Source organism: Hippichthys cyanospilos, chromosome 3, assembly GCF_059441005.1.
Source record: "Hippichthys cyanospilos isolate Australia breed blue-spotted pipefish chromosome 3, RoL_Hcya_1.0, whole genome shotgun sequence".
In the NCBI taxonomy this organism is placed as follows: domain Eukaryota; kingdom Metazoa; phylum Chordata; class Actinopteri; order Syngnathiformes; family Syngnathidae; genus Hippichthys; species Hippichthys cyanospilos.
The window spans coordinates 13,710,087-13,771,034 of NC_142371.1; the positions used below are offsets into that span (position 1 = coordinate 13,710,087).

Below are 60,948 nucleotides of genomic sequence, written 5' to 3' on the forward strand. Positions count from 1 at the left end.
ATTTTGTAATCCGGAGGTGTTTTGAAAAATACGTTCGAGCCTCATCCCTCACCAGGCCCCCAGTTTCACTGACATTCAGTGGCAGTGGTCATCTATGAGGGGGCATGCAAGACATTATCTATTCTGACCCTCTCACATACATCTCACAATGTTTTGCAAGGCCCCTCATAGTAATCACCTTTCATGTCGTAGTATTTCATTCAAATATACAAATTGGCACAATATATTTGGATTCACAATAGTTAAAATTTGACTGTCATTTATTTTGTAGTGGCTCGAATAAAATCTGACACAAAATTCAATATACATAATAGTTAACCGTTAACTCTTCATTGCATTTTATTGCTTCGATGAGCATTGCAGTATCAAGGTTGTAATAAAAAATATAATTAAGAATGACATGCTCTGTATCCATCATTGAGTATTTTTGTCAGTGACCAAAGTTAATAGGTAACTTATGTGCCTGAAAGACAGAAAAGCCAAATTGGTACGTTATAGCAAGTCAAAATATCTGATGTGGAAATAGTAAACAAAGTTGTTTGCTTGTAAGATGTTACAAAATTTAGAGCATGGAAACATGTTCTGTCTCTTTTAAACACGGAATTGACTAAAGTTGCTTGAATACCAAAACTATAAACAAAAAGATTTTTATAAAAATCAACTGTAAACTATAGATTATATTTATTTAATGTCATATTTTACTTTTAATTTTAATCCACAAAGGTGCAGCGGATTTTTGAACTCCCACATGATGTATGCGCTAAGTCAGTGGTCCCCAACCTTTTGATCACCGTGGCCCGGTCAACGCCTTAAATTTAGACTGCGGACCGGGGGTGCTGGCTGCTATAAAAACCACATCAAAAACATATGGAGGGGGCTTTCTGTCGCTGTTGTACTTTTTTGTCCACTTTTTTTTTTTTTTTTATCGCGCGAAGAGAGGGGAGGGGATTGGAGCGAGTTTGCTGTGAACTTTACGGCCGGCCGGAAAGAAGAGCAGAGAACTGAGAACTTTCACTTTTCTGGGATGTGACAGAGCCAATATTTTCACCGACAGCACCTTTATTCTTTGCGGCAATACTCGCCTGCCAAAAAATAAAATGTCGCAATCAATTGGCCGAGACCGTGCTAAATATTGTGCTGACAATGCCGCGCTATCTTTAGCTTAGCACAGTAACTACGGTTCAACAGCTGTTAAGTGAAGCAAACGCTGCACATACCAGTTGTCCCAAGTTCTCGCTTCCGCCTTTCGACAAGCCAGGTGAGGGCTCTTGCTTGCCTCTGTTTCGTATTGAAAGCTCAGCTGGCCGTGTTGGATCGCTCCCGGTGACCGCAAAGCGGCCGCCATGATTCATTCCTGCCCCCTGCTTGAGCCGTTGAATGTTCCCGAAGTTGATTGGCTGTGGCGACTCGAAACGCGGAATAAGTAAATAAAAAATAACTTCACGCAAAAGGCGAAATTTCGCTTCTCGTGGCCGCGCGCGGCCATTTGCGTCGCTCCATTCCTCCATCCATCGCGTCGCTCCATTCCTCCATCCATCGCGTCGCTCCATTCCTCCATCCATCGCGTCGCCCGACGTGCCTTCGCGCCCAGTCACGCGAACTCCATTAAACTAAATCATCTCCAAAACATTATTTCGGGTGCAACCCACGCGGCCCGGTACCAGTTGATCGGTCCGCGGACCGGGGGTTGGGGACCACTGCGCTAAGTGACTAAGGTCACGACACGTGCCTGAGGAAGACATCCACCGAATGGAACGGGACCCAGTTTGGAAGAGCTAAATAATATCTATGTAAATAATATCTGGTGCTGTATATGTACATGTTTACTGTTATAGTTGAATGCATTTGAGCAAAGAATTCATGTCAAATTTCTTCACTTAAGTTGATTCCAGTGTCATAAGCTTCATGACAAATAATCAGCTAAAAGAGTATTTGCCATCCTATGGTGATCGACTGGCTGTTTTTGGATACTGCAGACGGAAGAAAAAAGAACACAACAATCGCAAGTCAAAGATCTTTGAGCGACTTAGAGGACAGCTCTTGAGAAACAAAGATGATCGGGAAAACATGTCTGGGAGAGAGCATAAAACCCCTCCGAAGAATGCTCAGAAGAATGAGCGAAGAATTGAGTTGGGATGCATTTCCAAGAAGGGGACTTTGTGCAGGTACACACTAAAAAGGGTGGTGGAACCAGAAAAGAGAGTGTCTCGAAGGACAGTAAAAAACGGAACTTGATTGAAAAGGCTGTGCAGTTATTTTTTCCAGGTGGAAAAGTTTTACAGGGGAGCATTACTGATTTTGACATTGATTTAACTGACTTTCAGCAGCATTCAGTTGATGATACTATCAGAGTTGGGGAACTGTATGAGAAAACAAAGTTATCTCTTACGTTTCTATTGAACAACCGAGAAGAGAGACATTCAGAGTGACATACATCTGGAGAAGGGGAATAGTGATGAAACTGCAGTAGGCATGTCGCTATGATCCTTTGATGCTTTGAACCTGTTGGCTTTGTCTTTTGCTGTTTTGGACTTTGTTGTATCAGTTTTGTGATGGCATGCGAAGAGTAAAGATCCCCACTAGCACAGCAACGTGTGGTTTCTTCGCCTCGCCACATTGGTGACCCCAGACTTTAGAATGGGTGACCCCGAATGGGTCATCTTGCCATATTATTATCCCAGACGTTAGAAAGTTTCGTCAGGCTGTTGGAGATGTAGTCTCGCCACATGGGTGACCCGGACGCCAGAATGTTTCAGCGAGGAATCACCGCAGACGTCCCACTTCGTGTAGCAGTGATTTTTTTCACTAAGCAAAGCCATGTGGACATACATATGCGTTTTAAATAGCCCTGGTTACGTGTAGTTAAGCCTAAGGCAGGAGTATGAGCCTACTGAATGTATAGGTCAAATAACGACAACAATAGGAAGAACTTTAATAATAATAATAGTAATCAAAACAACAATAGGCCTACTACTACAACCACTATTATTACTACCACCACTACTGTTGAATACATGCTCATAAAGTAAGTACGCAGCCGGAGTACAGTTTATCCTTTGAAAGAACAAAGCCAAAATTGCCAAACGAGTTTTTAAAAAAAATAGGCAGCTGCGACCGTCTCCTACTCTAACGGTAGACGGCGGTATACACTGCTTTGACATTTGCAGCTATACTATCAAAGAAGAAATGGCCGAAGTGGGCGTCACATCGCTGATTTGTTCCTGCTGACCCGAAGCACATGACTTTACGTGTTTACATCCTGAACTCATATACGCTTATCACACAAAACCTACTCTCATATTTTTAGACAGACGAATCGTGCCAAGGCAAAGTAATTTGCTCAGTGGTCAAAGTGGTAAGTAGCCCAATTAACCAGTCTTCGCTTATCATTTCTCTGTTGTGTTGAGGACGTTTGTGGCTCTTCCGTAGCAACAGCTAAAGCTAATAATAGTAAATATGCAGACTATATGGGAGTGGGATGCTTTAACCTAACTTATGAGGACATGCTTTGGATTTTGTAGATTGTTTGGTTTCAAAACGTTATTGCAAATTCGCTTCATTTTGTTTTTTTTTTATTTGAGAATAATTTATTTGTTGTTTACTTGCCCATTTGTCCTACATGAGATACACTGCCTGTAGCCCAGTAAAATCAAGAAAAAGCGTATTTGAACGTGTTCATTTGTCAAACATAATGCTGTGAAGAAATTATTAATTAAGTAATATGTAACATTTACTGCAATGTTTGCAGGTCGAAGGGTCATTCAGCCCAGGAAACCAACCATCTGTCCACAATGGGCGAGACCAATGTGGAACGTGAGTTATTATTTAAAGTGGATCTGAGTAAGATTACCGGTAATTAGCTTTCCAACATAGTACCATAATGATTCGTTTTTTTTTCCAGACTACAGTAAGCATCTGCAGTTTTGTTTTATGCATGTCTAAACATTTGTGTTGCATCTGTCACTCTGCAACAAATATTCTGATAACATTTGTGTTTTGTTACTGTCATGATGCATTTATTCCAGAGGTGACCCTGGCACTGCTCGATGCAGCTAATGATAAAGACTTTGAGGTCCAGGCTCAGGTCAGGAAGTCAATGCTGACCCTGGGAAATGAACAGCCTGACCGGGTCCTTGCTATGTGTCAGGACTACTTGCTAAAACACCCAAAGGTGACATTATACTGTACAGCATATCGTCAATATGAGGAAATTATTTGAAAACACTCACTGATTTGAACCAGAAAATCGGTTTGAATTTATAAAGATGCGAGTCTGTTGAATTGTATAGAATCTGATTTTTTCCAACTGAGATGAATACATTTTGAATTGCCTTTTATTGAGGACAAATATGTGTTTTTGCAAGAAATATAAACTTTACACCACTGATAAGAAGTTTGGTCATAGGTATGTCTTCAACTAGCCAGAAATTCTGCTTTATATTTCATGATCTGAGCTATACATTCATCCATCTATACTTTGCTTGCTGGAACCTATCCCAGTTGTCTTCACGCAGTAGGCGAGGTACACCCTAAACTGGTTGCCTGCCACACAAAGACAAACACCCTGGCTCTAACCAATCTACCACCGTGCCACCCCTGAGCCATACAAATCAAAATAATTGTAATCCAGCTGAGGACTTGCCTACATGTAACCAGCTAATTTAAATCCGCATAGTCTCCCCCTCATTGTTGCTTATTTAAAGAAATCGCTTCTATATGAATCCAGCACAGTGTGTTTTCATTCACATACAAGCATGCCAAGTTGCCAGGCGGCAGTAGTGTCGTCAAATTCTGTCCAATCAGAAAGAACATCCGCCTTTGATATCATCAGTAACTGCATCTTTGGCGGGAAAAATAGTAGCGCGATGATGCAAATCTCTGGTTTAAGATGGTTACGTGCAACCACATAACTGGAGGCATCGGCAAATCTCCACTTTGGCCGAAGGTTTTGAAAGATTCAGTTTTTATTTAAAAATAAAAAAATAGCCCAGCCATGTATAGCAAATAGGGCAAACGGAGACATGTTGTTTTCAACAACCTCAGCTACGTATAAACAAGGTCTTAATCGAACCATATTCCTCTTCAAAATAAAACCGTTCTTGTATTCTATACATGATTCATGTACAGGATTTTTAAGATTGCGCATTGCTTCATATGATGGAAATTTGTGACCAAATACAGTACTCCATGGCTATACTGAGCCTCTCAGTTGGAGCTGTAAATGACTGTTCATGGGATAAAAAGCTCATTCCCATTATCATGTAGCCATGTGACCATCACAGATCCTAAATTAGGGGTTCCTAAACTATGTATTTCTTATAGTTATATTTGGAGCGGGGCAGCACGGTGGAAGAGTAGTTTTTGCGTCAGCCTCACAGTTCAAAATTCCGAGTTCAATTCCAGCTCACTCCGGCCTCACTGTGTGGAGTTGACATGTTCTCCTCGTGCCCGCATGCGTTCTTTCTGCCCACCTTCCTAAAACATGTGGGATGTGTGTTGAACATAGTCTTTAGGTGTGATTAGGGTGGAATGGTTGTTTATCACTGTGTGCCCTACAATTGGCCAGCGACCAGTTAAGTTTGGCTCTGCCTACTCCGTAGAAGAGAGCTGGGTTAGACACCAGCGATCCTAGGTTGAATAAGCGGCAATAGAAAATGAATGGATATATGTGTAGACCCTCTGTACCCCTCTACATACATATTCAAGTTCCTAAACATGATGGTAAATCATTTAAAACCCACCAACACAAACTGTTTTAACATATTGACACCCAAAATAAAACATTTATTAAAAAATCCACATATCAATGCCTAATATCTCTTAATATATTAAACAACATCTGAATATGCAACAAATAGCAATTTATAGGCCTGTAACTACCTTAAAGATACACAAGGGCTTTCAAATGAGGTCACAAATTTAGTGTGCAATACAAAAGTTGATCTGGCACCCAGATCTTTGAATGGGCGTAACTACAACTGTTTGAGCTAGAATGGGCAAACTTTAGATTCTTTGATAACATAAGGGACTAGTAGCATAAGTATCAGGCAATTTGAAGAGGTAACTGTGAGGAGGCTCTGGAGATTTTTGTGAATTGGCACAACTTCGTAATGTTTACATGTGTACATTTTTCTGGTGGTGTTTTATGCCTCACCTAATCTCTTTCTTCTGCTCCAGTTGGTAGTGAGTCACAGAGTTGTGATTCTACAAACCATTGAGCTGATTGTTGGCAGCAGAATAGATGCAATACCTTACACCAGGATCAAGACCATTATCTCCTTGGCTTCCGATGAAATGACTCGATCCAAGGTGACCAATGTCAAATGAGGTTTTTTTACTCCTCTTTCTGGTGTTGGAATTGATTATCTGTTTTGTCTGTTGTTCTTTCACAAAGGAAATTGTCCCCGACTGGCAGCAGGCAGCCAGTAACATTCTGGTAGCTGTGGGCAACAAACACATCAATGACATAATGGAGGAGATACTGAGCAAGTTTCAACCTGGAGTTTTGCCTCACTTTTTTGTGGTCCAGACGTTAGCCAACCTATCTGATTCCAATGGTAGGAAAACTATTTCACATTTATGATCAAGTCCACTGTGCAATTGTCAGCCTTTTTTCAATTGGTGATTCGCATTCGCTGTCGGAGGAGAAACAGTCATGTCATGTATAGGAGAATTTTGCCAACTTGGGGGCAAAGGAGTCCCCGACAAAGAGTTGAAAACGTTTTTGTCCCCATTTTTTTTATTCCTACATTTAGTTTCATTTGCGGCCTACTGACATAACGATAACATGGTGTAGCATGCCACCACTGTGTTACATCAACTTCAACTTCAAAATAAATGTGCAGTAAATACTACATGGAGGTCAATGCAATAGCCTCACCAATCTTTTATTTTGTCGTGTTCCCTCGGAATTGTGATTGGGTTCTGATAAGCCTGACTTTTCGTCTTGACCCCATCTATCCATCAATCAATTAACTTTCTGTCCTTACGAGGGTCGCTCCTTTGCACCAAATAATTTTTTTCAAATTTAGACAGAAAAAAGGCTAATGCATTAACCATTCATAACTGTAAAAATAATAGACAGAAAAAGGCTAACGCATTAAACATAAATAACTGTAATAACAAATGTTATAATGTCTTTATTTTTGTTTAGTAAATACTATTACTTCAGGTCTGAGATTCACCTCCAAAAAAGCTCCACAAAATTAGAGATTTGCTCCTGAAATAAAGTCAATGATTCATTAAACATCTCTGCAAAAAATACTGAGCTTTTCAAGCCTTGTACAGTTACAGTATATACAATTGATTGCTAAAATAACTAAATTTACTGGCTTGCAGTTTTGTCATGTATGATTTTCTTTTTTTTTTCCCTTGAAGAATAACAACACTAGTTTTGCCCATCCATCGGTGAACAGTAGCATGCTTTTACAACTGAATTATTGTATTTTCTTAAACAGACAATGTGTAAGATTTTGATTTACCATTTTCACCAGCTATAACAGAGATGGCAGCCTCTGGAGGAGTGCCACTCCCCATGTAATATCATTTAATGATAACTCGACCTACAACTATATTTAAAACATACCATTCGTTGTTAAGAACACATTTATTTGCAAGTTTTTTTTAATTTATAATCATTTGATTTATTCCTTTTTAATGAAAATTGTCTAAATCTCACACAATGTCCCTTTAAAGTTTTCTAAAATAATGCTTTGATGCCATCTGCCTAGCTTTGTTTTTCAACACATTCATACACTCATTGCACTTAGTTATGCACGGAGTAGCTGTTTTCTAAGCCAGGTGAAATTATTTCGTTTATTTGTTCACAATAAATGTTTTTATTAAGACTATTATCTTCTTTTTTTTCCTAGTTTATGGCATGGTGCCTTTCCTAAACGCTATTCTTGGTACCATGTTGCCTATGTTGAACCAGACCAAACAAGACAACATGAAGTGGGTTTTCTCATCCGGTATGGATTTGACTTTGCTTTTCAAGTTGTTGATAGCATTTACCTCCCTTTGACTGGAATGCTTTGATTGGAATAATTATTCACTTTCATCATTACAGTAGGACCATTAGAGATCTTACATTCCATATTCAATAAAAAATGCTCCAGGTTTAAAAAGATTGCTCGTCAAATTCTGTTCCTCTCATTTGTGGTTTTCTTTTAGCTCTGTCTCATTTCAGTGACAGTATCTTGGAGTACCTGGCCAATCTCGATAAGGCTCCAGATCCCACAGTTAGGCAGGACACATTCTCAAGTGACATTTGTGCTTCATTTGACATCCTTTTCAATAACTGGTTACAGAGCAGAGAGTCGAAGGTAAGACCTCACAAGTTTGCCGCTGGAGGTTGATGCATTCAATTAAAATGATGTTTTTCTGGCTTCCAGGACTACTTTATAAAGAATTTAATGCTGTGGTTCTTAGCCTTGTTGGAGGTATTAAATCCCTCAAATTTTGTACACATATTCACTGAATCCTCCGTAATTGGAAAACCCTTTGTTTTTTTACTTCTAAACGCACTATGAAAAAAGTTTTTATGGAAGCACATACACTCACCGCTGTCAAACCCCTCAAACTGACCCCAGTTGTTTGATCGAACCCAGGTTAAGAACCACTCTTTTAATATCACAAAAGAATGTCTGCTATATGTGCAACAGCTCACCATTGAACATTTGATACTGTTGTCTCATATTGTAAAAGGGATTATAGTACAGTATATTAAAAGAGTCTGATTAAAGAACAGCGTTGTAGACCACATCATATGGAATGTTTTTTTCTCCTAGAACAGTTAACATAATTTAGCTGAACGAAAGTATAATTTTGCTAATTCTCAATAAATCTTGCTTACAATCTCAGTATTCGGTTTCATTACAGGTATGCCATTACTGTCATCAAAAGCTGGTATCAGAAGTTTAATACTGCTCTGTTTAAAACGACACCGTGTAAGATTTAGACCGTTTTTCATTAAAAATGAATAAATTAAATTATTATAAATTTCAAAAACGTGCAAATAAATGTGTTCTTAAGGACCAACAGTATGTTTTAAATATAATCGTAGATTTAGTCATAATTAAATTATATTACATGGGGGGGGTGGCACTCCTCCAGAGGTCGCCATGTCTGTTATAGCTTCGGACAGCAGGAGTAGGAGTATTTATTGTCGCATTGACCGTAATGCCCCTAAAGCTCCCACAGGCGCATGCGAAAAATTACACATACTGTACTCCCTAAAGACAAATTCATATATAAAGTAATATGCCTTTTTTCTCTGTCTTTCAGTTAAGGCTGACTGTTGCTCAGGCATTGGGATCAATGTGCCATCTCATGGCTAGCGATAAACTTGAGGAACAGATTCCAAAGCTCATTCCTACCATTTTATCCTTGTATAAGAAAAACAATGAGCACTACATTATTAGCAAGGTAACTCTGAGTTGCATCATCAACAAAGTGAATGCTAAGAAACACCAAGTACAAGTATAATGATTTTGATTTCATTCAAATTGCGATGTTTTTAAAAAATTGTTCTATCTCCCATTTTACAGAGTCTTTGCCATGTTCTTGATGCTTCTATTAACATGGGAAGTAGAGTGCTAGAGACTCAACTTGACAGCTTGCTCTTTGCACTGCATCAGCAGGTAAAGGGCTCAGAAGAGCTATTAGATGTCAATTATATTTGGTACATATCTTGAGATATGTGAAATACAAAATGAGTGCATCCACTGTTTCAGCGGTTACTGTCACTGGCTTTACCATAGGATTTTTTTTTTTGCACCGTTTCTTGAATTACTACACTCAGAGAGAATTCTTCCCTGCTTGGTGCAATTTCATGGCACTGTACTGTTGCTCTGCTGAGACTGTTCTATACTCGAAATGACTTTTTTTTTTCTTTTGAGGAGCAATAGACGACTCTACCTCACTAAGCAACAAGAAATTTGTTCTTGACAGGATTAATTCAAAGTTGCAAATATTTCCCAAATATTGAATGAAACTAATGAACTCATTTTTGTATCATCGCCAACAGTCAAAAATGTTGGCCCCTTAGTGGGAAAACGGCTTTACTAATTTTGTGGTTAGTCAGCATGATTATGATGCATGTGCGCATAGGCTAGCCATTCAAAGTTTTAGCTCTTTGTGTCCATCTCTCAAGAAATTGGAGAAAAAGAAAAAAAATGTTTCTGCTGCCCCTGTACGACGACGACGACTACTACTACGACAACAATTCACATTGTTGTAATTTTGGTGTGTGTGCAAGTGTGAAAGTATGTTTTTGCCCCCTCAGGTGTCTGCCTCTGTTGATTACAGTAACCCTCCTACAGTCAAGAACCACAATGAGGTTCTTCGTTGCTTCAGTGTATTAGGTAGCAGAATTATTTTCTTGTTTTTCTGACAAGTTGGATATAAATGAATACATTTGCACACTCTATTTGTAATCTTACGTAAAGTATATTTTGGTGACTATTTATGAATTGTGATGCTTTAATATTTTTCCACTTCCCTCTTAATCTAGCAAACGCCTTCCCAGACCGACTAGTAATGTTTGTTCTTCAGAAGCTAGAGAGCAGTAATGAGCGGAGTAGGTTTGGCTCCCTGGCTGTCCTGCGTCATCTCATCAACTCTAGCAGTGAGCAAATACACTTACCTTAACCTAACGTAACCCATTCACATTTTTATTTGCCTGTAGCATTCAAAGTATGTGTTTAAACAGTTTATGAAACACCACAATTATGTAGTGCTGTGGTTGTATGTACACCACAGTTGAAGTTCTGAGGTTGAATCTCCACTCGGTTGTTGGTCTAATGCGCCTTGCAATTGGCTGGCATCCAATCCAGGGTGTACCCTGACTCTTGCTCAAAGTCAGCTGGGGTAGGCTCCAGCTCACATGACCCTAATGAGGAAACTAGTATAGAAAGTGGATGGATGAATGGATGGAAGATTTTTTTCCTTTCAGTTCTTGCATAACTGCCTTGTTTATGTGATAATTTGATTTTTGTGCATGTGTTGCAGCTTCCATGATGGAGAGTAAAAAGCTTCTGATTTTAGCCAGTATCAGGCAACCAATGGCGGACCACAGTAACAAGGTAACCACATATACAGTCATACAACTGATTGTCAGCCATAAACCCGTGAACTGTTGTCTTTTGACTCAGGTTAAGAAGCGCGTGGTCCAGGTCATCAGTGCCATGGCCCATCATGGTTACCTGGAGCTGGATGGTGGAGAGTTACTAGTGCAATTCATTGTTCAACACTGCGCACTGCCAGACACATATCAGGTAAGGTGTTTTCATTTTGTTTTTTTTTTTTTAATTTTGAAAAATTCTAATTGATTCTTGAAAATGTAGGTATTTTCTTATTATGAAGTAAATTTGTTCTTTCAGACTCTAGTTTGTTTAGCTGTCATAACATCCAATAAAGTCTGTGTGGGGCAGCATAGCCTTGTGCTAGAGTGGCCGTTTTCCAACCGAGATGCTGTGGGTTCTTTAGCATGACACTAAACCCCAAGTTGCTCCTGATGCTGCATCATTAGTTGATAAATGACAAGTAAAAGTAAAACATTTTTAGTACTCAAGGTAGAAAAGCACATCTAAGTGAAAATCCGTTTACCATCTGGTTAATTTGCAGATTACTTCAAGAATTCATACACCACATACGTATACCATTACACCAGCATTGAGCACTGTGTATCAAACTACAATATTGTAGATAATCCACGGTTGAAGACATACCTTGAATTTACAGTCGTCCAGTTTGTTTAGTTTGCAACCAATACTGAAAACAATATCATGATGTAATGAAAATGAAAACATTACAATGTATTTCTTTGTGCACGTATCTTCCCAGAAACCAGCAGATCCAGAAGAGGTAACAAATGAGTCACTGAGGACAATGTGTGATAACACCCTTCATCTACTAACGACAACTGTTGGACGTCTGGCTGATGTATGTAAAATACCAGTCACTCAGTTTTACTTGTGTGTGTCTATTATATGTAAATGGCCCTGCTTTATCTATTCATTAAATTGACGCTGTTGTCTTTAGGTGCTTTGGCCAAAGCTTCTCTTCTACCTAATCCCGCCACAGTACAGCAATGCTACTACACCTCTGTGTAAGAGTCTGATTGTACTTGGCAATAAAAAGAAAGAAAACAAGGAACCATCCTTCAATATAGACTTTACACAGGAAGGTAATTGCAAAACTCACTAACCAATGTACATAAGACAAATATTTTGGACGTAACATTCAATGCAACTCTTAAGAACTTTCAGGTTTTGTCTATTTGTAGTGGCATCATGGACTATAGCGGTAGTGTTTTGAAAAGTAGAAGACTATATTTTCAATCAGGACCAGCGCATATCGTCGTGGATGCCTGAGCTCCAGTCGACTGCATTCATGAAGCGCCCGTTGGCGGTCCAAAATGGTTTTCGCTTAACAGTTAATCTGTGTTTAAGAGTGATAGGTTTCATTAGACTTAATCCATGATACCTATGGCACAGTTACCATGGTTCTTGCATCACGTGATTCATGGATTTCTTGGTGAAAAAGGTGTGTGCGTTTTCATGAATGCCGCATGTTCAATTCACATTTCATATTTCTTGTAAGTATACTTAGTCGTGAGTCCTTGAGTATTCCAGGTACCCTATAAAAAGTATGCGAGCATTCTTTTTCATATTTAACGAATTTATTTGTTTACGCACACAGGCATGCCAAGGAAGCTGCAACAAAACCTCGCATCAAGCGCTGCATAGGCCAACTTCAAAATAAACATAGCAAATAATACATGGGCATCAATGCAATAGCCTTAGAAAGCTTTTTTTTTTCCCCAAGTTGTCCCCTAAACGGTTGGTTGCGTTCTGATTAGCGTGACTATACCTCGCGACTCCTTTATCCCAAATAATTGTAATCACTTCACATAGCCACCAACATCAGCACACCACCATTAAAGAATCATTTTTCAAAAACTGATTATAGATGTTTCAAAATTGTTTGTCAGTTATGCGGTCATTTTATTGTGAGGCACAAGTCTTCGCTAGCTGCTAACATGAGGATGAAATGCATGGTACATTCAAAAACGGTCGGACATTTCAAATAGACAAACGCCAACAAACAAAGGCCATTGACGCACTGAACATTAATAACTAATAATAACGATCCTAATAATTGTTAATAAAGTCATATTATCATTGCTTGATAAAAATTGTTGCTTCAGGTCTCTGGGATTAACAAAAAAAAAGATGTGTTTAAAAAAGCCCTTCAATTGCTGTGTTGAGAATGAATAGCTACAAGGTAATGAATCTTGTATGTATGTATGTATATATGTATGTGTGTGTGTGTATATATATATATATATATATATATATATATATATATATATATATATATATATATATATATATATATATATATATATATAGAGAGAGAGAGAGAGAGAGAGAGAGAGAGAGAGAGAAAAAATAAGATTTTTGTCACGGATAAGCCGCACTGGACTATAAGCCGCAGGTAATTACATCAGATCTTTATGGAAAAAGATGGGATATGAACATGCCTGCATGTTTAGTCCCAACATATTGATAGAAAATGGATGGATGGATATTTTTAACATTAACAGAATACTGTTAGTTAAATAGCAGTTCAAAATTAATCAACATTTCAATAGAATCTTTTTTTTTTCTACCTTTTTTGAATACGTTTTTTTAGTGAACGTAAAAACACATTCCATATACTGCAATAACAATAATAACTCAAATAATAACTCTAAACTCTCAATAGCATAATAACTCAATGTCAATATGACCAACCTTGTTCAACTGTAAACACACAAAAGGAACAGGTAAAGCTTACTTTATCAATTCATTCCCACGAGTCCCAATCTCAATATTGATCCATATATAAGGCGCACCATCAGCTTTTTAACAAAATTAAGGCTTTTAGGTGGGCCTTATAGTTCATAGTTTATAGTCTTTTTTTTTTTTTTAAATAGTATATTTTTTTTAATCTTTTTGAATACAGCCATTGATTCACATCTTTTCAGTTTTATTTCATAGTTGCTCCATAAATTGACACCTCAAACAGATTCACACATTTGCTTGCTGGTTGCTAGCAAAAAAAAAAAAAAAAATCCCCAAAAACGCAGAAAAGTCGCGGCTTATAGTCCGAATATATATGTGTATGTATATATATATATATATATATATATATATATATATATATATATATATATATATATATATTGTTGGTACCCCTCAGTTAAAGAAGGAAAACCCCACAATTCTCACTGAAATCACTTGAAACTTACAAAAGTAACAATAAATAAAAAAAATTTGAAAATTAAATAATCAAAATCAGCCATCACTTTTGAATTGCTGATTAACATAATTATTTTAAAAAAACAAACTAATGAAACAGGCCTGGACAAAAATGATGGTACCATAACTTAATATTTTGTTGTACAACCTTTAGAGGCAATCACTGCAATTAAGCGATTTCTGTATTTGTCAATGAGCGTTCTGCAGCTGTCAACAGGTATTTTGGCCCACTCCTCATGAGCAAACTGCTCCAGTTGTCTCAGGTTTGATGGGTGTCTTCTCCAAATGGCATGTTTCAGCTCCTTCCACAGATGTTCAATGGGATTCAGATCTGGGCTCATGTAAGGCCACTTTAGAATAGTCCAACGCTTTTCTCTCAGCCGTTCTTGGTGTTTTTGGCTATGTGTTTTGGATCGTTGTCCTGTTGGAAGATCCATGACCTGCGACTGAGACCGAGCTTTCTGACACTAGGCAGCACATTTCTCTCCAGAATGCCTTGATAGTCTACAGATTTCAATTTACCTTGCACACATTCAAGACACCCTGTGCCAGATGCAGCAAAGCAGCCCCAAAACATTACTGAGCCTCCTCCATGTTTCACCGTAGGGACAGTGTTCTTTTCTTCGTATAGTTGGTTTTTGAGTCTATGAACATAGAGTTGATGTGCCTTACCAAAAAGCTCCAGTTTGGTCTTATCTGTTCAAAGGACATTCTCCCAGAAGCTTTGTGGCTTGTCAACATGCATTTTTGCAAATTCCAGTCTCGCTTTTTTATGATTTTTTTTCAGCAGTGGTCGTCTCCCATGAAGTCCACTTTGGCTCAAACAACGACAAATGGTGCGATCTGACACTGATGTACCTTGGCCTTGGAGTTGACCTTTAATTTCTTGGGAGGTTGTTCTGGGCTCTTTGGATACAATTCGAACGATCCGTCTCTTCAATTTGTCATCAATTTTCCTCTTGCGGCCACGTCCAGAGAGGTTGGCTACTGTCCCGTGGGTCTTGAACTTCTGAATAATATGAGCCACTGTTGTCACAGGAACTTCAAACTGTTTAGAGATGGTCTTATAGCCTTTACCTTTAAGATTTTGTCTATATTTTTTTTTTTCGGATGTCCTGGGACAATTCTCTCCTTCGCTTTCTGTTGTCCATGTTCAGTGTGGTACACACCTTTTCACCAAACAGCAGAGTGACTACTTGTCTCCCTTTAAATAGGCAGACTGACTGATTATGAGTTTGGAAACACCTGTGATGTCAATTAATGGACACACATGAGTTAATCATGTCAGTCTGGTCAAATAGTTTTCAATCTTTTATAGAGGTACCATCATTTTTGTCCAGGCCTGTTTCATTAGTTTGTTTTTTTAAATAATTATGTTAATCAGCAATTCAAAAGTGATGGCTGATTTTGATTATTTATTTTTCAATATTTTTTTAATTTATTGTTACTTTTGTAAGTTTCAAGTGATTTCAGTGAGAATTGTGGGGTTTTCCTTCTTTAACTGAGGGGTACCAACAATTTTGTCCATGTGTGTGTGTGTGTGTGTGTGTATATATATATATATATATATATATATATATATATATATATATATATATATATATATATATATATATATATATATATATATATATATATATATATATATATATATATATATAGAGAGAGAGAGAGAGAGAGAGAGAGCAAAAATATGATTTTTGTCACGGATAAGCCGCACTGGACTATAAGCCGCAGGTAATTACATCAGATCTTTATGGAAAAAGATGGGATATGAACATGCAACAGTTCCATTCCTGATTGTGTCTGTCCTCTGTGTTTTAACTACTAACTATTTCTATTTATTGCTACCACGCTACATTAGTGATACCATTTAGATTTAAGCATCGGTTGATTACTAGGCCAGAACTAGCTAGAACTAAGGCAGCATCAGTCGAAATATCCCTCCCCATCTTTTTCATGCTGTGAGCAAAAGACAGGCCAGTGTTGATCCTTGACTGGATGAAAAGGCTCCCGTTTTCCCTTTCCTCAGACACAATTTCATTTATTAGGTTGTTTTTGCTGCTTTTGCCGCAATAGTAATAGTCACGCCTAAATGTTCCAATGTACTGCCATCTTTGTAACGTATTGTAGGTTTTATGTGGTTAATGCCACCCTCCTTGAAGTTTCTTAGTGCCAGTAAAGCTGTACAGGCTATGACAAAGGTACAGTGGGCCCCCGTGTTATGAACTTAATCCGTTCAGCGGCTATGCTCGTTACTCGAATTACTCGTATGACGGGCAATCTAAACCTACATTAATTAGTGAATGCGTGCAACGCGTGCAAAAACCTTAGGTAAAAACATCACGACTTTATACAGATATTAAAAATTAGTAACATAATGTACTGTACAGTTAAATTAAATAACATAAATTTACAAAGGAAAAATGACATTTATCTTTAGAGTGACATGACTTGAACTGGGTGGAGGCGGAGGGGAGCAGAGACGAACCCACAGAATTTATTTTTTTTTTTTCTTAAACGAGAACTTTTCTCAAACGGGAACATATCATCGGCCGTTTCCTTCTCTTTAATCCATAATAGAAGAAGCCTCTCCTTTTTGTTGTTGACCGAGGTTCGTCCCCTGGCAAGGAAAGTCTTGCCCTTAGATTAGAACATTGCCGAGCGGTTACAGACATACTCACCAGCAAGGTTAACTATGCGTGCGCCTCCTTCGTATTTTTTTATTAGCTCCTGCTTCGTTTCTATTGTCATCATCCTCTTACTTCTTCCTTTACCGCCACTTTTTAGAAGCCATGTCTAACAGATAAAGTTTGCAAAGTCTTCACAACACACTGACCAGCTGTGCCTTCAAGCTAGATGAAGGCGTTCGGCCAATAGCATATTGGCATTTCTGTGATTGACGTGACGCCGGCCAATAGCATATCCGCATCTCCGTGACTGAGACCGTGACCGTGACCTTAATCGACCAATAGCATATCGGAAGAAATATGAAAAATGTTTTATGAAGGTTGAAAAATGGATTGGGTTTTGATTTAAAACCGAAAATAGCAGAATAAATTCAACAATTCACACATTTTTTGGCATATTAGAAATAGATTTATGCTTGGAACAGACTGTCTAACCTTTTCCTTTGTGTTACATTCTGTATCTGTCTTTTGTCTTTTTATGAACATAATAGCAGGTTAAATGCATTTTTTTCTCTCCTGTAGTTAATCTCCCCTCTCCACAAATACTGATGGTCAAATTGCTAGTAAGTAAGAATCATGTTTGTGTTTTTGATTTTCCATTTGTCTGTTCAGTCGGTGCTTTATTTTTTTTGTGTTAAATCCTGCAATAGCGACTTTTTCTAAAGCTCAAACAGAATAACGTTTTGCCCTGATTCTGAAAGAATTTCGACCAACTTCAGTGGAGGTATGCTTGCTTTTTTTTTTCTCCATCCATTCCAGGTTAATGCAGCATTTCCATTCAAGAACAGAGGTCATGGAGCACCATCACTGTCCCTCCTACAAATTCTCTCTGTCAATATTCACCCCAACACAGAGACTGTGTGGGATCAAGAAATTCCGCTTCTCCTAACAGTACTGGAGGGTAAGATTTATAGTGAACAAAAATTGATCCTCTTGCATACAAATAATGTTTTCACAGATAAAGTGAAAATAAGATATTATTTTTGTCATTATTTGGATTTTTAATCTCAAACAAATGTCCATGTGTCTTGTTTGTTTGTTTCCAGAGTCAATAGCAGAGGGCCTTGATAAGAAAACTTGGGATGAACATCTGTTAAAGGTGCATTTTTAAAAATGTTTTTTTAACAAGGAACAACAACATTCATTGTTGACAAATATACAAGAGCGGGTGGTGTAAGCATTGTTTCCATTTAAAGGGATACTGTGTAGGATTTAGACCATTTTTCATTGCGAACAGCAGCAGGTGCTACATTTACCATTGTTCATAGCGGCGATAACAAACATGACCGCCTTCTGAGAAGTGTCACCCCCCTTGTAATTTACTTTAATAATAAGTAGACCTATGATTATATTTAAAACATACTGTTGGTCATTACGAACACATTCATTTGCAAGTTTTTGAAATTTACAATCATTTAATTTATTCTTTTTTAATGAAAACCGGTCTAAATCTTACACACTGTCCCTTTAAACAAGGTAACCCCTGTTATTGGTTATTCTTGACTTTTATCAAAATAGCCGTGTCACGCAGAATCCTCCCATCTCCAAAGTTGGTTTCTTTCATATTCTTTCACACATCTGTACTACAGTAATCCCTCGTTTATCGCTGGTGTTACGTTACAAAAATAACACGCGCAAAGTGAAATCCGTGAAGTAGCCAGTTTTTTATTTTATTTTACAATGCAATACTATAGTATAAAACCAAAAATAAAAACCTGTTTTAAAGCCCCAAATTTGTTTAAAACAATACACTTGAAATTTCAATTTATTACAAAAGAAATGTAGGTAAAAGTCAGATTTCCAAACCTGCGCATTTCTCGGTTGCTGTATGTGTGTCTACATAGTGTGTGCGTTTGCTCTCCGCACGCCTGCGAGTCACGTGATCGGCTTCCAGAGAACAAGCTGTCAATCAATGTGCTTACTAGCACGTTTCCACATGGCAGTGACAGGAGAGACACAGGAGAGACGAAAGCAAGCTTTTGGATCCTCTTGCCTTTTGTAATAAATTGACAAGTGAAAACCCAATACAGTACAGCGTCAATATTTTATTTCGAGACAACAGTAAAGCCCCTGAGCCAATCAGGATTCAGAGCACAATGCGCTGTAAAAATTATCCACACTGTAAAAAATCCGTGAAGCAGCGAACCCGTGAAAGATGAACCGCGATACAGCGAGGGATTACTGTATTGGTTAATAGGGATGGGAAGAGACACAAATTCCACCTAACATAATTTTTTCAGTTTTCAAAATCTTTTCATTTTAAAGAGCAGACTGCAACAAAATGAATGATCTAGGGTGCAATTGTAAGTATAAAAGGAGAGCCAGACTCATTTTTCAGCTACAGCTCCAGATCATTCCTAATACTAAATGGTTTACAGCTCATGTTAGCTCTGGTGTATGACTAGCCCCTAGGGAGCAATTTCCCAGGAAACATAGGGAGACACAGACGGTATAGAAGTAGTGATCTTTAGGCCTTGTCTACACCTTGTCTTGCAAATGGGCAGTCAATGTCTCCGTTTTGCCCTCTTTGCTATTTGTGGCGTTTTTTTTTTTTTTTTTTTATCAAAGCCCAGTGTTTTGAAACCTCCGGCCAAAGTGGTAATTTGCCCAAGCCTCCGGTTTCGTGGTTACGTGTGACCAGCTTCAACGCACATTTGCGTCATCGCGCTACTCTTTTTCCCGCCGAAGACGTGGCTACCGTTGACGTCACAGGCGAAAGCTCTTTCTGATTGGACGTTAGAGGCGGACACGTTTTCTGATTGGACAGAATTTGCGACATTACTGCCGCCTTGCAAATTGGCATGGTTGTTCTCACATTTGAAGCCGCACTATGTGGTTTCATACAACATTTTTCAAATAACTTTTTCAAATAAAAAACAATGACGAGGGGGATTCCATGCGGATTTAAATAAGCCCAGTACATGTAGACAAGACTTTTGTTTCACCTGCTACTTTACTCGCCACCGTATAGTGCTCTCCACTTGAAAACATAATCAGGTGTCTTCGTTTTGTTATCCTTGCATCTTATGGTGGAAATTGTACACATTTCTTAATGTACCAAATATTAAACATTTGTTTAAAAATAAAATTATGCTCAATGGATAAAAAAAACATCTGTAATTTTAATACAGTGACAGTGATATTTTTGCTCATGGTTGTCATAATGTCACAATCTAATATTGGCCCATCCCTACTGCTTATGCCTCATATGGATCCATTATTTTTTCAAATTATTGACCAAAAGTGTTCAAAATGGCTTGATCTCTCTGGCAATGCAATTTTAATGGGTTAACAAGGTTGTGTGTGTTGTTTTTTTTTTTCTCCTCCAATTTTGCAATAAATGTCATTGCTTTGGACATGCGAGGATTTCTCCCGATACCAGCGTTATGATTACTCCACTCAGGACCTTGATGAGCTTTTTTAAATCTTGTGTTAAACTTTTGTTTGATTTGAAATACAACATTGTGTAATTTTCTCCAGCTCCTATCTAAAACGTTGGTGGCTATTGACAATGACAAGTGGGTATGCCAGTTTGCAGCCGAAGCAACAAGTTATCTTTCTACCTATAACAATGCCTTGGAGGAAAAGGTACACACCTGCTTGCTACGTTAAAGGCCGAACCCATCGCAATGTGAATTAATTTATATTTTCTTTTCTTGACAGAGTTTCTTGTATCAATGTATTGGAGTGACCCTCCAGCATTCTTTTAATAAAGACTTCGTTAAAAAACAGTTGCAGGATATCCTCCTCACAGCAAGGCACAATGATGCTGTGGAAAGAGAGGTACCATCAACTAAATTATGACACTTATGCGTCTCCTAGTGTAATTGACACACACTGAATATTTAGTGAATTTCTCAAATGATTACAGGTTTACTGAGGTTTTAAGCGTCAAGCCCAAAAGGCAGTTTGATGCACTCTTGATTTAATGTCATTAAAATTTTGCAATTACCAATGATCCAATTATCCATGGGCAGGTCGGGAGTGCAGTGAATAGCAAGCCCCCCTTGCAGTTAAAGGGGTCACTGGGTAAAATTTAGACTGTTTTTCATTACGGACAGCAGGAGGTGCTGTAGGTGCTGCAGTTACCATTGTCTATAGCTATAATAAACATGGCAGTCTCCGGAGAAGTGCCCCCCCCCCCCCCCCCCCCCCCCCCCCCCATGTAATATAATTTAACTATAACTAGACCTACAATTATATTTAAAACATAGCGTTGGCTGTTAGGAACACATTTATTTGCAAGTTTTTGACATTTATAATCTGTTAATTTATTCCTTTTTAATGAAAATTGGTCTAAATCTTACTCGGTGTCCCTTTAAAGGGACCCGTTTGCACTCCGGCTTCCCCCACATTCCAAAAACATGCATGTCAGGCGAATTGGACAATAGTCGTTTGTCTCTATGTGCCCTTCAAATGGCTGGCAACCAGTTCAGGGTGTCCTCTGCCTACTGCCTGAAGCCAGCTGGGATAGGCACCTGCAGCCTGTGACCCTTGTAAGGATAAGTGGCTATAGATGGATGGATGGAACAGTTATCCATATTCTTGTACAATCCTTCATGTTTAGTACACATACTGATTGTAAGATTTACGTGAATAGTATATTAAATAATCCCTCTATCCACTAATTTAACCATGGCCGTTTAAACCTATATCCCAGCACTCCTTGGGGTGGGCTAGCATCTTGTCTCCATGTTACTAGGACTATTTAAACCTGCATAATAACAAATCTGCATAGTGTGGTTTTATTCATATGGGAGCATGGCAAGCCGCAAGCAGGCAGTAGTTTCACCAACCAGAAATAACTTCCGCCGCTTAACGTCACCGGCGTTGGCTTCATTTAGGGGAAATATGTTTCAGACATACCGTTGTTAGGTGCCTGCAAAGAGCCGACCTTACAGCCATTCTTTGCTTTAGCTAAGAGGCACCATTGCTGGGCTTGCAACAATAAGCAAGCAGCTTGATAATGGTTACAACCAACACAGTTTTGAGGGGATGAACATCCATGTTGTTTTTCAAATACAAGTGGCACAAGTGAATCTGTTTTTATTGGTAAAAATTTTAGCCGAGCACTGCGTATCAATACTGTGGCATGTGCCCTAATGAAATCTGTCTGCCTGGTAATGTGGCTGGTTGTAAAGGAAGTCAGACAATGCTTCAAAATAAAACGTGGGATATCAAGCAATATATGAAACGGATGGCATTGTGACTATTTTATTTTGTAGTTCCTCCCGAAAGTAGGGTTGTGACAAATGAGCTAATTGCCAAATACTTGATCATCAATAGCTTACCCCATGAGGTTCAAAACTTGAGCAGCATTATGTATACAAAGGTGTTTTTTTTTTCTCGATTGACGTTCGTTCTTTCCGCGAGGTTGTCAATTTTTGTTGAATAAAATAGTAGATGGACAATGATTAATATTTTGATGTTAAATAAATAAAGAATGTTTGTGTATTCCCTTATGTTTGAGGAATAGTATTGGACTTTTGAGGAATCTGTATAAGTTGAAGATAACTTATTTGGTTTCCTTGTTTGGTCAGGGCGTGGCTCTAGGCATTGGATTGTGTGCTCACAGCCATTTAGAAGGAACTTTGGCCAAGCTTGATGAGTTTGGAAAGTCTGATGCTTTCAAGAAATCCCCAAGTATCTTCAACCTGCTCAAAGTAAAAGAAACATTTCTGATCATTTTAATACAAATCCCGAAATAATGAGTTGAACCTCAATTTTTGTCATTTTCCTGTTCTTAGGATCGTAATGATGTTGAACTAGAGAAGGTAAAAAGCACGTTAATCTTGTGTTATGGCCAAGTAGCTGTGAACGCTCCGCCAGAAAAGATCTTGAATCGCATTGATCAAGACATTCTTCGCTGCATCAGCAAACACTTCAACACTAAGGTAACAAACACTGTGGTCATATACTGTTAGGACGTTTGGTTATGCTTATGGTCATGGCCACAAAATGGAAAAACATGATTTTGTACGTATTATCCCTTTTAAGTTGGAGTCATTGCGTATTGGTGCACAATATGAAAAATTTCAACAGATACTGACAACAGAAAATGACTGCTTTATATGGCCGATATGATAATCAATATATTTATCATTTTATTTGTTGTATTGTATTTTTTTTTTTTATTTTGGGTTTCAACCTCAGTATTCATATTTGAGCTCGTGACTATATTACCTCTATTTTATACAGGTTCTGGGGATTAAAGTAGAGACAAAGGTATTGTTACGGGGATAGAGGGGCTATTTCAGTATCTGTCATCAACTTCCAAGTTAACTTTCTTACTTTGCTGTTTTTTTTTTCCTTTTCTGGTGCAACTGTGAGGCTGTCCCTTTAAATCTAAGTTAAAGCCTAAAAGTCTGAAATATCTTGGTGCAGAATTTTTTTCATTTGCATACAACGTTTTAACAACCTTACATTTTCAACTTTAATTACAAGTGTATCATTTTGTCAGTGGGATTGACACTATGATGGGAGCATTTTTGAGTAGCTAAAATGCTTTAAGATAAAGTATTGCTTAGTTGCTCACAAAAAGGTAAAAAGATTAATATTTGACTATGTACCAACATCTGGCACCATTCATGGATTACATCTGATGAACAAGAACAATACTCCTGTAGTTCAGGAGTTTTTATTTCTGGTCCTCGAGGGCCTGTGTCCTGGGTGTTTTGTATGTCTCCATGCTACAACACACCTGATTCAAATGGCCAGACAATCAGCAAGGTGTGCAGAAGCTGGATAATGATCCTGATCATTTGACTCAGCTGTCTTGCAGCTGGGAGGCATCGAAAACATTCAGAATACCTGCACTTAAGGACTTTGGATTGAAAACACCTGCTGTAGTTTATTTGTTCTGTATTTTATCGTAAAATCGCGTTTCCACATCTAAAATTTAGATTTGATTTTGCAGACTACTCCATGAACGATGAGCAGGCTACTTTTCATTTTTTTTTGACTCCTAATGGCTTACGTCTCAAGCAGGTCTGTCACTTTCTATACCAGAGCTTGTGGGTGGCTGTTTAACTGACCTCTTCTAATCTACACTGATTTATTCTCTTCATCTCCAACTGTGCAGCTCAGTCTTGGTGTCTTGATTGTTTATATGGCTTTTGATTCTAAGATACACTTTTGCATTGCAGTTCATAAAATGTGCTACAAGATGTGGGATACATATCTCATTCTTCTGAATATTGGCATTCAGGACTGTTGTGATATGTACATGCTTTCATCTTGCTCTTTTTTGTGTCCCAACAATCTGTGTACCTGCAATTGTATGTCTGTGTGTGGTCGAATGTTAGGATCTGACGATGAAACTAAGTTTGATTCAGAGTATCGGCCTTGTTGCCAAAGCTATCAGTGAATGTGTAAAGAAACAAGGCTACATCTTCTCTCGCAAACAAGAACTCATTGCTGTTATCCAGGTGAGTGATGAAGAACACTTAGTTTTTTTCTTTAACAAACGCTGGAGCATGTGTTTAGTGTGGGATCCAGGTATATATGTATATATGTATATATATATATATATATATATATATATATATATATATATATATATATATGACATTAGTAAAAATATATTATGCAAAATGTAGTACAGTACAACCTTTTGCATACATTTGTGATACGTCCTTTACAACCATTTTTTTTCCCCCATCCAACTTGATGATGGCAAAAGTAATTCTAAAATGTAAAAGTGGAGACCAAAATAAATATTACCACAATTGGCAAAAACAATCTAGAAAAATAATATTCACACACACACACACACACACTTAATAATTTCATTGATAAGTTCACTTTTAAGAAGTAAGTGAAAATCTATATGGTTCCAAGAAGAACGAGTCCACTACTATGGCAGTATTGGAGATTTTGTAGGAAATTGCGGCTAATATTTATAAGAAATAATTTCCAATTTTGAATTTCGTAGATTTAAAGAAAACATTTGTGAATATAGATCATACTGTATAAATGGAAGTATTCAATTGCCATTTTACAATGGTCCGCTATAAACACCTTTTTCTAATACCTATGTTAGCTGCTATGGCCTGTGCACGCATTTTTTTTTTAAAATTCAGATACCCACTGCAAAAAAAAAAGAAAACATAAGTCAAAAGCACATTTATTCAAGTTTCAAAAAAAGTCAATCGCTGCAGCATCTTCTTGGACTGAAGTCTGATATGAATCCAAAGAGCTCTCCTCTCTTTCCCTGTCCTCAGTAACCGTTTGTGTCTTTAAAAAATACATTGCAGTGTCTGCAGGTGATGAGGCCAAACGGGATCCTGTATGTTTCTCTGAAATCTGAAGAGAAATTTCACAAACACAAAAAAATAAAAGCAAGATGTAAAAAACGTGTTGAACATCCCCCTTAAACTAACAAAACATTCATTTTCATGTTGGTATTAATTGGTTCGCATGACAATAGGATATTGTTCCAGTCACAAGCTCTACTTGAGTAACACTGAATTTAAAACTCAGACATACCTCTGTGATGAATAATTGACTTATGAGTTTGCATATGTGAGACAACATGCATACTCGCTGCTTTTGGCACAGATGCCGCAATAATATGTTGAACCTTGGATAATAGGCACTGGTGTCCGCCCATCTTTATATATGGTTGATGGAACCTGAGAACAAACAAAATGAGGAACATGATATTTTTACACACAACTGAATTTAGTCAAAAATTCAATTATATGTGTGTTTTGGCTCAGGGGGCGTATCATTAGTTGCAAATCAAATCAAAATGTTCCAGATAAAAGCAGAAATAGGAGGCTAGCACAACTGCTCAGTCTGCTGAGATAGGCGCCAGCTTCCCCCGAGACCCAAGTGAGGATCAGTGGTACAGAAAATAGATGTATGTATGTGCATTGCATAGTATGCTAGATGCATCAGTTTCCTTCTATTAGTTACTTGGATATAACTATATTGTCACAAGAATGTGCCTGGAGTCACTCTAGATGGTTATTTGATTGTCATTAAACTTTAATCCGTTGAATATTCATTTTAATTGTTTTGAATAGTTAAAAAAAGTATTTATTGACTGATATGACATACTTACATTGTGGATGATTTTCCAGCTCGATTGCTGGCTCTCCAAATTCATAAACTGTCATGTTTATTTTCCAAATTCATTGTCATGTTTGACAGTAAACAGACTAAGATATATTATTTTCACACTTCAATTTATTTAAACAAAGGATAGAAATTGGGAATTTGATGTTGGACTTTTGCTAATTGAATTCAAATCAATCCTACTTCACTGAGTCGTTTCTTGTTTTCCTTTTGCAGAGTGACTTCTGTCTGTCAAAGTTATACGAAAGAGTTAAACATTAAAATTAGCTGTCCTCCTATGGCGTTATATTTGTGTTACAATTACGCACGCGCGGAAAAAAAAATTGAGCGGAGAAAATCAAACTGAGCGAGCGAAAACAGATTTTGAGAGCAAGAAAAAAAACTATTGAGCGCGTAATGATAAGAGTTTGAGCGCGCGCCGAAGGAGTTTGAACACAGAAAAAGAAATTGCTCGCTCAAAATTACTTTTTGCTCGCTCGGGATAGCCCTCTCTCGCTCAACATCTCGCTCTCGCTCGCGATACTCCTCTCTCCCTCGCTCAACATCGCGTTTGCTCAACATTGAGCTCTCGCTCGCTCGAGTCGTCCTCTGCGCTCGCTCAGTTCTGCTCACGCGTTACGTTTGTGCCACAAAACCAGCCAATCAGAGCTTGTAAAAGCACTTTGATTGACACAGCTTATAGATCAGGTATGATAGATCAATTAACAATTACAATGACTGACAATATACACTGTACCGCCGGGCTTAGTCTGTTTTTCAAATGTTTTGTAATTTCGCGATCCACCGGCCAAACGGATGTCTGTCAATGACAGGCCGACAATCTGTCAGTACTGCCCTCCTCTGGTGTCATCTCTTTGACAGTCAAGTGGGCTCGATCCTAACTCAGTGTAGGTTGCATACCCTTCTTTATTTGGTGTAGTTTTCCTTCAAATACTCTGACTTCTTACTAAACTCCAAATACACTACGTGTATGTCAGATTATTTAAATTTTCAACAGTATGTCACCTGGTGTTTTTTTTCTGTACCATCGCCCCTCTTGCAGAGTAGGACATTACCCTCATGCTTTTAATAATTTCTTAGTTACTTACAAATGTGTTTTCTTGGACAGGAGTTTATTAAGACAGAACCAGCTGATGCACTTCGGACACCTGTGTGCCACCTGGCCATGAGCACTTGTGCCAACCTAATGTATCCTCCTGTGTTCTTCAGGAGTATCAGTGTTGAAGTAAACTAGCTATTGACATGTATTCTTTTAAACAAGCTCTTTGTTTTTTCCACAACCACAAAAATATACATTTGGCAGCAGATTGTGGCTTAATAAAAGCAACTTAGTTATGTGTCGATTGATTTTATTACTTAACACTCATTTCATTTCCCAGTGGTTTTTTTCCTTTGACATTTTCATGCTTCAGGCCTCTTGACCCAGCACTGCGTGACAATGAATGTTCTGACTTGCTGAAGGTGTGTGTGAACAGTGTGTTCTCTCTTCCACCTGAGATGAACTCTCCGGAGAAAATTAAAGAAGAAGAAATACTTGACCCCAAACAAAGAAAGGTGGTTTTAGCACATTTTGACCTCCTAACGCAGTGGTTCTCAAGATTTTTTCATTAATGTACCTCCTGTAAATTCAATAAATCAAAAACTAGCAAAAGTCATTTTTGGATTAGAAAAGAAAAAGACCGTACTGTGTCATCTTTGTCAAATCAAATTACATTTGGAAATACATTCATATCGGTATCTCTGCGTATTTTATTCAACAACTTCAAAAGAGATAGAATGCTGAGACTCCCAAACTGGACTCCCTCAACACTTTGGCTGCGCATACAAATTCTGTCCATGAAAGTAATGAACAGAATTGGTGATAGGGGGAGGGGGGCCCGTATAAGGGTGTTTGGTACCCGTTTGGTCGAACGCCTTCTCCAAGTCCACAAAAAACATGTAGACTGGATGGGCGAACTCCCATGCACCCTCGAGGATCCCGCCGAGGGTGTATAGCTGGTCCGCTGTTCCACGGCCGGGACAAAAGCCACATTGCTCCTCCTGAATCCGAGGTTCGACTTACAGACGGACCCTCCTCTCCAGCTCCCCTGAATAGACTTTAACATGGAGGCTGAGGATTGTGATCCCTCTGTAGTTGGAACACACCCTCCGATCCCCCTTCTTAAAAAGGGGCACTACCACCCCAGTCTGCCAATCCAGGGGTGATGTCCCCGATGTCCACACAATGTTGCAGAGGCGTGTCAGCGAGGACAGCTCTACAACATCCAAGGCCTTTAAAAACTCTGGGATCTCATCCACCCCTGGGGCCTTGCCACCAAGGAGTTTTTTGACCTCCTTGGTGACTTCTGCCCCAGAGATGAGAGATCCCACCTTGGAGCCTCCAGACTCTGCTTTCTGGGAAGACATGTTGGTGGAGTTGAGGAGGTCTTCGACGTAATCTGCCCACCGCTTCACAACGTCCCGAGTCGAGGTCAGCAGTGCCCCCTCCCCACAATACAGAGTGTTGATGGTGTCCCTCCTGAGACGCCGAATGGTGGACCAGAATTTTCTCGGAAGCCGTCCGGAAGTCGTTTTCATTAGCCTCACCGAACTCCTCCCACACCCGGGTTTTTGCCTCGGCGACCGCCGAAGCTGCACACCACTTGGCCAGTCGGTACCTGTCAGCTGCCTCTTGATTCCCACAATGCCTGATAGGACTCCTTCTTCAGCTTGACGGCATCCCTTACTGTTCCAGGTCTCACTGTCATTGCCCACATGAGCGCTAAAGTCCCCCAGCAGAACACCCAGCACACCCTCCAAAGACTCCAAAAATGGTGGGTACCCCCGAACTGTTGTTTGGTGAATAACAACAAACAACGGTCAGGACCTGTCCCCCCACCCAAAGGCGAAGGAAGGCTATCCTCTCGTCCAACGGGGTAAACTCCAATGTATAGGTGCTGAGCTGGGGGGCAATAAGTATGCGCACCCCTGCTCTGCGCCTCTCACCGCGGGCTACTCCAGAGTGGAAAAGAGTCCAACCCCTCTCAAGAGGACTGGTACCAGAGCCCAAGCTGTGTGTGGAGGTGAGTCCGGCTATATCTAGTCCAAACTTCTCGGCCTTACACACCAGCTCAGGCTCCGTCCCTGCCAAAGAGGTGAAATTCCATGGTCCAAGAGCTAGCTTCTGTAGCCGGGGATCGGAGCGCCAAGGCTCCCGCCTCTGGCTGCTGCCCAGCTCACACTGCACCCGACCCCTGTGGCCCCTCCCACAGGTGGTGATCCCATGGAAAGGGATCCCTTGTAGCCCCTTCAGGCTGAGCCCGGCCGAGCCCCACAGGTGCAGGCCCCCTGGTGAGGTGTTCTGGGCATGTCCCACTGGGAGGAGGCCCCGGGAACGACCCAGGAAACGCTGGAGGGACTATGTCTCTCAGCTGGCCTGGGAACGCCTTAGGGATCCTCTTGGCGGAGCTGGATGAAGTGGCCGGGGAAAGGGAAGTCTGGGCTTCTCTGCTGAGGTTGCTACCCCTGCAAACCGACCCCGGATAAGCGGAAGAAAATGGATGGAACTTTAAAAGACAGAACCTGCATAATTTAAACATAATTTGTTTTATCTCTTTTTAGTCAGCCAGAAATGATGACACAACATGTCAATGACACAAATGATGCTGTGTGCCTGCGTAAACTTAGATAAAAAATACAGGCCCTACAATGGTTTGCAAGTTTGCAAGTGACTATGACAAAATTTAGCAATGCCCCTGCGACCCGACCCCAGATAAGCGGAAGTAAATGGATGGATGGATGGAACTTCAACAGACAGAACCTGCAACATAATTTGTTTTATCTATGTTTAGTCTGCCAGAAAATGTAGACTCAAATGATGCTGAGTGTCTGCATAAACTTACGCAAAAAATACAGGCCCTACAACGGTTTGAATGTTGGCAAGTCACTATGACAAAATTTAGCAATGGTTTGCTTCATGCTCTATTGAATTTGCTCTTAATTTGAAAATAAAAATGTACTGTTAATTTCACAGTTTTAAGAGAACTCGTTTAAATTTGTTTATACTTGCAGAAACACTGTTAAACTCTCATGTACCCCGGCAGTGCCTTCACGTACCCCCAGGGGTACTCATAGCTTCATTTGAGAATCCCTGCCATATTTCATTAAGATGCAAAACACCTTGAACATGCACGACATGTTTATCACAGCAGATAATTAGTCAAACTAATGTCGTGTGTAGGTCTTATACGAAGACACATTGGCTTCACTGCATGAGCTACTTACCAGTGTGCTTGGCAAGGATCCCACACCTGCGAGTTTACACTGTGTTTTCAAGGTAGGACACTTATTTTTATTTGTAATATACTGTAGCTCACCTGATACACTGTTACTGATACATCGTTTGCTGTATTCATGATCAGAAATTATTGATTTACTATGCTCAGAATTAATTCCGCACATCCATTTCAATGAATGATAGGTTCGGAATTGTATTTTAACACAAATGTTACTAAGCATAATATTTTCAATTCACATCATTTGACTTAATAAATATTCCACTGAAATGTATTAAGGGTCTTCTCAGCCGGCCCCAACTGTGGAATGCTCTTCCACCAAATCTAAGCGCACCATATTCTGTGGACTCTTTTAAGAGAAGTCTTAAAATGTACCTTTTTCGTAAAGTTTTTGCTTGAGTTAAACAGTATTTTAGAGGTTGAGTTTTTATTGATGCAATGTTTTAGTTTTTTGTGTCTTTTCTGTAGCACTTTGAGATTCAGCAGAATGTAAATTTCTATAAATAAAATTAAATAGAATTATTATTATTTTTATTATAATATTATTATCATTATTATTACTGTGGTTTCCACCTGTAGTGCTTTGAAATAGTGCTAAATTCCACGCAAATGACTGATGGTAAAATAATTTGCAAGTACTCATGACCTGCTAAATTTATGCTGCAGCACTTTATCTAGTGCCTATTAAACTGTATTAAAAAAACAAAAAAAAAACAAAAGGACACTGATGAATGATGTAGTGTGAACTACAATTCCTCTGGACTGTGTGGACTGAGAAGTAAAACAAACTAAACAAAACAAATGTTTACTATTTTTGTGCAATCAGGCTGTCACTAATTTAAAATCAGCAAATTTGAGTTTTATCTATATCGATTGGCTTCTTGATTCCAACTGCTGCATACAATATACTCACAAATCGTTTGGGGTACTCACCTATGCATTGATATGTTGTCATTCTTTTTATTACTTTGGTTCAATTCAACATAACTATAATAATACAAAATAAAACAATAATAATAACAGGTTGTCCGCACAAGAGTCGCAGGCTAACGCTTTTTTACCTTCAGCGCTTGAATATTAAAATGTCTGAAATTTGATGAATTCCAAATATTTGTTATGTTTGTAATGCATCTTTTAATGGAATGTTTAATACTCTGGAAGTGAATTTATTTATTTTTATGTCTGTTAATCAGTAGACAGTAATGTAGGCTGTATCACTTTTAAATTCAGCGGGAACACTTGGTCACATTTTTATGCAGATTTCAAGTTCATTTCTTTGAACGTCTTTGTATCTTTCAGGGATCTGAGTGACTTAAATGATAACCATAACATATGTGTGCGTCTTGGCAAGCTAAAAAAAACAACAACAAAAAACGGTTATTGTTGAGATGTTCATTTCATACCCTGCGTTGCTCTGTATTGTTTATCGTCATTTTGTTATGTCCTACCCAGCACATTGAATGCTGGCTGACCTCGACACGAGACCATGAGAGGGAAAGAGCTATCGTGGCCACTGTGTACTTGCTGGCCCATTACCTGGACAACATGACAGTAAAGGTGAACATATGAACTAAGGTGTCACTTTAATGCATGACATAACTACTGTACTTTTGCATGGCATCTAATTCAGGCTTTTCTTGCATGCTACTTTGTTTAGAACATGATGTCCTTCAATAATCTTGGAGCACTGCTGGGCCGACTGTCTCCACGATGCGCTGACCCTCACCTTGTTGTCCGCACCACTGCCATCGACTGTGTATACATTCTGCTTTCTATTCAAGTGCGATATGAAGGTGAAAAAACACTTTTTTAAAACATTGAGACATTTTTCTGTGTGTTATGTAATACAGTCCCCCCCAAAATTATTGGAACAGTGAAGACAATTTCTTTATTTTTCCTGTTAAGTAGAAATATTTGAGTCTGACAGCAAAGACGAATATGAGGCAAAAATTAAACATTATTGCTTTGATTTCTAGGTGTTTTCATCTGGATCAGATACACAACTTAGAGAAAAACATTATTTGTAAAAGAAAATTATTGGAACATGTGAGTGACAGGTGTGTTTTGTTGCTGTTAGGTGTGTTTCTTATCTCACTAATTATTTCAAATAAACAGCAGTTGATGTCTGCAGTGCTCAGTTTCAGAGTTGGGATTTTCCTGTAGAGGTTGTACATATAGTAAGAGGTGTTTCAAACATAAAAATCAGAGAGGTGTCTATGCGGAAGAATGAAGCTGAGAGAAGCTAAAAAGTCAATCAGAGCTATAACCAGTACAGCCATTTGGAATGCCTTGAAGAAGAAAGAAACCACTGGCGTATCAAGTAATAAATGTCAAAAAGGTCAAGAAGTTGATGGTAGAAACATTGTGTGTCAATTTATTACAAAAGGCATATATATATATATATATATATATATATATATATATATATATATATATATATATATATATATATATATATATATATATATATACTGATTTATTTTGCATCTAATTTTGATTTTTCTTTGCTCTTAAAATATGAACTCCAGGCTTTGCGCTTGACTATAAAGATGAAGCTGTGGAAGGTCTATTGCCCCTTAAAACACAACTAAAAAATCCAGACCATTCAGTTCTCTACAAGACCTGCTCTGAGCTCACCAAGGTATTACCAATTCCTCTTTGGCACATATAAGTCGATAACTGGCTCTTTTATATTGAATGTAGTGGCATTCTCACAAATCAAATACAGTGTTCCCTCGCTACTTTGTGCTTCACTTTTCACTTTTTTTTTTCTTCAAAGGACTGTCACTTCACAGCAGTGCATGGTGCACTGCAACACTCCCACGCTCAGTGCTAAAATAGAGTCTGAAGCAGTCTAACAGCCCTAAAGCACAATCTTGTCCAAATGAAGGCAACTTTTTCTTAAAACTAAACCACTGCTCTTCTACATCTGGCACTATATAAGGGCATTTTGCCAAGAAGTCGACACGACTCTCAGGCTGTGTGCATGAGCTGTGCGGAGAATTACATGTGGGGGAGGGGGTGGGTTGTGGGTAGAGTATATAGAATGACAACACACGCTGAGGCTGGCCCTTTAAGAACAGTTGCAATGCAATGTGGAAATGGGTGGGGGTTGGGGTGGCAGTAGCATGCCATGCTGCAGAGAGAGTAGAGAGTTAGTGAGCGGCGCTCGTCACTCACTGATGCAGTCTGCTATGTGTTAAAAAATAAAAATAAAGTTTGTGCCCTAAAAGAGACTGTTCAACCCCCATACTATGGTTAGGAGATAACAAGGCATGGGAAAGAAAGGTAAAGAGGGTTTTACACATTTCATACATATTTATGTATATACAATGTCCATTAGAGGTAAAGGCCAATCCTACTTGGCGGAATTCACTTTTTGCAGGGGTTTTGCAGTCCCCATTAATCGTGAAAAACAAGGGAACACTGTATACAACTTCTATAATATACTAGTGAACGTAACAAATGTGCTGTCGCGTTATATTTTGTCATTGACTTCAGGTGATGAGCAAGTGTCTGCCTCAGCAGCAGATGACCACATTGGTGTTGATGTTGTTTGAAGGGCTGGTTGACAGTCAGCCAAACTGTTGCAGAGCTTCATCTGTCATTCTGAACACATTGCTAAAGAACAGAGGTGGAGGACTTCAAGAGTTGGTAGTTCTAATTATCATAGGCACTTTCCCTTGAGTGCTACACACTGTACTTTCTGTCTTTTTTGGAGTAATTTTGGTCTCATTCTTAATCTATTTTTGCCAGGTTCCACAGATGCTGGAGATGCTTCATGTACAACTGCAGAGCATCACTGAGGAGCAGGTAGCCTAAGACAATATCACACAATCATATGTATTAGCTTTTAATACATTGTAATTAGTACTTACTTTGAAAGAGCTGCTGAATTATGCATGATTGTGTGGCATTCATGATGTAATTAACTTTTGTATATGCATTTAGGTGAGGGTGGCAGTTGGGCAGACAGTGTTAATCATGGCCTCTCAGCATCTCCAGACTGTTGTTAATACACTAGTTAACCAACCACTACCATATGACAGGCATGTACACTACTTTCCTACTTTTGATTATGACACATTTTTGTACCAAGAAGGAGATAAAGCAAATACTTTGCAACACATAGATCTATGTCAAAGCATTTTTTTTTTTTTTTTTTTTTTTTTTTACTTTTCTAGTTTCAATCGTTTTTGTCTTTTCAGCTGGACCTGTGAGATGTGGATGGCTTTGGGAGCAGACCCTATCGTGGCAGGTCAAATCATAGAGATAGTGATGGAAAAACTTGCTGTTATGCCACCCTATGTGGAGAAGAAAGAGTCAATGATCAGAGGAGGGACAACCAAGGTGGCTACTCATAAGCCACTTGCTGTAAGAGACAAACGCACTTCTTGTTGCCACATTAGTGTTGCAGTACATGACTGTCAGACGTGTGTTTGATTCCCCCCAGATTACATGTGGTCTCAAGGAATTGTTATTAAATAGCCAGAGCCAAGAGCCGGTGCTAAGCAAGTTTTCTCAGCTCTTCTCCTGTCTCATTGTTAGACTGGCAGCAAGTGTTGGTGTGTCTGCACCAAAGGATAACAGCAGCAAAAGAACTACCCCCATCCATGTTGCAGGGTTAGCATATTTGTCATCTTGTGTCTACCATCTAAGTGAAGCAGATTCTTGTGAGCAATAGTTTTTTTTTTTATTTTGTCTTTACTGTGTCTCCAGAATTGCGACTGATGCACTGAGAATCTTGCTTGCAAGAGTTCAATTAGATGAAGTGTTGAAAAGACTAGATGAGGACAAAGCCTGGGACGCAATGAAGGAACAGAATACGCACATCACTGGAGTAACGCTACTCGCAAGGTAATTCTTTGCACATTGTATCTCTGTTAAACAAATATTTTTTGAAAAGGCGCACTAGATGATCAAAATGAATTAAGGAGGCATAGTGTGGTTGAATCAACAAGATGCATTATTTTTCATTGTCCAAAACCCCGTCATGCATCAAAGCACATCCTGCCCTAATGTCATTACAGTTTGTACTTCAGCTAGTCTGACTACTACTACCACATTTAATTACAACTGCTGCTGCCAGTAATCGTAATAATTTGCCATCTATTACTTACAGAACAAATAATGGAATAGTAAATATAGACTGCTCCGCCCATCAATTTGTGTCCGGGCTCCGTGGAAAATTAAGCAATCGGAATATGTTGATCAATGCCAAGCACAGAAAATGATCACCCCCAGCTCATACTTTGCAGCCTGCGGTCATCTCGAGGCCTCCCATCTTCCTTAACATTGCACATTATAGACCAAACCAGTAACTGAATCATAATGTTCTTCTGCATTGGTACTCTCAATTTGAAATAATACACTGTTTGCATGTAATAAAACAATAAATTAATTACCGTAATGGCATAAGTTAGTGACTAGATGCAAGATTGGATGATCAGTATCAAAATCAGCTGTATGAGAGACTGGAATAGCCCCTAGTACCGTGGTTCTTAACCTGGGTTCGATCGAACCCTAGGGGTTCGGTGAGTCGGTTTCAGGGGTTCGGTGGAGCCTCCGCCGCAGAGGTCCACCCCTCAGTCTAGTCTGCAGTTAGTGGGCACAGTCATTGAAAGTGTCCTGCTCTTGGGATTTCCTACAGGCCCGCTTTGAGGTCGCTGGTTTATGCAGCAGAGTGAGACCTCCCTATCAGACCGCTTAGAAAGGGCTGTACGTATATGTGTCTGAGTGAGACTCTCTACCGGTCCGCTTTGAGAGCGCTGGATAAGCAGCAGAGTAAGACCTTCTTCTCAGTCGGGACCACACATCGGAATTAGCCCGTTATCTCCCGAGCGCCGATCCAGGCAATAAGCTCCTGCGGCCGGCGATCTAAAGGGTCGATCGCTGTACGGACTCACTCAAATCATATTTTATTTTTTACTAAAGAAGGGTTCAATGAATGAGAATATAAAACTGTGGGGTTCGGTGCCTCCAACAAGGTTAAGAACCACTGCCCTAGTAGTAGTTTGTGGCTATGGTCCCATGTGTTGGTTTCGTTTTGCCATTCTTTGTTGTCCCTAAGGGTCGGCATGGTTCAGTGGTATCCATCTCCCAAACGGAAGTTTGGGTGTTTGATCCCCACGTCAAATTTTCCTTGAACGAGACACTGAACCCGAACTTTCTCCCAATAGACCTGGCAGCGTTCATGAATGTGTGTGTGAATGAGTGAATGTGAGCCTTTGAAAGGCATGCTCCATTTATCTGTACCTCCCTCTGCCCATCAGGTATCAATAAAAATATGTTTCTTTTGTCAACAGAGCGATGGCGAAACATATTGGTCCAAGGTTGCCTGCTATTGTGGAGCGTTTATGCCCTTTCTTAAACAACATTTATGAGTGTCAACGGATCACAGTCACTGCTTTCTTCTCCGAGGTGACAGCCAACAAACAATACCAAATACTATACACATATGTGAAATCTTCGTTCTTTATTATTTTGTTTTTATTTACAATATTCTGAAACAAAGGATTTTATTTCTTGGTAGCTCTTGAACCATCACGTGGCTACGGAGTTGATGTTTATTGACGTATTAATGAATAACATGATGGAAAGGATATCAGATCCTTGCTGTACTGTTCGCATGTTGGCTGTGCGGGGTCTCGGGAACATAGCTGTCGGATCACCTGAAAGGGTACTTGCACGCGAACACACGTGTGTACATGGGCGCAACTAGAGTAAAAAACTGGCATCATGCATTTCTCCTTTGCAGGTGAACAAGTATGCCAAAGAATTGCTAGCAGCCATGAGTTCGGGCATGGAAGAGAAAGATGACCCAGGTAAGTACCATGCTATGTCGACTACAATGGAATCTTTCGAGTCGAATAACCTTGTGGTTGTGTAGTTCAGTTTAAGGGGTAGTCAGCCAAAAGTGAGAACATGTGTCTTACATCTCTGGTCTCCAACCTTTTTATCAACACGGGCCGGTCAACGCTTGAGATTTTTACTGCGGACTGGGAGCTCAAAATGTACAAAAATGTACGCAAATTACATTAATCAATCCTAAAACTGAATTACATAAGATATTAATTTCAATGGAAATACCCGACGCACAAACAAAAATGCGAACAAGCTAAGGGCAGCACTATATAACATGATGGAAGATAAGAACTAATATTAGCTAGCATGTTATCCACAGTTACAAGTTGTTGGATCAACAAACTAATTTTGGCCATATTATCATCCATCAACATTATTACAAAGTACAACTTACAGATGGTCGTGGGCCAGAATTCACAAAGATAAAACAACACTGACTGACTGCTCTCAAACCTCACCATCCTTCTACATCCACTATAAAATGTTGATGTAGAAGCATGACAAAATGTATCAACAGCGGTCAGAAGCGGCATCAAAAACAAAGATCAAGCCAAACAAAGCACAAATTAAAGAACTGTTAAACTAAATCAGCTCCAAAACATTATTTCGGGTGCGGCCCATGCGGCCCGTACCAGTTGATCCACAGACCAGTACTGGGCCGCGGAGCAGTGGTTGGCAACCGCTGCCTTACATGATTTACCTTAATCTGTCAGAATATAGTGTGCAGTGAGTGCATTCATTTCTGAATCTAAAAACTGTGAGGCAGTCCCATTACCCACTCTTCAAACAAGATTATTGAGGGGGGGGGAAAAAAAAAAAATATATATATATATATATATATATATATATATATATATATATATATATATATATATATATATATATATATATATATATATATATACAGTCGGCCCCCGGCTTACGAGCACCCTGATTTACGAACAATTCGCCTTACAAGCGTGGATCAGGAAGATTTTTGTCCTCCGCTTACGAACAAACCTCTCGCCTTACGAGCAATTCGACATGCCGGCCATTGAGTATGTAGAAATGTTCTCGTTTAATTGCGTCAATAAAATCAACAGTAGCGACATCATCAATCATCATTAGATACTTGTGACAGTAACGTGAACGCTATTGGTCTTACAACGTCACACTGACTGTCTCACTCACGGTGTCTAAATATATTACCATTTAAGTGTAGTGTTTGTACAGCTAAAGGGAAAAACAGCTGACATGAAATTAAATGTGCCGATTGCAGGACAAAGAATTGTCATTGGTTTAAATGTGTGTTTTTTTTAAATTAATTGTCAATACATTCCAACCGTTTTAAAAAAAAGTGCGAATAATTATCAGTCAGTCACGGAGATGCGAATATGCTATTGGTCGATTAAGGTCACCTGGTCTCACTCACGGAGATGCTATTGGCCGGCGTCACACGTCAATCACAGAAATGCCGATATGCTATTGGCCGAACGCCTTTATCTAGCTTGATGGGACAGGATGGAAGGAAGGAGAGAAAATTAGTGAAAAACGGAATGTTGTGAAGACTTTGCAAACTTTATCTGTTAGACATAGCTTCTAAAATTACTAGCAGCGGTAAAGAAAGAAATAAGAGGATGATGTTTTAGTATCTGTGTGATTTGCACCCTGACTGAAAGAGTTACTGTAACACTGTAAGAGCAATAGCATATCTAACGCCGTGTTAACTTTGGCGTTGGACTCTGCCCCCCTCTGCTTACACCCAGCTCAAGTCTCGTCGTTTCAAAGGTTAAAGCTATTTATCCATTGTATATATTGTATAATGCAAGTGTACAGCAGATTATGTCACTCAGTTATAATATATGTATATAGTGTGACGTTTTTACCTAAGGCTTCGGCGCGCGTTGCTCGCATTCACGAATTAACATGGGTTTGGATTGCCCGCTATACGAGCAATTCGAGATACGAGCGTAGCCGCTGAACGGATTAAGTTCGTAACCCGGGGGCCCACTGTATATATATATATATATATATATATATATATATATATATATATATATATATATATATATATATATATATATATATATATATATATATATATATATATTCTTATTTGCCACTTTGTTCGTTTGGTGGACTGACTTGCTTTTACCCCAAACTGAACTATAGCTTAATTTTCTCTTGTTTGATTTAAACAACTCACTTGCTATACGGACTGTTTGATTTTTGTTTTTGTTCATGTGTCTGATCCTGTGTGCAGGCAAGCTTATAACTCTTGAGGCAATGTCTGGTCTATCTAAAGTTCTACTCTACCTGGATAAAAAGAATGGCCACCTACTAGTGGTTTATATTTTCATGAAGATCAAACCGTTTTTAGAGAGTGTAAGTGGAAAAGTAGTCTTAATTGCAATCAAATTCCCTTCTGAGGATACAGACATGCTAATATTAGCAGCTGTGTTTGTGCCCATGCAGGAGAATGATGAGATCCGTTGTGCTGCCATTCACCTCATGGGGAAACTTTCCAAGTTTGGTTCTGGTGAGCCGGTTTTCAAGGACCAGATACACAACGTTCTGGTCAGCCTACTTTTGCACCTGGTTGATCCGAATCCACATGTGGTCAAGGTAGGGAACATATTGCCACGCGTGCATAAATCTGCAAGATATTGACACGGTACACATGTGGAACAATTGCTGCTCCTACAAATGTGACTTGCTTTGTTTTCAGGCATGTAAATTTGCAATGCGCACATGCGCTCCGATGGTGGGCTCGGAGCATATCACAACCATGTTTCAGAACCACCTCTATGAGGACAAGAGCTTACACTACGGCGAATTCATCAATGATCTTACCAAGTATTTGGTGAGACAGACTTACATGATTTTACTAGAAATAAAGAGAGGCTGTACAAAAGACACGGGGAGATTCTTCAGAATGGGGAACCATTGAAACCATGCCGTTGCCTTTCTCACTTTTGAGTTTCAGAGTTTGAATCTTTACTTCTTTTTCCAATCTTGTGTGAATTTTGCATGTGTTCCCTGTACAATGTGGGGTTTCCTTGGCCATAGTCTCTGAAAGTGTCCATCCAAGTGGTCTTCCATAATTATTGCGACCCCTAGTTGAGAAGTGTTTCAGTCATTATAAATAATACATACATAACATAACAATAAATGCCTTTTTTATTACAAAGCACACACACGGAAATTGTGAAACTTGTAGTAATGATTCACCAGACTCCGCATACCTCAACCCCACTGAAAACCTGTGAAGTGAGCTAATGAAGAAAGTGCAAAAGAAAGGTTCCATGTTGCTGGATACTTTTGAGCAAGGGCAGTTCCCAGGGGCAGTGCTGCATGTTGCCCAAAATTAGCAGTTTAGCCGCTAGCATAAAACAACCAAACCAAAGCAATGATGTTGATGCCATACTGTATATGGGATCATAACTTGAAAATGATTGCGTTCAAATTTGAAGATGTAACCATTATTCCTGAGAAGTACATTTTTAAGTACATTTTTTTTCAGGAGTTCTATATATATTGTACTGAGTTAAAAAAACAAAAGAAGGTTTCACTAATTTTTTTTGTTCATTTATTTCATTTTGCCTTGGTAATTAAATGTTGAAGTTTGTATATGTGACCTCAATGAGGTTAAATGAGGGATAGATGGATGCATAGAATGTTTGAGCATTGTTTACAATCAAGACGAAGTCTGTCATATCTTGAAGAATACGTTTGGTACGTTTGGTTTGTAGATCCAGGATTTTCCAGGCATGCTGAACTTTTACCACATCTCCGTTCTCCAGTTTTTCAAAAGCAATTGGTCTGAAGTCCGAGCAGGCGCTGCAATGTTCATAGGTATGGATGCGGTACAAGCCTTTATTTTTTTGTGCAAATTGGTCTGCGAGCTGATAATTTCTTTGTATGTGTACATTAATCAGGGTTTCTGCTCGGGAACCTTCCCGAGGAACATTACTCACACCTCAACATGGGCACCATTACTAAAGGTGACGCTGCTTTCACTTTTTTTTCTTTTAATAGAATATAATACTGTCTTATCATAGGGTGATTAAGTCTAGACCCACCAGCAATAAGAGAACATTTGTGCTAATCTGTTACACCATTGAATGGCAACGTTGTCACAGTTGCCTTGAAAATATAATTTTGTTACTTTTTATATTTATTGCTTGAAAAACTACTGCAACAGTGTTACTCAATATAAGTGCTAAATATCTAAAAGTAGCGTAATGTTGTCGTTCTAATAACACACACCATGTGTTTTAATAGGAGAACAATGATCTATATAACCACTAAAGTAAGGGGTAGACTTATACATTTTTGTAAAATTCACCCACATTGAAATAAAAAAGGGGGGGTTGACTTGTACACAGAGAAATATGGTAAGCAACTAATGGCAATATCAGGAACATTACTTGACCAAAGATAGCTAGATTAAATTTGTCGCGTTAGACTGGATAGATTTTACATGAAATTGAAACTTTCAACCATTCAGCTGCTATGTTAACACCCACAAAGCCTAGCATACACCATCACTCACACGGCACAATAAAATCTCTGCTCTGTGGAAACAAGTATCTTAGTCTTGTTTACTTGCTCATAAATATACAGCCTCAACACCCAGAGTCTTGTGGCACATCTATAAATTCTGACTTGCCTGTGTATTGTAACAACACAGTAAAATAGTCCAGTATTTTAATTATGTGTTTGTTCATGCAGGCCTTGTGATGCTGCTCCAAGATCCTGACCCTGTGGTACGAGTGAAGGCTGCAGAGGCCATGGGACGTTTCCACTGATGTAAACATCCATAAATCATGCAATTGCTGGCAAGAGGTTGTCAACAGGAATAAAATTTTCAAACATGAAATTTCATATATATATATATATATATATATATATATATATATATATATATATATATATATATATATATATATATATATATATATATATATATATATAAAATCAGGTAACCACACCACATTCACACACCTGCACTTATAGACGAGTAGCTATGCTGACCGTCATTTAGGATACGCCCAAAGTGTTTGTATCTTGTTGTATTTCAGCAACTAAATATAATAGTTTGTAGCCAAGGCACGAAAGTAACATACTGTATACCTGTCACACATGCATTTTTAAACTATGCATATAGAGAATGATGTTTATAAAAATAAAAAAATATAGTTTCTTTAAATATTGCCTGAATCTAAAAATGTAGAATTACACGGGTCTAGGTGTTGTTGGATAACTGTGTGAAGGTTTTCATATTAAATAATACATAAGCATATTTTCCTACAGACGTTTGCCATTCACTTCACTTTGCCATTTAGTTGTGGGCGTTTTTTTTTTTTCCCTGTAGTAACAACATCCAATCAATTTCCTGGTTAGTTACTGGACTTTTAACATGTATAAGTGTCAATCTGTCTGGGACCACGTGTGAGCTGCGTCTTTTGTCATATGAGGCACAAACAATAGCGATTATTAAAGCCATCATGCCCTGAATGCACCTCACAGAACCTGATTATTTTAGTTTTCTTACTCTGGTACGTGCCATCACTAACTGTAACATCACAGCAAAACGACATTTGTGAATTGGTTTGCGGTTAAAGAAAATGCCATACAGGAAGAAAGGAAAAAAAAAACGATGAACCGTTGACTTTTAGAACAAGCCTGATTCATTTGTGCAAGGAGGTGTTTTTTGGTTTTTGTTTTCCATGTCACAGTGCCAACACATGTAGCCAGTTGTATCTCTCTTCTATGAATATGATGAATTAACTGATAGTTGTGAGATTTCCGCTTTTATATGTCTGAAGCACTCTTAATAACTGCATATTTAAATTTTAGGAAAATAAAAGAACAATACAACAAAGGAGCTGCATTTTTACATTCCTATCCAAAAATTAGGGCAAGCCATGGAGTCAGTCAGCTGAGGTTAGCCCCCCCAAATATAGAGTAACCATCACTAATAGTTGTAGATCTCAGGTTGATGCAAACAGTTGTTCCTGGGTCTGTATTTATTTTGTGTGGTAAATGTTGATGTGAGATATTGACGCACTTTCTTTGTAAATGTAATTAGAATCTGTACTGATTTGTAATTTTAAATTATGCTGATAATGGCTTTTCAAGTTCATATTCATTCACTACATTCAGCATTGTCGTGGCAACTTTCCCTCTGTGTGTGTATCACGAAGCCTTATTGCAAATAGCTCAATGCATATGTGTTTGTGTGTACAGTATGTGTGTGTGTGTGTGTGTGTGGGGGGGGGGGGGGGGTTACTTGTCTTACATCAACAGCCTTAAATGTGAAGACACTATAAATGTAGAAATAAAGTTACAATAAAATGAATGAATGTGTTTTTTTTTTAATATGTTTAATTTTTTTTGTATATGCAGTAAATGCAGTTGCATACAATTACAATCTTAAATGTTTAGTATGCTCTCAGCAGCCCCAAATTGTTTCGCCTGAGATGAAATTTATGTGCACCTTTATCAATATCCACATGGATGTGCCAAACAGCTGTAGAGATGTGTGCTGCACACAAAGGAAAATCAAATCAAGTTTAGCTTTGAAACCCATTCGGGTGGATTATCTACCTGCAGTACACGTTATGTACACTTTTGTTCATTATTGTGTATGCTGCGTTTTTTCACATACAGTGGGGCAAATAAGTACTGTATTTAGTCAACCACTAATTGTGCACTTCTCCCACTTGAAAAGATTAGAGAGGCCGAAATTGTCAACATGGGTAAACCTCAAATATGAGAGACATAATGTGGAAAAAAACTACTGAAAATCGCATTGTTTGATTTTTTTTTTTAACGAGTGGAGCTTTGTTAGACCTTGTTAGACCTCGTTAGAAGAAATTCGACCTTTTTGACAGCCATAAATCTTGCTTGTTTGTAGGTGACTTGCTTGTACTTATTTTCCACCATAATTTGCAAATAAATTCTTTAAAAATCAAACAATGTGATTTTTTTTCCCACTTTCTGTCTCACATGGTTGAAGTTTACCCATGTTGACAATTTCAGGCCTCTCTAATTTGGAGAACTAAGTTGGCTGAAGTTGGAGAGACCTAAGTTGGAGAACTTGCACAATTAGTGGTTGACTAAATACTTATTTGCCCCAGTGTGTATATGAAGTTGGATATCTGTAAAAATAATGACAGGGCGGTGTTTTAGGAACAAAATTATGCCAAGTCTTTTCATGGAAATAAATGTTTTCAGCCTACACAGGGCTCAATTGTGTAGACACCATAAAATCAGAGTGAAATGAAGATGTGGCAGGCTAGTCCATTTTTTCCAAAACTTAATTTCTGCAACTCAAAATGCTTTTCAGTATCTTGTGTGGCCCCCACGAGCTTGTCGCGGCATGCTCCTAACGAGACGACAGATAGGGTCTTGTGGCATTTCCTCCCAGATCTGTGTGAGGGCACCCCTGAGCTGTTGTACAGTCTGAGGAGCAACCTGGCAGCGCATCATGGACCGAAACATAATGTCCTAGAGATGTTCTATTGGGTTTAAGTCAGGGGATCGCAAAGGCCATTCAATGGTTTCAAGTCCTTCATCCTCCAGGTATTACCTGCATTCTCTTGCCACGTGAGGCCGGGCATTGTTGAGCATTAGGAGGAAACCAGGACCAACTGCACCAGTGTAGGGTCTGCCAATGGGTTCAAGGATTTCATTTCGATACCTTATGGCAGTCAGAGCACCATTTCCTAGGCAGTAGAGGTCTGTGAATCCCTCCATGGATATGCCTCCCCAGAACATCACTGACCCACCACCAAGCCTGTCATGTTGAACAACGATGCAGGCAGCATAACGTTCTCCTCGTCTTCTCCACTCTTTCACCTTCATCACAGGTGCTCAGAGTGAACGTGCTCTCGAAAAGTAGAGGGTGCCAGTGGCGGACTTGCCAATTCTGGTGTTCTTGAGCAAATGCCAGTCGAGCTCCACGAGCTGGGCAGTGAGCACAGGGCCCACTACAGGACGTCGGGCCCTCAGGCCACCTTCATGAAGTCTGTTCTTGATTGTTTGGGTGGAGACATTCACACCAGTGGCCCTCTGGAGGTCATTCTATAGGGCACGAGCAGTGCTCAGCCTGTTCCGCCTTGCACAAAGGAGCAGGTGTCGGTCCTGCTGGGGAGTTTAGGACCTTCTATGGCCCTGTCCAGCTCTCAGAGAATAACCACCAGTCTCCTGAAATCTCCTTCATGTTCTGGAGATTGCGCTGGGAGACACTTTAAACCCTCTTGCTGCAGCACGTGTGGATGTGCCATCCTGGAGAAGTTGGACAACCTGTGCAACTTCTGTTGGGTTAAGGAATTGCCTCATACTGCCAGTGGAGATAATTACGCAAGCCAAAATCAGCACGAAAGGAAAACCAGCCAAAAAGATCAAGAGGGAGAAACTTGAAATGACCTCCACATGTAAAACCAGTCCTGTTTTGAGGGTTTTCTAATTGTTGCCACTGAACTGCACCTGTTGTTAATTCCATGAACACCAATACAGCTAAAATTGATTAACCAGCCCATTAGCTCCTTAACCAACCAGAAAATTATCAGACACGTTTAAGTCAATTCATGCCACGCCCAAAAAAAAAAAAAAAAAGTGTTCCTTTAATTTTTGTGAGCAGTAAGAGTGAAAATAAGTCCCTGGCATTGAATGATTTAAAAATCCAAATTATTTCACGGACCCCCGGGTTCCGCGGACCCCACTTTGAGAAATACTGTATCAACTTTTGAACACTCAAGTGTCAAATTTTAATTTTCCTGGCCGTTGTAGCAGAAAAATTGTTGTGCAACACTAATGTTTGGTTTCCTAAACATTTTCCACATATTTTGAACACTGCTGATTGGCTCAGTATCTTGGATATCCTTTTAGCTCTTCTCACATGCCTGCATACTTTTCAATCAATCAAAACATTAAGTGAACAAGAAAATTAAAAATCAACCAAGATAGAGGTCTTTCTCACGGATTATTGGGCCAAAATGCAGAGCATAATTTAGAGCATTATAATACACTGCGTACTGTAATATATATATAATATATATATATATATATATATATACTGTATAAAGTCCACTAACTTTAATATAGCTTTAAAACTGTAATAATATTGAAATTTGTCAAATAGACCCACTTATCCACATCATTATCAAAGAGCTTGATTTCGTCACTAAATATTTGGCAGCAACCTGTTTGAATTTGTGATAAAGAAGTGTGCAATTTTCAATATTTATTTTGTAAACTTCAGTATGGCTGAAAAGTACACATATACATTTGTCAGGTTGAATCTGTTGGTGAATAAGAAGAGCATTTATGTTTGGCTTGAATGATCTTTTTCTTTTGTTTTGGCAAACTTTTGCAATGGGGTTGGAGGGGGGGGGGGGGGTGTCCTCGGAAAATTTGCTTTCCAAAAAGGGGTCCCTGACTCAAAAAACTTTGACAACCTCTGGTATAGAGAAACTTTAGGATACAACTTGCTGATTGGCTGTCATAAACAACTGCAATCCTCACTGGCTGATTCCAAAGACAATTGGAAATAAAAGCGACAGTTTAATTTCTTGATCTAAATAGAATAGTTGACAAACTTGACATGTTTACCTAAAACAGCACAGACTTTGCGTGACCTCGAGGCATCATAGCAGCATGCTGGGAGAAAGCTAAATCCTACATCTGTGATAGGTGTGTTTTAAATACAATATATTTATTAATACCTGATACACTGTGGCAAGATGTAAAATGTTAAACTGTAATATTCTGTTACTGGACATAGCCATGAAATAGACAGAAATGAACTTGAGAGCAGCATGAAGCAACTTGGGAGGAAGAGATAATGATACATTGTTGTAATGGGATTAGGGCCAGCAAGGCCCTCTCTACTGGCCTCATACAACCTGACATTATCATAACTATTGTAGCGACTAATCCAGTGGCCTTTTTAGACGCTCAGGTGGGTGAGGGATGGGAGATGTTTTTTACGCGCAACAATGAAATGATAAGTAAATGATGTGCTTGAATCTAGACTTTATGTTTTGATGTTTCCAGTTTATTTACCAGTTATGTATAGCATTGAGCGCTTGAGTTGTGTGGCAGCGTGGTGTGGCATTTTCCTTGCGTTCTTGCCTTTAGCGATGTCCTTGCCTTTGTTGTGTGCCTTGTGTGCATTGTATACGGTAAAAAACGTGTGATCTTCCAGTCACCCCTCATCATGCTGCCAACACACCTGTCCTTAAATATGATTCTAATTATCTCCTCAACCCTACCCCGCCCACCTATATCGCCACCCAGTGACCACTTATGCAATAATAATTACAGAGAGAAACAGCACAGGCAGTCTGTTCTCCAGCAGCATCAGCCTGTCATGAACCTGTCATCTCTCCTCTGTTAACGCAAAATGACTATTGCGGGTAGAAGCAACATCAGATTAATTTCCTGGAATGTGAGAGGGGTGGGGACCGCAGCTAAAGCAAATAAGATCTTAGCGCATTTACAACTTCTTGAAGGGGACATATTCTTTCTCCAGGAGACACATCTTAAGAATAGAGAGGTAATGCGGCTCAGGAGGAACTGGACTGGTAATGTGTACCATACCAATTTTAACGCCAAGGCCAGAGGGACGGCTATATTGATGCGCAAAAATACTCCATTCGAACAACATAAGATCCTAGCTGACCCGGACGGCCGTTTTGTGATAGTTGCTGGTAATCTGCAAGGCTTGCTTGTGATGTTAGTCTCGGTGTACGGGCCAAACTGGGATGATGATGTTTTTATTACTAAACTGTTTTCCTCCTTACCAAATCTAGGGAGTCACCACCTTATTATCTGAGATGATTTTAATTTAGTACAAGATGTCTTGCTCGATAGATATTTGTCAGGTTCACCAAGCCAATTACTGTCAACCCGAGCGTTTGTCTAAAAGAAAGAGAGAAGGCAACGGTTATGCTCATGCATGAGGAGAACGAGACAGGACCACAAAGGCTGCAGTGCTGCCGCGCTCTGAGGTACTTCCTCGTTCCCCTTAGTTTTATTATTCAGAGGTCCCTAGGTTACATGTAGGTTCCGGCCCTAAAGGGTAGAGATGCATGGGGGAGCGATGTATGTGACCGGAACCCAAAATCTTGTAATACATCTTGTGACAGCTAAGCGCACGCGTGTAGGTGTGTGGCTCAATGCAGTATGCAGCAATATGTTCCAGTAATAAAGGTGCTCGGGTCCACCGCATTTCTCCACCCGACTTCTTCTTTCTTGGGGAGCCTTCCAGGTGACCCCGGTCCAGGATGTTGTTCAATTGTTGTTTGACAGGCCCTGTCTGAGAAAGACTTCAACAACCACCAGCACACGGCCTCGAGCACTCTTGTCATGAGTGGAACATGTTGCTATCCTAATGATAAGGACAGGGTGTCAAATGTATAATCACATTGAATCAAAAACATTAATAAATCACTTCATCAATCAACAGGAACATCTGATCAACATAACATCTAACACATGGGTGATTAGTACATGTGCTCTACTTCCCTGAGTATTACTGATTGCTACATTAAGGACATAAATCGACATGGTCCTATTTGATTGGCACATCTGATTAAAAACATTGATTAAGTACACAATATATGTAAAGGATTCCTAAATTTCTCCAACAATATTCCTCCAAGCCCTGCCCTCTGACTAAGTCGGCCAGAACATTGGACTTTGTTAAAGCCCAATTGGGTGTCATGGACCCGTGGCGTCGAGCAATTCCTGAAACCAAAAAATTCTCTTTCTTCTCCAATCCGCACAAAACCTACACACTTCTAGACTTTTTCCTCATTGATAACAGGTTGCTGCCCATAATTGTATCATGTGACTCTCCTGCAATAGCACTATCAGACCATGCACCTGTTTCACTGGATATGAAACTAGACACTAGGACTCACCTTCTAAAACTGGAGATTCAATTCTAGCTTACTATCAAATGATGAATTCAAAAACTTGCTAAGGTCTCAAATTAAACTTTATTTGGAGCTGAACGACTCCCTGGAGATGTCCAGAGGCACAGTATGGGAAACTTCCAAGGCATTTATGAGGGGGCATCGCATAAGTTTTGTTTCTAGACTGAAGAAGAAAAGTTTAAACCACACAACTGGTTTGCTGACCATAATTAAGGATTTAGATAACAAATATGCATCAAATCCAGACCCCAGTCTCTATACAGAGCGTGTGAAATTGCAAGCTAGCCTCAATCTTACCACGACCACTGCAGCAGTGGCCCAGCTCATTAAGTCAAAACAACATTTTTTTTGAATCGGGGGAGAAGGCCGGGAGGCTTTTGGCTTGTCAACCTCGGGCCGAAGCAACCTCAAGACTTATAACGGGTGAAAAGTGAAAATGGAGAAATGGTGTCAGACCCAGAAGGAATTAATAAAGATTTTGTGCCGTTTTATTTGGACCTGTATGCCTTGAGATCGCCACCGACGGCACACGAGTTTCTCCAAAACATTCAATTCCATCAGATGGAAGAGACAGCTGCTAAAGACTTAAGCAGTCCTATCACAGCAACTGAGGTGCAAGAAGCTATTAAATCTCTGAGTGCGGGCAAATCACCAGGCCTGGACGGCTTCTCGGCTGAATATTATAAAGCCAATGCTGACCTCTTAGCACCAATGATGGTGGGGATGTTTAACGAAGCCTTTTTGAGTAGCCGACTCCCCGGGACACTGTCTCAATCCATGATCTCTATGATATTGAAAAAAGATAACGATCTGCTGTAATGTGGTAGCTATAGACCGATCTCACTTTTGAACGTAGACTTAAAAATTCTCGCCAAAGTTCTGGCGCTCCGACTTACAACGTTTCTTACCTCCTATAATTTCCATAGATCAAACTTGATTCATGTCTGGTCGGCATTCTCATCATAACTCACGACGTATTTTAAATATTGTACATACAGCAAGCGCCTCAGTACCTGAAGTGGTTGTGTCGCTAGACACAGAGAAGGCTTTTGACCGTGTTGAGTGGAACTTACTCTACGACGTGATCAACAGATTTGGGTTGGGTGAGGATTTTGTTCATTGGGTTAGATTATTGTATTTGTCTCTGTCGGCCTCGGTCCACACAAACAACCATTCCCGCTAGGAAGGGGTACGAGATAGGGCTGCCCTCTCTCACCCTTGGTCTTCGCATTTGCCATCGAGCCACTTGCAATTTGGCTGCGTTCCGAGGAAAGAGTTCAAAGTGTCACGAGGTTAGGTGTAACACAAAAGGTTTCTCTATATGCTGATGACTTGCTTTTATACATTTCAGATCCCTTGAGGTCATTCCCGATACTCCTTGACATACTGGATCAATATGCCAAGTTCTCCAGCTATAAGATGAACCTTCAAAAGAGCGAACTTTTACCCCTTAATCCCTCGGCCAGGATACTTCCTCGGTTGGGGATACCTTTTAGATGGATGGAGACAGCGTTTAGACACCTCGGGACCTTGTTCTTTCCCTCTATGTCTGAAATGGTCAGCAAGAACTTTCTATCTTTGTTGGATGGCACGATGAAAGACTTTGAACAATGGTATTCTTTACCCCTATCCCTTGCTGGACGTGTGAATTTAATCAAGATGACAGTTCTTCCTAAATTTCTTTACCTTTTCTAGCATGTCCCCATCCTCCTCAAGAAATCATTTTTCGACAAGCTGGATAAAGCTATGTCTCAGTTTCTGTGGGGTGGGAAGACTGCTAGAATCCGCAAGTCTATATTGCAATCTTCCAATAGCGACGGTGGTCTCGCGCTACCAAATTTCAGGCAACACTATTGGGCAGCTAACATACAAAAACTTCTATACTGGATACACAATGGGGAGGTTTCTTTGCCAGCTTGGGTACAAATAAATTGAGAAATCATCTAGTCGCTATTTTTTACTGTCAATACTTCGGCACTCCCTCTGCCTTTGACCCTTGTTGGAGACAACTCTATAGTTTGTGAGTCCATAGCCATCTGGAGGCAATTTAGGAAGCATTTTGGACTGTGTGGACCATCCATGTTGATGCCTTTGGTAAAGAACTTTATTTTCTTGCCCTAAAACACAGATGTAGCTTTCAGGTTATGGTATGACAAAGGCCTTAGAGCGGTGAAAGACTTTTATGAGTGACATTTTTGCTTCTTTCTCTGTCCTATCAACGAAGTTCGACTTGGCGAACTCAAATTTTTATCGCTATGTACAAAAATCAGTTCCCTCATTTCCCTAACAGCCCTCCTGAAACATGTTTGGACACTCTTCTTAAAGTAGGACCTCAAAGTAAATGCATTTCAGTCTTATACAAAGTAATTGACAAGATACTTCTCAAACCAATTTCCACTATGAGAAGAAGCTGGGAAGATGAACTACAATCGACCTTGTCTGAGAGAGAATGGTCCCAAGCCCTGGGGCTAATTCACTCATCATCGATTTGCGCCCGACATGCTCTTATCCAGTGTAAAATACTCTATAAAATACATTACACGAATGCGAGATTGTCAAAAATTTACCCAACAGTTGTTGATATTTGTAATAAATGTGGGCACTCTCCTGCAAACCATGTACGCATGTTTTGGAACTGCCCCAAATTAACGGTGTTTTGGAGGGAGATTTTCGATACACTCAGCCGTGCATATGGTCAGACCATTCCTTCTGAACCGCTCGCAGCCATCTTTGGGGTTCCTCCTGACATGAATTTGTCTGGCCCCCTTAAACAAGCTCTAGCCTTTACAACCTTATTAGCTCGAAGGCTCATCTTGTAGAAGTGGAAACTCCCCGATCACCCATCTCACAGTGTCCCTGAATGCATGTGGTGTGATTGTAGGTGTGCAACGACCTGGCGTTGTATTGTATCGTGTTGGGGCCCAGGATGGGTGAGTTTAAGGGTGGGGGTGAGATAAAACGGTGCGGAACATGGGTTGTACTGTAGTTGAGGCTACTCGTTGGCATCTGCTTTTTCTGTCCATGGTTGAAAATCAATAAAGAAAATTAGAATAATTACAGAGAAAAACAGTGGCTCCTACAACTATAATAAACTCTAACAATTTTAATAACTATAATAAAAGTCAATTTCATTTTAAATGTAATATAAAATTATTCTGCATATTTTGTTATTTTCATATCATATCCATATGGTTACACTGTTACAAGTGCTGGCGTTTTAGTGTACAGTTTTTAGCCAATTAGAATTCAGCTAACGTGTGTTGCAAGGCAGACTTCCAGGCAGACTCAATGTCTGCTTAGCTGGGAGGCGCTTGGGCATTCGCTTGAACAATTAGAAGGCTTCTGTTCAGTGTGCAATGACGTATTGTGTACGGGCCCATATTTTTGTTAGTTTTTAAATAAAGTTATTTAAAAAATATTAAAAGAAAAAAACATGTTGCTTAACCAGCTAACTATAGCTTTAGCATACATCAAAGCCAGGCTCGCGTGCACTTTTTTTTTTTTTTACCAACAATGGCTGAAGAAGAGCAAAACGGAAATTGGACCGATGCAACTTTCAGCACTGGTGTCCATGTTAATACAAAAGGATTTATTATTGGAAATGAAACGCGACGACAAACTCTACAAGCAAGTCATGAAAGTCTTGAGGAAAAAAAAGAAAGGATTTTGTACTGAAATAACGAGGGGACAGCCGCTTTGGGTTAGTTAACATGGGTTTGTCATTTTATGTCATTCATAATCAATTGTCATGTTTGGTTGGCTTTTTGTTGTTGTGGGGTTTTGTTCATGTTTCCGTTCCACTCGCGTCTGCCTTTATTGTCTGCGTTCTCTTAGTTTGATTTCGTCCATCTGTCGGGTGATACTTTGTCCATCCGGTCTTGCTCCCATTCGGTTCTGCCTCATTTCCTTGTTAAAACCTTCCTTTTGAGCCACATCTTTCTCAGTTTTTCTGCATTGTTTAAGTCCCGTTCCTTCCTCGTCCCAACTCAACTCACCATGCACAAACATGACACTTATATTAAATTGCTATCTGTAATTTATTGTACAATCTTGTTAAAGCTTGCCTGCTCATAAAACTTCGTAGACAAATAATTTGAAATGATTATGACTTATTCTAGGTTATGGCATGTATAATGATAAATTTGATTGCTTATGCGGGTTTACTGATGTTTAAATGCTCTGAAAAAAAGCCTGTGTATGTGCGTATGAGTGCGCATGAGGGGCCCAATCACTAAGTGACATGTGTGAAATGCATGGACCGCCACTGACATACAGTATCTGCATATTGGAAAGAAAATACAAATAAACTGGTTTTCATGTTTTATTCATGTAGTTAAAAAGATTTGCAGATTTGCAGGAGTATTTATTAAATGTTTTTTCCACTGTTAAATAGATACTATACAATACAGTTAAACCAAAATAATATAATAATTCCCTGGCAATTTTCTTTAACGAATCGTATTTTTTTACAACAGTTTTCTTGTTTTTATTGGTACATACATGTGATTAATCCATGTTCTCATCCATTTTAAATCTATTTTGATCATTAGAATGTTCCATTATACACTCAACCAGAAATTACATGATCAGGAGCCCATAGAATAGTGTAGCTGATGTCCACCTCAACATTAGGGATATAATTAATCGGGGTTGCAAATACATTTTAAAAACATAGCAACTGAAAATGACAAATAGTTTGTAGTTTTGGTGAGAACTTGTCAATGTCTTTTGCCTCTATCTTGTGTCAATTACAACCATCGCTAGATAAAAATGTACACATTATGCAAGATTTTGAATCACTTTGGGCTTAACTGTCACATTTGGCCTCTTGAGCTCTGTGATAGGACATTTACTGTAGCTTTTTGGCAATGTTGATGACTAGCTCTGCACTGAAAGAAAGAAAGGAAGCCATGGCTTTAGGAGTATTCTAATGCCTCTGCGCTGCGTCTGCCAAAGTCCATCCAGCCTTCGTAATCTTGGGACCTTATTCTGTGCTCACCCGCTAGACCGCTGGCTCTGCTTGTGATGGATGATCTGCTTTGGTATGGCATGCCTGCAAGAGCCGAAGACAAGCGTGCGTCAAATTTAGATGGATAAACAATTGTGAGTTAAGTGAATTATTTTAGGACCAATTTAGAGAAGTTGGATGTTCACATGGCACACTCAAGAATACACGATAAATGCACATCATTTGAACATCCCATAGCTGTCAATATGTTAAATGGGCGTGACCATGCAAAAGTGCTGTCTAATAAAAGGAGTAGGAAGTACTGTAATGCTTTTCCATTAGTGTATTTTTGTATTTTTGCCCAACCTTCTATCACCACTAGAGAGCGACATTTGACTTTTTTCTGGTCTGTCATTTGTCAGGTGCTGGTTTTCTTCTGTCTTGCACTCATACTGATTCATTTTTCTGTTTTGGTACTTACACTTAGAGGTAACAATATATCTGTGGTTCTACAGTTACACCGCAATTCAATCACAACACAGTAATGTAAGTGTAGCACAAAAACAAAGCCAGCTAAGGGGTTTAATCCTAGGCTATAGTACACCTAGGCATGAGAGTGCAATTACCAATCATATCCACTGGATAACATTATCAGGCTTTGCATGTCTCTACAGTGGCTGTCGTTCTCATAATAACATAACTTCCTAGCCTACAAATATAAAGACAGTTTCAATAACATTTTTCTAAATTTGTCTAAATTTCATCTGTCACATACACTACAAGTGAAATCAAATACTGTGGGTCCCCGGTTTCCGAGATTAATTCATTCCGCGGTTGGGATTGTCATGAGAATTCGCCATATACCGGGCAATCCAAACCTATGTTAATTCGCTAATGCATGTAAAACCCCATGTAAAAACATCAAAATTGTATATACAAATTAAAAAATGGTATCAAAATAGTATAGTAAGTGCTATGTATATATCATATACATGTATACAATTAAAAATCATAATACATAAAAATTATAGAAAGGATTTATTTACCTTTATGTGATGAGCTTGTTATGGCCATATTCCCTAGTGAGGGTAGCCTAGCCTAGGCTAGCTTAGCCTTCTTCGTATTTCTTGATAATCTCCAGCTTCGTTTCCATATAAATCATCTTCTTACTTCTCTCTTTAACATCACTAGCAATCTTTGGACCCATGACTCACCCATTCAAGTTTGAATTAAGCAGTAAAATGCACAATAAATAGTTATTTTAAGCACTCAGACACGATCCAGTCTGTAGCATGCCGTAATTTTGACAGTGACGTCGACCAATAGCAGACCAGCTTCTGAGTGACGCGTTGCAGCGCAGGCAGTTTGACGTGACCAGAAAATAAGAGCAATTACCTAAGAATGCCTGAAGATGCAGACAAAACAACACAAATGCAGTCAACCCCTAGGGTCAAGACAGTTGTTTTTGTCGTAAACCGGGAAAGATATGGTAAAGAGCAGACAAAAAAACGACGCAGGTCACGTCGTAAGCTGAAAAAAAACATAAGTCAGGCATGTCATACCCCGGGGATCCACTGTATTGCTGAGGTTGAATTTATTTTTTAAAAAAAAACAACAAAAAAACATTTTTAATTAGGGATTTAAAAAACTTCTCAAAAATCTCGCACATCCTGGCCAAGAGCCAACTAAAGAAAGAATTTAAATATGGTCTGCATTCATCAGTTATTTGAAATGCATCCCAGAATGCTCTTATCAGCAAGAAACTGAAACCAGGACTAAGACAGGGAGCAACTACAAATACATCTCTGGTAAAGTCAGCTGAGATATAGCTGTGATTGACAAGTAGTGAATTGATGCAGCCCAGTTTATTAACTCAACATATTTCTCCATTGCGTGGTGGTACAGCAAAGTGACTATTGTCACATTGACTGCAGGCTGATTGCAGTTTGTACGATAAAGATGCAGGAATATGGCAGATAAACCTCCAAGTCAGTTGCCTTATATTTCACTGAGCAAAAAAGGGATGGTGGGCTGACGGACATTAGACCCGATATAATCTCTATCTGTCATTCGTCGGTAAAACGGGCATCCGTCGGCGACGGACTGACAGACAGTCCGTCATTGCTGACGATATGCCCACCTCTGTAATAATGTATACACGGGGGTAGCACACTCATGACCCACTCAACCATAGTGATAACTTAGACAAGATACTGTATGCGGTGATATAAAAGGGAATTAAATATATGTGAAGTCTGGGATGGAAAGAAAATAAAGCCATCATAGAAGGAAGGCGCAAGGAGGATAATGGAGGCTGCAAATGCCAGATGGCCGCACTGCAGCACAGCATGATTGGATGCAGAGGAAACTGGAGGGATTAAGTATATCCTCTCTGTTCTTTTGCACGCTCGCAAAGCAGAACCTCACGCACCTTTCCTGGAGAGGAGTCTGACCAGGAGCTGGCTCAAGGTGTTATATTCGTCTGCGTCTTCCGGGGGCTGCTTATTGTTGGCCTGCTGTCCTGAGGGGAGTGATCCAGCGGAGCGGACCTGCCGTGCGTGGCTGTATGATGGGCCATTTGACACAATGTCTTCCCCATCAGGTCTGTCGGGTGTCATCTGGGGATAATAAGACAGGCGCATCCCCAAAGTATTCTATGGAGAGTGTGTGTGTCTTATTTTACCCCACTACTGGGCACAGCAACCGCTTTCAGCTGATACTCTAAACCAGTCAGGGACCCCTTTTTAGAAAGCAAATTTGTCATTTTTATTCAGCAACACATTCAATTGGACAACAAGTATATTTGTTACTTTTCAGCTATGCTGAAGTCTAAAAAATAAAAATTGAAAATTGCACACCTCCTTCTAAAGAACTGGGTCAATTTCCCCCCAAAAAGGTTGCTGCCAGTTATTTAGTCAAACACATTAGCTTTCCTGGCTTCATCAACTCATTAGCAAGCATTTGTAGACACAAAACTAATTTGGACAAATTTAAAAATTATTGCATTTTAAAAAATATAATAAACTAGTTGAAATGGTTGCTCTATTGAAGAGTCATGAATATTTTCACAATTTAAAATAAAATGAAATTAACACTAATATATATATATATATATATATATATATATATATATATATATATATATATATATATAAATATATATATTTATCATTAACCCAAAGTTCTGTCCTTCCTAGATGTTACAATGGCTTCTATCTAAGTACACGGACAGCCCACTTTCCATGCATCAACAGCAGTCAGAAACGGCGCTAAAAAAACAAAAACTAAGCCGAACAGGCATAAACTGTAAATGTTAAAAGATGGACTATATCTTTTTCAAAACACCCGAATTATTTAAAGGACCCCCTGCAGTCAGGCCACGGATCCCCGGTGGTACGCGGACCCCACTGGTCCAAACAGATAAAAACGTCGATTATTAGGCACACAAGAGTTTACAGGATTTTTGAGAAATTTAGGGGTACGTTAAAACGTAAGCAATGGCTGTTACATACGCTTTCACCGTTTTGCCTGTTTAGACTATGTAGTGGCTACTGTACCCTGTACGTAAAGGGTTAATTGATCAGCTGCCTCTAAAGCAGGCGTAGGGAACTCCTGTTTCTCAATAGTGAAATCCTGCCTGCCTCCCTATGCCAACATACCTAAATCAAAGTGTCAGGATGGTTCACAGGCTTGCTGGCTACTATTGCTTGAGAGACATCGAAGGCAGGCTCATGGCTCTCGAGGAACTAGAGGTCCCTACCTCTGCTTGAAAGAATGATGTTTACCCAAACCTGGTCTGTGTGAGGGCCGCACAGGTCAAAATGACTGATATGATCCAAAAGGCAGACAAAAACGCACATGGCAATTTGCAAAGTGTTGGCCCATATTATGATTAATATGATATGATTAACACATCTGTAGCGGTATGGGTATTGTGTCTTAAAAGTGTATTGCGATATATTGCGATACAGCAAAGGCGTATTGCAATACGTATTGCGATATATTCGGTAAGGTTTGTAATAAGTAAACAGAATGACTATTAGAATAGACAAATTCTATTTATTATATTCAGAAGCCAAACATCATTGATATCAATGAGCACACATTAAACATTCTTTTTCAAAAAAGCAGTATGTCCAAATTTTTTCTCATTTCAAGTATGAAGCAAACTCTTACAGATGCCACGAATGTGGCAGGGATACAGATGTATCACTTTGCCACTCGTGGCAGCATAAAACACTGGGGAGAGTGCCCTTCAACCGTAAAAGAAACTGATCTATGACATCACTTGCGAATGGTGAAAAAAATACGACAAAAACCAAGAAGAAATCTATTGTTATTATTTATCAAATATAGTGAAACCTTGAGATACGGTCGCTTCTGTACAGGTATTTTTTTCTTCATATTACGAAAATGACTTTGCTCGTAAAATAAATAAAACGAAATGAAACAAAACGAAACTTGAAATCTCAAAATTCCCATTTGAATTCGATGCAACATGAGATTCTTCTGCTCGTTTATATGTCTGCACGGATATTATTGCACTTCTAGAGAAACACATACAGGAATTTACTGCGGATAACTTAACACTTGTGCGGAAGCGCGAGATATGACTACAACACGAAAGAAACTAAGGAAAAGCTATCTTCGTATCAAAGTTTTCTTTTTAAGCAAAATTTATGTTTAATGTGTGTGAGTGCGTGTGTGTGTGTGTGTGTGTGTGTGTGTGTGTGTGTGTGTGTGTGTGTGTGTGTGTGTGTGTGTGTGTGTGTGTGTGTGTGTGTGTGTGTGTGTGTGTGTGTGTGTGTGTTTTTGAGCGCTTGGAATGATGTACATGTAAACGATTCAAAATATGACAAAAATTATGAACCGAAAGCCAAACCGAAGCGGATTGATTAAAAAAATATATATGAAAATAAGGTGTTTCAAACCGATACGCGCTAACTGAGCGTCATACTGCAATATGCATTTTGCGTCACTTCGTATCGCAATTTATCGTTATTATCGCCGAGCACTAATCCGTAGCCATATGGCTGAGTTTATTCCCCCGTGCTCACATAAATGTAGCAGCCACACATTATAAAGCAAAAAAATCCTAATATTGTTGCTGGCGTATTCATTTTTGTTTTTCTAGTTCTACATGGACTGACTTGTGACCAACTACCGCGTGGTGGGCAGCGGTTTCTCCTGAAGACAAAATGTGACTGCTGCATCAAGAGAAGCAAGCTACCCGAAGTCATAAAGCAGCTGCTCTTCTCATTGTATTTATGTGTGTATCACTTACAAGGGATTGCGAGGGCAGACTCAGGGAGACCTTGGACACAGCAGCCAACAAAATGACCACGTAGATCACTGCATTCATGCCTACAGGAATACGTTAGGGTTGAAAAGGAAAAAAAAAGTTTGAATGCAGTACTTAAAGACCACTGAGCTGTCTGTCCCCTAAATAGATGTAAGCACCCCAGCTGAAAGGCTAGGACAATCATGATTGAGAGTAAATTGTAAGGTAAAAGCCCTATATGTAGTGCAAGAACAATAAGGTGCTCACACGCGCAGACAAACACACACACACACACACGCACACACACACACTCGCACTGAATATAGGCTGGGGTCAGCAGAATCCCAAGGTAACACAACCAATAGTCTTTAATTTCTTATTTAGCCCATGTGCTTTAGTCAATATTTATCATGTCACCCCTGACAGGAATAAATTAGTAAAGCGCTTTAATCAATAGAGCAAAAGTCTTAACCTTGCCATACAACAACAATAGTTGAAAGCTAGAGATTTATGGGGTCCAAATGTTTGAACCAAATGACCCTTAAAGCATAATGTCCCTTCTTGCGCACTGCATACATTGAGGGATTCAAACATACCATCAAGCTTTTCTTGAAATCAATAAATGAGCTACCTGTATTTGATTTCTTTTGCGGTGATGTAAATAGTCATTCTTCCAAAGCAAATGTTTTTCTGTATTTTGCAGTGGATCTTTGTCACTCATTTATTATTCAAATGGTTGTTAAGTATGAGCTAGTATGTGGACAAGTCCTCCAATTACCACTTGTCTTCATTTTTCCTCCTCTCCTTTCCAGCCTTTTCACCACTATTGAAGATTTTTTTAACATTAATTTCTGAAAAGCTAAGCTAGGATGTAGAAAAATGAACCATAATTATATACTCATTACATGTGTCCAACTGCCTTGATCAGAAAATGAAGGATTGTTTTAAATGATACTGCAAAAAATTTGGTCTAGTTTCAGTGGTTTGCAGAAGGCACTTATCAATCTCACATGTAAATGAATTTAAGTAATTAAAATGTATCATTATGCACACAGTCAGACTGAAGGATAATTATAAAGATGCTATATTGCAAAGTAGTTAAACTCATAAAAAAAAAGACAATTGCATACATTACAGTTTGAAACAAACGCAGCCAGAAACAAACACAAAATAATATTTTTTTCCTGATATTTACCTGCAGCCATGTGTGCTGACGAGGACGTTGTGAAGAGGTTTGCTTCACTGGTCAGGTTGTGAGTGCTCAAGAGACACAACACAATGTTTTATACATACACAGGAAGGGGTGTGGCCTATGAATGTGGGAGTGGCCTTTTCGGTACCACAGCCAAAGCTGCTGAAATGTGAACAGGCAAAATGGAGTTCACATGCAAAGGCATTCAGGGAAAATGAGCAGGAAAACACAAACAGCATATTTCATACCCAAGGAAAAAGCATTGTATTGAATAATACATGAAGTCAATGTCAGTGTGTGAGGGATTATTTTTGCTTGGATTATTACACGAGTTCCTGCTGCCCACAAACTCTTTATGATTGGCGAGCGTGCAAGGACATTT

The 60,948-nt window shown here is 39.2% G+C and overlaps 2 protein-coding genes across 3 annotated transcripts; one reads left to right on the forward strand and one right to left on the reverse strand.

Annotated features, from left to right (window-relative positions):
- The first annotated feature begins 3,223 nt into the window (after positions 1–3,223).
- On the forward strand, positions 3,224–42,733 carry mroh1 (maestro heat-like repeat family member 1). Of its 2 annotated transcripts, XM_088410193.1 has the most exons (45): positions 3,224–3,355; positions 3,749–3,813; positions 4,026–4,171; positions 6,178–6,309; positions 6,395–6,557; positions 7,872–7,970; positions 8,173–8,324; positions 9,286–9,426; positions 9,549–9,641; positions 10,286–10,364; positions 10,514–10,627; positions 11,011–11,084; positions 11,154–11,276; positions 11,845–11,943; positions 12,043–12,187; positions 17,519–17,559; positions 17,756–17,897; positions 18,043–18,095; positions 20,477–20,584; positions 20,660–20,779; positions 22,537–22,659; positions 22,744–22,890; positions 23,195–23,221; positions 24,301–24,423; positions 27,186–27,265; positions 27,490–27,631; positions 30,297–30,392; positions 31,804–31,908; positions 32,009–32,144; positions 32,880–32,992; positions 33,853–34,005; positions 34,108–34,164; positions 34,303–34,400; positions 34,560–34,725; positions 34,805–34,974; positions 35,071–35,208; positions 36,657–36,771; positions 36,884–37,030; positions 37,109–37,175; positions 39,458–39,579; positions 39,670–39,819; positions 39,923–40,057; positions 40,947–41,049; positions 41,133–41,198; positions 41,929–42,733. In XM_088410193.1, the coding sequence occupies exons 2-45, from the start codon at positions 3,792–3,794 to the stop codon at positions 42,003–42,005; spliced, it is 4,902 nt and encodes a 1,633-aa protein (XP_088266319.1). In that variant the 5' UTR covers positions 3,224–3,355; positions 3,749–3,791; the 3' UTR covers positions 42,006–42,733. The 2 variants fall into 2 exon arrangements, with proteins under 2 accessions (XP_088266319.1, XP_088266320.1); XM_088410194.1 differs by lacking the exon at positions 23,195–23,221.
- A 10,720-nt stretch (positions 42,734–53,453) lies between these two features.
- Positions 53,454–60,636, reverse strand: LOC148425819 (cholecystokinin-like). Its single transcript, XM_088411153.1, has 4 exons — positions 60,570–60,636; positions 59,378–59,457; positions 56,525–56,711; positions 53,454–54,198 (listed from the first exon to the last, which is right to left on the reverse strand). The coding sequence occupies exons 1-4, from the start codon at positions 60,577–60,579 to the stop codon at positions 54,062–54,064; spliced, it is 414 nt and encodes a 137-aa protein (XP_088267279.1). The 5' UTR covers positions 60,580–60,636; the 3' UTR covers positions 53,454–54,061.
- Between the last annotated feature and the right edge of the window lie 312 nt (positions 60,637–60,948).

What these genes read in the sequence shown, in the direction of transcription:
- mroh1 (XM_088410193.1), top strand. Translation starts at nt 3,792, where the DNA reads ATGGGCGAGACCAATGTGGAAC. An exon ending in TGGCGGACCACAGTAACAAG is followed by an intron (nt 11,085 to 11,153) that starts GTAACCACATAT and finishes CTTTTGACTCAG; the next exon opens with GTTAAGAAGCGCGTGGTCCA. An exon ending in ATGATGCTGTGGAAAGAGAG is followed by an intron (nt 20,780 to 22,536) that starts GTACCATCAACT and finishes TTGTTTGGTCAG; the next exon opens with GGCGTGGCTCTAGGCATTGG.
- LOC148425819 (XM_088411153.1), bottom strand. An exon ending in GTCTGCCCTCGCAATCCCTT is followed by an intron (nt 56,712 to 59,377) that starts GTAAGTGATACA and finishes TATTATCCCCAG; the next exon opens with ATGACACCCGACAGACCTGA. An exon ending in CAGACTCCTCTCCAGGAAAG is followed by an intron (nt 54,199 to 56,524) that starts GTGCGTGAGGTT and finishes CGGCTCTTGCAG; the next exon opens with GCATGCCATACCAAAGCAGA.